General features: G+C 37.7%; 2 pseudogenes; one reads left to right on the top strand and one right to left on the bottom strand.

Annotated features, from left to right (window-relative positions):
• Positions 1–38,640: 38,640 nt before the first annotated feature.
• On the top strand, positions 38,641–39,033 carry LOC149259134 (LEAF RUST 10 DISEASE-RESISTANCE LOCUS RECEPTOR-LIKE PROTEIN KINASE-like 2.2 pseudogene; annotated as a pseudogene).
• A 19,926-nt stretch (positions 39,034–58,959) lies between these two features.
• Positions 58,960–59,517, bottom strand: LOC149259133 (uncharacterized; annotated as a pseudogene).
• Positions 59,518–72,089: the final 12,572 nt, after the last annotated feature.

Raw genomic sequence — 72,089 nt, 5'->3', positions numbered from 1 at the left:
TGATGCGATGGATCGGTAGCATTACCCCAAATGTGGATGGTTTGGCGAGACCATGGTGATGAGACCGGTGAATGAAACAACCCAACCCGATGTGGTACGGAGGAAAAGTGTCATGTTCAAGAGCGACTTGCTACCATTAAAGCTTTGAGGTTCTCCCAATTTTTCCCCAGTCATTTCTGACCAGTACCTCTTTATTTTTGTCAAGCTTGAGGAGGATAACATATGCTTGTTCTATAACCTGCCCTTCGGGCAAGCCCATCGCTATGTTTTAACGAGCCTATCGATAGGGAAACTCGTTCTCGTCTAAAGACAAGTTTGTCGCTATTTAATCATTTTAACGAGTCTAACAACAAGGAAAACTCTGTCCTTTTCATTTTTAGAGAGTCTGAAAAGGTACAGAAAGTTAACTCCAAAATTCCTTTTTCGTCATCTAATCCCTTAAGTCCGAAAAAGTATAAAACAATACAGAAGGGATGAGTTTTCGATAACTTTAACGAGCCGAATAAAACAAGCGCTCGACCTTTTTGTGCAATAATCCCTCAGGTCCAAAAAGATTAAAATCTAGAGGAGGGATAGCTCTTCCGGTCCTTTTAACGAGATGGAAGGCCAAAACTCGGCAATCTTTTCATATTTTACGAGTCAGTTGAAAAGAGCTCAAAGAAGACTCGTCTTTTGAGGAACAAGTGATAAACAGGGATAGCAGCAGATTCCAGGTACAGGTTGGAATTTTCCAATCATGGCAGTGTCACAAGGATGGCTAGGTGAAATCACTCTTCGCAGCTGTTCCTCAAAATGCGTAAACAATCATATGGAAGTGAACGACTCGCCAAATGGAATGGAGGTGGCAGGTGCAAACACGACCAAGGCTTTTTATGGCTAATAAATTTACGATCACAATGGTTATTTACCGGGGTATGTTCATTTTTTAATGAGCTTGAATGCTCAACCTTATGTTTATTTTTTAACGAGCATGAACTATGTATTAAAACTGCTCGGATCTCGCTTTTCTATTTTTTAACGAGCATAAATTCCGCGGTAAGACTGCTCGATATACCAGTCATAAAATAAGAATGTCTCCTGTGAGATAGCTATTTTTTATGGAGCTTTATCTCACGAAGCTATGCTCCTTCTCATCCTTTCTTTACACAAGTTCGGAAACGGCTAATCCTACGAGTTTAAAGGGTTAGACCTACAGGTTTAAAGGGAGGACCTAAAAATTTAAAAAAAATAAATAGTCGTCCCTTGCTTGCACTCCAAAAGGTTTGCATGCCCCCAGGTATAAAGTAAAATTTCAAGGTTGCCCCTACTTATCCGTCAAAACATCTGTTTTAAAGGGTGAGGCTTGCCTATTTCTGGTTACCCAAAGATTGTTTTGTTAACACCATCAAACGAAAACATCTCCTCAGCACTGTCTACCGAAGTAGACAATGGTGAATGACCTTTGTCAAACAAGTAACCTTAACAAAAGAATCCTGTTCTAGAACAACCCCTCTTCCATCCACGGACGGGGTACGGACAAGTCATATTCTTTCGCGGAAATTCTGCCTTATACCCAAGGTTTCCTCTGCCCGAAGCAGACCAGGATGCATGCCCCCTGGGTTCCAGTCCCATCTTTCCGAATCACTCGCACTCATCGGGAAGGAGGACTGGGGGTGGAGACATTTCTTGAGTGAATAGACCATTGAGGGTTGGTATGTGACTATTTGCGATGCGTGATCCTGGAAATGAAAGTTGGTCTACGAGCTTGACCATTCTTCCTTCGTGTGGAAAACACATTACTCTAAAGAGTGAGGAGACTATTGCCTCCATGCAATACATATAGTCTCGTCCAAGGAGTAGGTTATAATCCAAGGGTCCTTGAACGACCATCACGTTCATTTGAACGGTCTTCCCTTTCAATGTAACGGGCACATTGGGGAGGATCCCTAATGGTCGACTGGTTCCTTTATCAAAACCCGAGAGATTTCTTATCTCAAGCAAAAGCTCCAGGGAACCCAGTGCTTTCCAAGCAATAGAGGAAAGGATACTCACAGATGCCCCTTCATCAATGATAGTTCCAGCCATTACCATTCTATAAATTTGGACCATGATTCTGAATGGTACACTGGCTGGCAACCGGGGTCTACCTAGTTGGTTCCAATCAAAGGACACAACCAGGTTGCTTGGCAGTGGGACCAAATACATGGCCGGATATGACCCTGACAATGTTCCTTCCTGCGATAAAGGAATGGGCGCATTGCCCTGATGCTCATCAGAGTCCGTGTTGATGAAAAGAATCTGGATGGTGTCATCCTTATTCTCTTCAGTGAGGGTGTCATTTGAAGATGAATCTTCAGTGACGGTGTCATTTGAGGATGAAACCTCTGAAGGAAGAACCGGGTCAACTGCCGTATCGACCTTTGGACTTTCATCCGGTCTGGATTCAGTAGGTTCATTTTCAATGACTGACGCTTCAGCTGACCACTTGAGCGGGCCGGCTGTATTTTCAACCAACGAAGGACTTGGCACGAGTTTTTTGTATCCAGGAGGAAGTCTCAACGGTGAAACCGGGTGATCTTCCAAAACTCTCTTCGCTTCGTCTAAGAAGGGAAAACGATGGATGGCGTGATCGCCTTCACACAGTTTGCAGGGGGATCTTGCTCCCCCTCTTTGTCTTGAACCTTCACTTTCACTGGTTGGCGGTAAGCATTCAACATGTCTATCAGAGGTTGATGCTCCCGAATTGTGCAACCGAGGGGACCAGTCCCTTAGTATCCGGGGAATACAGGGACAATCTCTATGGAAGTGGTCTCCTCTACATATGACACATGGCGATTTATTCCTGGTCTGTGCTGTGTGTGGATTTTTGTCAGATGTCTTTCACTTGCCCCCAGTCGCCTTAGGCTCCTTCTTCTTCTTCTCTCTCTTCCTCATCTCCTTCTTCTCCATGGGAGCTTGGCTTTTGCCGGCTCTACCTTGCGAAGATGAAGGATCGGAGGAAGAGTTATAGGAAGTAGAAGGCTGGTGGGCAGTTCTAGACTGATCTAACTGTTGACTCGACTGTTCAGGAACCATGGTGTTCTGAACTACATTGGTTGAGAACAGCCAAATAGGCAGGCCAATTGTCAGTCCTGGAAGCAACAATGTGGCCATGTGCGGCGCACCAACTTCTCCCCAAGAGGAGAAAGGACTAGGATTTCCATCTTGTGGAATTCCTTGGTTGGGGCATTCCATGTTCTCAACCTACAGATCAACACAGGAATAGGAGGTGATTATGTTCCGTTTAAAATAAATTTTATAACGACGCTTTAGACACAACTTGCTTTTTCACTTTTTAAGAGTCAAGAAAAAGCTAAAGATGACTCTAGTCTCCTTCAATGTTTTAACGAGCCCGAAGTGACAAATGCTCGGATGGACTTTTTCAGTTATAGAGTTTGAAAAAGGCCAAAAGAAACTACTCTGGAGTTCTAGGCAAAGGGTGTGCCAAACTTTTCGCAAAACCACAGAATACGTTTTACGGTACGAGTGGTCGATCTTCGTGAATGCTGTGTTCACTGCATTGCGATCAGTAGGGCGACCGACACGGTTTCCTATGGATAAAGGCTTTGTTCCTATAGGGGTCTCCCAATATATACGCGACGGTACGTGGGAGCACAAGTCCGTATTGGTACTTATCGCTTCACCGTGGAGGAGTCACCCAACCACTCAACGCTAAGATATCACATTTAACGACGCCGGAACACGTCTCTAGCTTAGACCTCTATGTGTTTGCGTTATGTTTCAATGCGTTGTTATGTAAATTCAATTTATTTTAAGGTTGATCTTGTTTAGCAGTTTGCCTTTATGGATCACCACGAGATGTATAGTAACACTCCTAAATGCAGTCTAAGATGATAAGCAAGCTTTTCAATCTTTCAACTTTGAAAATCTTAACTACTGAGGGAAAAGAAAGACAACATCTTTTCACACAGATCATAGAGCACACACTAATGCACTTTTTCCTAAATCGACATGCAAACCGTCAAAATGCACATGCACAATGCAGGTATTTCTTTTCTCTTTCTTAATGTTGGTGCAATACAAAAAGAAAGCTGTTGTATAACTTTGAATTCAATTTCAAGTGAAAGCAAACAAGCTTGTCCAAAATCAAAAGACACCTTAAGATTTACTTGTTTCGACACTAGAAATATATAAATTCAAACCATATGACGAAAGCAAAAGCTCAATCAGCTATGAACAGCAAATAAACTAACTCTTAAGATCAAAATGACACTTATCACAGGTCTAGATCTAAGAGGCCACAGCAAGACTAGTTCACTTTTCGTTATGGGAAACTGCAAATGATATAAGAAATACACAAAGAACAAATACAGTTTATTTATACAACCGAGGCGGAATAGTGGCAAGGAAAGTTGGTTTCAGATAGGTACATTGACTGGTAACAGGCTGCAAAAACAAGGGTGAAAACAGGGCAATAAACAGGAGGGAACCCCAGTAGCACTAGGCAAAACTGGTTTAGCGCAGGTAGTCCACTGGCAGTTTGACCTTCAGTGCAGGTAGCCCCTTCGGGAACTGCGCTGAAATGCAGACTGCCTTCACAGTGCCTGCACTGCACTGAAGAGACAAACTTTCGTTTCTCTCAGTTTCCGGGTCACAGATTGCTCAAAAATTCACAGTTTTTGGCCAAATCAGAAGCTATCAGTCAAGTACACACTAAGGGATGAAAAGGAGGATGAAAAGCTATCACTAAGAGCTATTTAGAGTCCTTGTGGATCAGCTCTTCAAATCATAAACTTGCCCAGCAACTGAGCTAGAGTAGCTGCCCTCTACTTTGCATTTGAAAGATCCAAATGCAGTTCGATTCGGTACTCCCTGTGTTTATGAAATGAATAGCAAAAAACACAAACAACCAACAAGATACGTTCCCCAGTGGAGTCGCCAATTTGTTGTTGGGAAAAGTATCCAATACAGAATGACCCTATCCCACTCTAAGGGTGATAGTACCTCAGCAACAATCAAAGCAAAGCTATTCGAGATTACTTCTTTATGAGATGTAAGAGAGGGGAGAAAGAGATCCACTAATCGTTGTCTTCCGCTAATGATTGATCCAATCTTCTCTCTTTGCTGCTTGCTCCCAGCTCCTTGCTCTTTCACTGGCCCAGCTACACCAAGATCCTGCAAAATGGCAAGAGAGGGAAACTACAAGAAGCATACATTCATAATTGATTCAAGGATTAGAATAAATCAAATACACAAGCATAACAATACACTATTGAGACACATGCATATAGAAGAACCTCAAATGCTTTATTAACGGAAGAAGTAAAGTTCAGGAAGTGATACAACCATAAAAGGCCCAATCCAGCATCACCTCCCAGCAGAAAGAAATCTCCTCTTCACCTCCTTCAAGCAAATCACCCAATAGTTCTATACTCAAACCAACAGCACTTCCTTACATTCACAAAATTCCAGCCTCCCTAGACCTCATGAGAGAGCTCTATATATAGGAGTTTTGGAGAAAGGATGAGTCAGCTTGTAGCTGGCATGAAGCTGACTAGTGTCCTCTCTCACTTTAGTTATTCTTCAGTTCTTGAGTCCACTTGGAGGTTTTTTGCTTCCACTTGGAGATCTAGACCCTCTTACTCATCACCAGTCGAATTCCTTGATGCAAGTGTCACTTTGGAAGCTTCCTGGGCTCTGACACCTTAAGGAATGAGTCTGCCACATGTCCAAACTCGTTCAGCGCAGGTAGCTAGTGTTGGAGTTGACATTCAGCGCAGGTAGCCAGTGTAGCAGTTGACATTCAGTGCAGGTAGCCAGTGTAGCAGTTGACATGATCCAGAATTAGCTTGTTTTTTAGTGTTTTCAGGTGGAGAACTGATATTCAGTGCTATGGTTTGCTGACCTTGTTCCTCTAGGGGTAGGAACAACATGTTTAGGGACTTTGGATCCCTTAGATTATTGACATTTCATGCTTCATGCTGTAAGGCACAAAAATGTCTATAACACCCACGCACCTGGTGATCAGTTCCTGTAATCCTTTAACTGCCTTGTTGTCGCGCAGCAGTTTCATGCATGTCTCCGAAAGGTAGTGAGCATTGAAGGATCCATTCCTAGCTCTGGCTGATCCTTATTACCTAACGTGGAGGCCTCCGCGAACCTCTTCTTAGCTTCCATGAATGTCGCCTTTGTGTGTTCTAAGTCAAACTCAGGTTCCTTTGTAGGAGCCTTGCAAACCCATGTACTTTCCTTTGGCTGCTTCCTTATGTCCTCTCCCGTGGCCGTACCACTTTTGAACATCATGCTCACATTCGAGTCCTCTTCACGCAGTTCAGACCTCATCATTTGTATATTCTGAGTCAGGGGAGGCTGGAGTACCCCTTTTTTGCACATCCTCGTGACCAACGTAGGACAGTCTATTGTTTCATGATCAAACTGATCACAATACATACAAGATATCCTTGTCGGGTTGGTACAATCGTGGGCATAGTGCCCTGGTCCCTTGCAATTGTAACAAATTAATTGTCTGCGACCCCTTCCTGGTCCCATTCAACCTCATCCTCGACCTCGCCCCTAAAATACAGTGCATGCCATCCTCACATTTGGGTTGAGGGCTCGCATTTCGGTTTGCATCCTATAGGAAGGGGTCCAATCCATCATTAGCTCGTAACTGCGGCAAGTGCGCTCATCATGGCCTACCGACCTGCAGAAATTACAAAACAGTTGTTGGGGTGTCTGTGTATACTTGTGCAACAAATGACAATTATTTGTCGTGTGTTTCCCTCCTACCTGACAGATCGCACACCATAAAGTAGGTTTCGCACTCGGCCCTACCTGTGCCTCTAGTCTCAACGGCATTGGCCCTCCTCCTGCCAAGTAGTTTGCAAACACAGGACAGTGATCCTTGCCATGGCCTTGGCCTTTGCATTTTATGCACCATGCTTCCTCACGCACCTCTGGCCATGGTGCCCTATCCTGCTTCAAACCTTGCATTTCTAAAGACGAATTTGGCAATTACGCATGGATTTGTTGAACTCCCAACCCAAGATCTTGTATTTGGGTCTCATGTAATCTCATTTCCATTTCCAACACTTCACCCTGGGTAGAAAGCTTTTGTTGTGACAACGCCATCCTCAAGTGTGGTGTCAGAGATGCTATAAACCATGCATGATGTTGTCCATCTGTCAACATCATATTGGATTCGCGGATCGTACTCTTCAGCCATTGATCCAGATCCCAGGCAGTCTTGCCTGGGAGCATCACAATTTCTTTAAACCCGATGATTGATTGTGTTTCTAACTTTGGCCTACTAAATTCCTTGCTTAGTGCATTTTGGATATCTGTTATCCCTGCGTTTGGGCGGTCGTTAGAGTGCTTGATATACCATGTTAATGTGAGATCCTGCAGCACACTCACCAATGTAGCCTTCTTAATATTATCGTCCGTGACACCTTGTGCTTCCCATACTTCTCTTACCATGAACCAGAATTGGTCTGGATCTTCATTCCCAACCCCTCTGAATACTGGTAGTTTGATCGCGCTCGTCATACTACACTATGGAGGTGGTGGAGGTGAGGGAGGCGAAGTGGGTGGAGGTGGTAATTGCGGAATGTGCTGCCTTATCAAACTGACCATACTTCTCAGAGAAACCGTAGCGAACTCTTCCTCGCTCTCTCGCGAGGGTGAAACTAAGGGACTGTTTTCTAATTCTTTGCTACTTTTGTATATTTTTTCGCTCCGCGTAGTCCCAAACATTAATGTATTCGCATGACACTTTTTTCACACAATAGCATCTTAATACAAGTATTCAAAGACTTAATATACTTACCTCATGGTCCCTTCAGAAAGCGTCACTCTGCATCGCTATAGCTCATGATCATGTCTACCACAAACTCAGTGATAAATACCCCTATTATCCGATTGAGCCAATGGTCCATACCTCACATGATATTATCTTCTAATGCTTCTAGTCTGTGCACTAATTCTAGAGTCCACACTATTAGTTGGTCGAGCCTACACCTTCCCTAACTGTTGGCTAACCTTGCGATCCACTCATACAACTTAGATGGAAAGGATGCAAAGAAAATCTCATGGATTTATGTATACACATAGCGCTCCAAACACTTTTCCTCGGATACTTGCAGAGTTCTATTTTCCTGTGTCGCGAACTCGTGAATCTTCTTGTCCAACCACTCTTCAATTTCCTTCTTTGTTGGGTTCTAGTGGCATGACATCAGACGTCCCTTATGCAGATCTCGGTCCCGACAATGGAACCGTTTTTTGGCTCAGTGGGGCCTAACCTAGGTTCAAAAGTGATTTAGCCAAGCAAATCCCGATACTACTGGCCCTTTCGGTAACAGTCCATGGAGTGTGAACTGAGTTCTCACCCGAATTAGTATGGGAGGGTGCTAGAACTAGGTTTTTGCACCCTGCGTCCTGCAATATTGCCTTCGCGCAATTCTAGCCGCAACGCGACTCGTGTTATTTACCCAAGTCTTCCTGTGTTAGGCTATGTTAGTTGATCACTTAGATTATTTTAATATATAAGCATTCATACAAGTATTCATCAATTGTGCGCAGTAAATAAATAGAGTAAAAGTAATGTATAACATCAAAGTACAGATTCAAGAACAGATGCACAGAGTAAACTTCTCTTTATTAACTTTCAATTCCAAGACCCAACTCCACCCTGTGCACTCAGCTGCAGGGGTTTTCGCACTCAACTACGGACTCTACTAGGCCCTTGCTCACTCAGCTGCAGAGCCTCTTCCTGCTACTACGACCCAATGCACTTCAAACCCCACTCTAACCTTGAATCGTGCCTTCGTTATTCTATCTTTTCTTTGCTACCTTTACAACTTAGAGCCTTGCTCTATTTATACAATCCCATGGTCCACAAACCATGGGTAGGTCGACACTACATTATGTTAAATTACAATATTTTAGGGTGGACAACCCTATGACTCATCCTAACCTTCACACTCCGCACCCAAAATTCACGAAGTCTTACAATATACTTGACCAAAACTTGGGATTTGAGCCCCAAAAACATGCCGCAAGGGATCCCATGCCCAACAGGCCCCTTACACAATCATCGTGACTCATCCCGAGTCACTTTGCTGGTGCGCCAATCTTGGCACAGAACCCCTGCAACTGTGCCTATGCTGCGCGAAGTTTCGCAGCGCACCGTTCTGCTGTATGTTGGATATGCTCTACTCTTTCGGCCGAATGCTCGCTATCATGGGAAAATCCTTGTCTTAAGGCATGCATCACCTTCATCTATGCATGCTTCCTTTCGATATCAATAGTAATGAGGAAGGCCTCAGCAATCCAAGGCTGGAGGTGCACTTTAAGTACTACCTCTTTCTGTTGTGCGGCATCCACCTATTCCTTCAATGCCTTCACCTACTGTAGCTTCGCCAGTCGTTCGGTTAGTGCAACTGTCTGTGCCTTTCTATGCACACTATCATACTACACTTGAAACTCCCACACCTCTGCTTCCAGGTGCTATATGGTGGGGTCCTTCTATAAGGAAGTGAGGACCGTGAAGGATTCTTCCAACATAGTTGTACAGTTCTGCACTACCTGTCCTATTTCCTCCTACGCTTTTTGGATAGCACTAGCATGTTGTTCCCTAACTTCTAGGGGCATGGATGACTGTGTATTCACAATTAACCAATCTGAAGGTTGAGGTCCAATTGTATCCTCATTTCTTCCTCCTTTTCCTCGTAGAATCCACTGGCCAATCTGTGAATTCGCTCTCCTACTGGTAGATCTATCTGGACAACTAATTCTAGGACAATTCTATAAGCATCGTCCATCACTTGCACTAGTCCTTGAGTCTGTGCAATGAGTTCATCACGGTGTCAGCTGAGCTATTCCAGATTGACCTTTTGTTCACTCAATACTTGTAGTGAATGGCCTTCTCTGGCGCGGAGCTCGGCTATGACCCCATCCTGTAACTAGTACAGGGTTTCTCGTGGAAGGGCAGCCAAGTTTACACTCAACCCCTTAATCCTTCCCACCGCAACTTGGTTAACTTCATTTGTTGCCTCTAACGCGCCCTCGAGGAACACGAAAGTGTTGGTCATGTGGGTGCACAACATCTGTTCCATCTCGGATGTACCTACTGCGGCATATGGGGCCATCATTCCTATCTGAGGAGGTTGCACCTGTAGTCCCTGTAACTGTGTTCGTAGTTCCCCCAACACAGTTTTCTGCTCCACCATCACTTCTTGGAGTGTGCCCTTAATGACATCGCTAATCGTTTCACAAATGTCAAAAAGATCCCCTTCTGTAAGCATAATTGGGTCAATGGACGTCTTAGATGCCTTCACATTCTTTCGGGGACCACTTTCTGAGGGACACATAGCCATTTCAATTATTGCGAGGTAGTTTCCGGATCCGCGTGGTCTTCCTCTAGGTCAATGTCCTTAGCCCCCTACCCTGTGGAAATTTCATGGCCCCCCTTAGCCTCTTTCACTAGCACTGTTGTTGTTTCTATCATCTATGCCATTGCTGCTGCATCGATCATCTTCTGCTATGAGGCTACTTCTTGTTCCTGGCACCTCTTTTTGCCGAGCTACATGATGCACAGCTTGGTGTCCTTCTTTCTTTGTTGGGTGTTGGCCTTCTCCATTCCAGCCAAGTCTGGGGCGCGCTACTCCAGAGACCATGTTTCCAATTCTGTGAAGATGGTGTCATCAGTAGCAATAAATGGAAGCTTTGTCCATTCCTTTGTTGGATCCTTTCGCACTCGAACATGAATGTTGTGCATGTCCACTTTAAACTCTGCAAATCTCTGTAGAGTGGCATACACTATGGGAGATAATCGTGGCCTTCTATTAATCCATATTCGGATGCTCGCCTCCTTCAACACCCAAGAAACTTTGACCACGTGAATCCACTTTGCATCCTTCGTGGCCCAGAGCGAAGCGTACTTTGCAGCCTCAAGACAGTCCTGGTTAATAGGCAGGAACTGGCTATCTACCAGTAGTTTGCCTACTACCAGAAAAATGGATAAGAGTAACCACGCGTAGTGGAGGGTCTTCCCCTACTCTTGGGCCTCCTTGCAGTTTATCAAAAATTCCTCACAGAGGAACTCAGCCCAGTTAAACTGGACCCCTTCCATGCACTTCTCCAGCTTGTACTTGGTTTTCCTGGCTTCTACAAGAGCCAAATCGTTGCTTTTACCAACTATTTCTCCAGGGTCCCTTCCCTTACAAGGAAGCCAAGAAATTCTGTGAATAAGTTCCGCCGTGATGGGAATAGGCTCCTCTAGCCATAGATACCCATCATGCACCAGGCATAGCACCTGCCTGATGATGAAAATGGTGACGGATGCATGGTGAAAGTGGGGTATCCATCGTAGATGAAGTAACCCAGCCTTCTCCACACCGCGCAGCGATTTTCACAGCTCCAACATAATCATTGTCCCCTCCAGCTTCTGTTTCATCAAGCTTTCCGTTGTCAGGTGCGGTAAATTCTCGCTGTCTGCCAAGTCCCAATCTTCGAACTTCATGGTAGGCACCCGGCCGAGGGGCAGACCTTCAAAAGTAATGTTGTCGAGGGGGAGTGGGCTCTGGAGTGCACTCTTCATGGCCTCTAGGTCTTTGGCCACCCTAACTTTCCCTTTCCATGGAGGGATGTACGTGGGTAACTTTGTCGTGGAAGGCATTGGTGGGACATCCCCATCCACATCGTCTTGCACCTCTATTTGATCAATTAAAGCCTATAAGTCTTCCTCCTCTTCTTCTGATTCAATGGTGATGGCTTTGCATTTTTCTTCCATTGACAATTTTCTGAACCATGGGTTTCTTGGGGATACGTGGACTCCACCCTGTGCAGTTAGCTACAAGGGTCTACGCACTCAGCGCGGACTCTACTAGGCCTCTATGCACACAGCTGCAGAGCCTCTTCCTACTACTACGACCCAGTACACTTTAGATCCCGCTCTAACCCTGAACCATGCCTTCACTATTCTATATTTTCTTCGCTACCTTTACAACTTAGAGCCTCTCTCTGTTTATACAATCCCATGGTCTGCGGACCATGGGTAGGCCGACACAACGTTACATTAAGTTACAATATTTTAGGGCGGACATCCCTATGACTCATCCTAACCTTCGTGCTCCACGCCCGCAATTCATGGAGTCTTACAATATACTTGACCAAAACCTGGGTTTTGAGCCCCAAAAACATGTTGTGGGGGATTCCATGCCCAACATAGTTACACTCCTTTGATTTCGTGCTTCTCTAGTCATGATGGTTTTGTAAGAAACACATTGAGTATTCTTATGCCCAAAGTTATGACTTGAAAGACATTGCCAATTAAAGAAGTTTTTTCGATGATATAATCTTTTGGAATTGTTTACCTATTGGTTGAAGCTTTTACTAATATTCATCCTTGGAGTAAATTGAGTATGATTTACCTGATAAGTATTTTTAGGCCTTTGTTGATGATTGACATACTGTTCACTGGTCTTTGTTGCATCAAGATAGCTTCTGGTGGAGGCTAACGACTTCTGTGATTGAGATGATTCTTCAATATATCCAAGACCTGTCTTTATCAGAGGAGAACGTTGAATTGGGATGATTTCATTTAAAGTTTCTGATCTTTTAGAAAATCTAATATTAAGATATTTTGTCTTCTCAAGTTCTTTTTTTAGACCCACAATTTCACACTCTAGATTTTCATTGTGTTTTTCTCTTTTAGTGAGTTGGTGTGTCAATGTATCCATGATCATATTCTTTTCTTATAAACAGATTTTGAGTTTAGTGATTTATTCAAGAAATTCTTCCTCTTCTAAGGCATCCAAAAAATCATCATTGTCATAAGCCATGAGTAGTCTATAATCTTGTTTAGTTTCATCTTCATCACTATTAGATAAACCATCACTATCTTCATGCGTATAGTAACTCCTTCTATTGACAACCTGTTTTCTATTTCCTTTTACATATTCCTTTCCCTTTTCATATTTATCTTTATGAGGACATTTGGTAGCATAATGGCCGACTCTACCACAAGCAAAGCATTTGAATGGTAGCTTACCTCTGAATCTTCCAGAACCCCGTTGAAGCTTCTTGACAAAATTTACCTCATCTTCTTCTTCTGAAATGTATCCTGGTTCATTGTGCTCTTCCTTTTATTTTCCCTTTGCTGAAGCTTTAAAAGCGGCTTCTCTCATATTTGATGGACCTCCTTTCCTCATTTCAAAGGCAGTTAGGATTCCATGGAGTTGAGTCATAGTAATAGTTTGAAGATCCTATTTTTCTTCTATGGCAGATACTTTTGACTCAAATTTAGAAGACAAAGATCTCAAAATTTTCTCAACTAAAGTAGCTTCCTTTATCTCTTCACCCAAATTCTTCATAAAATTAACAATCTCATCTATACGTAAAAAGTAACTAGCAACACTCTCATCACTATGCATCTTAAGAGTTTCATACTGAATTTTGAGAGTTTGAAGCTTAGCATGTTTTACCTGAGAGTCTCCTTCGTAGCTCTGAATGATTTTGTCCCATATCTCTTTGGTTGTCTTGAGCTGCATGACTTTGAAAAATTGTGATTATGACAGACTTCCCAATAACATATTGATAGCTTTGGAATTGGTTTCATATAACTTCTTACCTGCAGAATCTGTAGGTGTTGTTGCTGGAAATTGATATCCTCCTTCCACAGTTTCGCAAACATCGGCTCTAAGAGATTGAAGATAGGCTCTAGTTCTTATTTTCCAATATACCAAGTTTCTCCCATTGAAGATTGGTGGTCTGATAGATCCCATGCCTTCGTGATTATTCATCTTGAAAGATCTTCCTTCAAGCGATCAAGCTTCTTCTAAAGGACCTAGCTCTGATACCAATTGTTGGAAATACTAAGGGGGGGGGGGGTGAATCAGTATTATCAGTTCAAAAAATTTTCATTTCCAAAACAGATTTATATACGCTACTTCTGTGAAGTGAACTAGCATCTACATGTTACTATTACTAGAGAAACCAGTGTATACCCAGAGAACTTATGATTTAATCAGTTAATCATGTGTTGATATTTAATCAGTGCATCACCAACTTGTTAAACAGTGTAGTAAAACCATAATGAACAATCACACATAAAAAACACACATGAACACCAAGATTTAAGGTGGAAACCCAATTCGGGAGAGAAACCACCTACTGTTGTCATCTCTGTCTTCTTTTAATAATAAGAAAACCTATTTACAATCTTGTACTGGTGCAGACTCATACCAGTACGCAGGCACCCACCTGCAGATGGCTACAACCTTCTCTTGTTTTCCAGCTTCTACTGGAAGGGAGCTACAACCCCCTAGCTGTTGTACTAGCCATTGTGTTTACTATTACGTAGGCATCGACCTATAGAAGCCTACACCTTCTCTCTTCTTCTAGGGACCACGTTTCATAAATTTTCAAACGAGATGCTCCTAGCACATAAAAATACACATGAAGGCCTTGTTTCATCAATTTTCATACTAGACGCATCAATACTTTCAAACTGCACCAACCAATAATCAGTTAATATAAACGGTCATATCACTGTCATCAGAACATTGTGCTGAACCTAGAAACCTGCATCATCATTCAGAACCAGCTGCAACCTCAAAAATCATGCATCAGAATGTATACGCTACTTTACTAAACCCAACTTGTGTGTATACGCTACTTCCATTAACCAAACCTGCGTATACCTTCAAAACTACTGAAACGTAAAACTTTTGAATTAAGTCTGTACCCACCAGCAATATACTAAAAATCTACTGTCAATTTATAAAGATTTACACAAGAATTAGCAGAGATAACCCTTCTTACTTAGACAATCAATCAACCAGACACCAAACTCCTTATGCATTTAGTTTTACATTGAGATCTAGGAAGACTTGATTGACAGACAATAGTAAAACAACAAAATTGATTAGATAGATCAGCCAGATCTGAAGAATAGGCTTTTCTTTTGTATACGCTACTTGAAAGAGTAGAACCTGCATCTATACATGTTTTTACCGAGGTGAACTAGCGTATAGATCTGCAAATATTAACTCACAACTTCGCTGCTATTCCAAAATTCATACAAACCCAAATCATGAAATTTAAAGAATAAAACAAGTGTACGCAATCAGATCTAGCCCAACCAGTTTCATATCATTCAATGATAAGTCATTTCATGTCTCATGATCCTGATCCAACATAAAATTCAAGGAGCACAAAATATTTCAGATCAAACCACAAACACAACCCCTGCAAAATATAATATACTTCAAATAGAAGTATTCCTGAGAAACCCTTTCACTTTCACACCCTGGCCTTATATTCTTCTCCTCCTTATATAGTTTTTGGCCTTTCTCAATACCTCGGACCAAAACCACTTAGGACCCATGGTATTCTTGGACGGTATCAAATAGTTGTTACTTTGCTCACTATTGTGGGATAATACCATGGTATTGGCCCCTGGTATTGTTTACTCCTAAATCTCCTTGATTTTCCCATATATACGCGCTTTTATTCTTGTGAAAGTGCGTGTATACGTATACACTACTTTTATTCTATGAACCAGCATGTATACATTGTTTTGATTAAGTGGACATGTGTATACATCTTCAACTACTTTACTCCATCCTTTAACTTCAACTTCTTCATTCTGATTAGTGGACTTTTGTTCCGTCTTCCTGTTCTTCTATACCAATGCCCTATTACCTCTGAATGGACCTGTTACACCGTGGGTTGTGTTTCATCAAAACTTAACTGACTTGTGAGTGAGTTTCCATCAAGGAAAACACTTGTATCATAATTCCAACACTCATGTTCTTCTCGTCTCCTCAGATTCTCATGAGTCGAATCTGTTAGCTTTCAATCGAGGATTCTGTCAGCCCTTAGGGATCCTTTCGAAATTACCTATTACTTTGGGAGGAAAGACTGTCTATATAGACGTCCTGGTAGTCCAAGGTCTTTTAGATTTCAATATTCTCCTTGGACGCAACTATGTTTATGTCATGGGAGCTCTTGTTTCTTCCCTTTTCCGTGTGGTTTGTTTTCCACACGAAGGGAGAATAGTGACCATTGATCAATTGTCATTAATTTGTCCCCAAGTGCCTCCTTTGAAACCATTGTCCCCTATTGGTTATTGTCTGCAAGCAATACCTTCCCTGCCATAGGTCAATTATGTAGCTACTCGTTCCTTCTCCACATCTGCTCATGATCACATGGATGTTATAGTACATTATGCACTGGGGGCATTGGAACTCGATTTGTCATTAGTACCAGTTGACATGTGTTCCTCCTAGAGCGTAGTTCTCCTGTCCAGTGAGGACCTCTTAGGGGCCATGTTCTTGTATGGTACATGATCAAGAGTCATGAGGATGGTTCCTGGTCTTGTATCAACCTCATTAAAAAATGAAACAAGGGGTCGTGAGCATAGTTCCTTATCTTGTGTTAATCTCATTAAAAAATGAAACAAGGAATGTCAGCATAGTTCCTTGTCTTATGTCAAGCTCATTAAAAAATGAATCAAGGAGACTGAGGATAGTTTGTTCCTGTATCAACCTCCTTAAAAAATGAAACAGATGTCCGAGGATAGTTCTTTTACTATGTCAACCTCGTTAAAAACTTAAACAACTCCCTTTTCCAATGAGTCTCTCCTAGATCTCGAGAGTGAACCTTCATTCCATCCACCTTGCTAAATGAAATGAAGCTTGGGGGCATGTACCTCGAATTGAGTCATTATGACGGGGGCATGTAAACTCATCGCAAGCATAGTTTCTTCATTTCAAGCTTGTGTAAACATGAAACTGAATTCAAGCAGAGTTCCCCATGGTTCAAGCTTGTTTAAAAATGAACCCATGCTTGATTTACATCTCATGATTGTCATTTTTATCAGCTAATTTCTGCTAGATGAGCCTTGGTTGTTTCATTCCATTGCCACCATCTCTTTGGCCGATCATATGCTTTCACTTGGTTGTTTTTCCTTTCCTAAGGAACCGTAGGGATGACTGGTCTTGTTAGCCATCCCCTTGACCATTAGATGTTTTTGAGTAGTTCCACCATAACCGAAACCAATTGCTACCCTTTATGCCACTCGTTCCTCCAGGACGAGTCACCTTTAAGCTCTTTTCTGACTCGTAAAAAATGAAAATATTGCCAAGTATTTTTCCTTTTTTTGACATGTTAAAGAGAATAAAAATGGGGGGTCTATTTTTAGCTCTTTTTCAACCCTTAAAACATGAAAATGTTGTCGATATCTTGTCATTTTGACCTCATAAATAGTTTCATAACATTGTTTACCCAGTATACATTTACCCCTTTTCTCGAGCCGGGATAAACTATTTACGAAAAAGGTACTCCTTGATTGACATGGTCAAGCGGTTCTCTCATCTATTATTTTCTACCTTTTCAAGCTTGAGACACACAAATGTACGAAAAGGGACCTTTTAGAGTTTTATTTTCTGTGTCTTTTTCAAACTCTCTAAACATGAAAAAGATATCGAGTTTCACCTCTGTCAGACTCATTAAAAGATGAAATGACATAGGACTTGTCATTATGATGAGACCAAGCTTCTCCTTCCTAGGGCTTGTAAAACTTTCGAGGATGGACTTATATTACAATCAAGTTTTATCCTCGTCAAGCTTGTGTAAAAATAACTAGGGTACTCGCCAGAAATGGTGGGGGAAAATTAGAAGTGTTTCATTAATTGTATTCTTCACTTGAGGCAGCATGTCACTCTTGAATATTGACACTCATCTATTGTTTGTGTTGGGTTTTGGGACATCCTCACTTTGTCACTCTCCTCCCTAGGTTTTGGGTTATCCATTTTAAACCTCTCATATGATCTTTGTCACGTCACCATGACCTATGATCCTATGATGTCAAATGCTACCAAAATATGGAGTCGTTTCATTCACATGTTCAAGATAAGTCTTCCTACCTGTACATTGTCTAATCATATGTCACTATCTTGGATTACTCTCATGCATTGTGTTTCTCGTTTCGTGTCGATGATGAAGCATTCATTATGAGCTTCCTTCGATAGATCACTTCCTATCAACTTCAGCTCATTATCCAAGAAGTTGATCTTTTAGTACCTTAGAGCTTACATGCCTCAATGGAAAGTTCTTCGCACTCAACGACAGGTTCTCATCATTGGCTTTCGATCGGGTGATTTCACAAGTGTTTGACTTCAGTTCTTTTATTCACATTCTGTGGATTGTGTTTCTGGTACCTTGAGAACAATTGTCATTATTAGTGGTCTCTCTCACGCTTGTTAACGGTTCACATCATTAACTAGTAATCAACTGACTTTCTAGCATGTTTGACCTCAACACATTTATTCACATGTTAGAATTTGTACTTTGATTGGGGCATGTTGGAGCGTAAGACCTTAGGCTCATATTACAAAAGTCCAGGTTGCAAGGCGATGTGACATGATCATGCCAATATACATGTCTCTCTCAGATAGATGGTTGCAGCCATACCATGAGTTGTTATATGTGATCCTTCTCACTATTGGATGGTTGCGGCCATACCTTAGTTTCGATACGATCCTCTTTATTGGATGGTTGTGCCCATGCCTTGGATCCATTTACATGATCTTTCTCTGGATGGTTGCATCAACACCACGATTCATATATCATTTGTCAGATTTTTCAATGATGTATATGTATTTATGCTTGCTTACAGGTTTTCTGACAACGGACTTCGATTCTCCGCATCTATCTGTAAATCATTTCACCCTTCTCTCTAGTTTGGCCTTCATGCATTAAGGGCCATCTATTACACAACATTTTGTCATTGTCCCTGTACTCCCTATTCCTTGATCCTGGAGGACCTCTACAGTGAACCCTACATGCTTTCCCATCATGAAGAGACTTCCTAAGAATCTTCTTTTTACCCTAGTTTACAAGACTGGTGCTAATGACAAGTTGTCTCCACGCACCGATTTGTAGGGTTTAAAACCAGGCCTAGCATCGTATGGCGCAAATGAGCCCTTCATCACCGGGCCAATCCTCTTTTGGAAAGTTTTTTAAATATGGAGTCGAAGCTTCCAGGTCTAGAAGCTTCATAACGGAAGTCTCGTAAATGGTTGGGTTGGATAGAGCCGAGGAATTCAGTTTGGGCTCCTTTTCCCTATTGAGATGGAGCAAACCAAAGAGATAAGCCCTCTCCCATCATAAGAGGAACCATCTCCCATCCATCAAAGCTATTTAAACTCCTCCTTTTCCAAGTTAAACTAGTCTTTTTGGAGCTTGAATAACCAGCAAGATATCTATAGTTTGCAGCCTTCTAGTTCATGCTTATGAAGGGAGAATAGTGTGTTTGGTGTGGTTTGTAAATAAAGGGAAGAAGCCTTAAATTTCCATTGTTGGGGCTATCCATGAGATGCTAGCAGGGGTGTGGGAACCCAGATATGTCAGAGGAGACCTGCAATGTCAAGGCTTCGGTTGTAATCTCTTCCTGAAGTTATATCAATACAATTAATGGTTTATTTCCTACATTGAGTGTTATGTTACATTTAATGGCTTAAGACTCCTTGACTTTTTAAGTAGATTGAATGCGATTGTATGCTATCACATTTGTTGTTGTCTCTTGTGTATTTGTTTTAGGTATCTAAAGGAAGAAATGAAAGGAAGCTGGAGCAAGGAAGTTGGATCATCATCAAGTGGATTAGCGTTCTAAGAGGTAGGCCCTCTTATTTGACTCTAGTCTAAGGAGGTTTACATTAGATTGTTTTCTTGTGGCTAGACCCTCTCTCTTGGGCTAGAGGAATTGTCTTTGTCTACTTTGATAATTTACCTACACCACATCTCCCCTTCCTCTAGATCTTCTAGCTCAACCTTCTGAACCTTGGTGGTGGCAATGGTGGTACTAGGATATGCATTGATACTATGCTTTCCTTTTTCATTCATCTTGATGGGTTTTCACTCAAAGTTGGAAAATGCATATGACTTTGAAGCCTTCAACTTGGCCACCAGTGACTGCTTAGCGCAACACGCACTTAGGTTGTGAGTGGGGCTCTTGTGGAACATACACCACTTTCTTGTGTCCTTATTTGTCTTTGTGGTGTTTTTCTTTACTTGAGGCTTTGATGGGTTGTCTTAGGTCACCCCACCTGGGGTCTATCCTTTGTTCTATAGTTTTGGAGCACCTTTTCCTTTCATCAAATTCACAGATCCAAAGTATCACTTCTTCCGTTTAAATTTCTACTCGATCTTGACAACATATCATTATGTGGTGCCAAGCGAGGAGATATCCAAGAACTCCATCTCAGCCTGGATGTATTGGTGTAGATAGCCATGGTACTTGAGTATTAGACGTCACTCGAAATATTTGATACCCAACTTTATGCGTAGGGTATGAAAAATATTTTTGAACTTTGGCACATCTTGGTCCCTTCCCTGTCGCAGTGTGGTCCATTTTATGTATTTATCTTCATATCTCCCAACAAGGTAATTGATCTGAATGGAAATGGCATTTACCCATGCTATTCAACTACCCATGGTATTCATCCACCCATGGAATTTACCCATGGTATTGTAAGTGACATTCACCAATGGTATTCATTTAGCCATGGTATTTTCCCATGGTATTGTATGTGACATCAAGCCATGGTATTCATTCACCCATGTTATTTACCTACCCATGGAATTTACCTGTGGTATTATAACAAAAAATGGATATAAGTAACAAGTCACATTTTGTAAAAGGACAAATTGTTTACCACAATGTAGCCTTCACAGTTATTATCTATTTTAATAATAAAAAAAATTAGTTTTGTTGTTGTGTGTTCTCCTCTTTTCTTTTGGCATTTCAATTTTTCAGATCTTGGGGGCCTTCCGCCGCAAAGATCCATTTCAATTTTTTAGATCTTGGGGGTCTCTCCCAATATCTGGATCAATCGTATCAGAGCCAGGTTATGAGTCCATGGGAATGAGGTTTTGATGCATACTAATTTCAAAGTTTTGCAGAAATCTTCAACAATCTTCGTCCATGTGCTATGACCTCCACATAGCAGTTTCTTCAGCAAAGCAGGAAGAATTTTATTTTTCACATTTTTTTGCTGGAATTTATTTTTTGGGCAGTGAATTTGCAGATCAAATATGAAATTTTTGGTGAAAAATTAAGACAATAAAATAGCATATCTGGATTTCTTGCAAAAAAATACCCAAATTCGAAAAAACAATCAGCCAAATCGGAGTCTGGATGAGGAGATATCGTTGATTTAAAATCAGCTTTGTCGCAAAAAAAATTCCGACGACAATTCGTGAATGATGACTCTCCTATCATTTTTTGAAGTTTTTATGTAGAACTTCAGAAACATTATTGCATATCTGAGCTCCTCTTGAAAAAACTCCCAATTTAAAAAAACAATAGGTCGAATCGGAGTTTGGATGTGGGAGATATCGTTGATTTAAAATCAACTATTTTTTTCAGAACTTTTGTGACAGTGGAATAGTTGCAGCATGAATCTGGGATTCCAAAGTGTCGAGATAAGTACTTCCAACACAGTAGAAGATGCATAATGGTCATTTTGTTTCTAAAAATGAGTTATTTCCATTTTAAATTTGGAGCAGCATTCAAAGCGGGTTCCCTTTGGAGACATGCCCTCCCACCCTACTTTAGTAGGAACCTACTTCACATTCATCAGTTTCAGCATAGTAGCATCCAACTTGGGTTCTTTGGAGAGGTGCCCTCCCACCCCAGGCTATGTAGGCACTTGCTACTTCATCCACAATCAACATCACAATTGTGGGTCAACTTCACAAAATCTTTGTCATCGAAGTCCATTTTCTAGGTCGCACACTTTTAGTATCACAGTTGGTCACAAACATTACAGGGTATCTCTATCCTTACATCTTCATTTGTCATGGTTATGGGTCATCCATAAAGTCACACTTCATCAAAGTCCATTTACTAGGTCGCACACTGTCAGTATCATAGTTGGTGACAAACATTACACGGTATCTCTATCCTCGAATCTTCGTTTGTCATGGCTATGGGTCATCCACGAACCCACACTTCATCGAAGTCCATTTCCTAGGCCTCACACTATTAGTATCACAGTTGGTCACAAGAATTACAAGGTATCTCTATACTCAGATCTTCATTCATCACGATTATGGGTTAACAACACAAAACCCTTTTCTTTAGTGGCTCTTCATATTCAACACAAGCTTCTTAGGAGGGAAATTCACACAATGGGGACCATTTCTTCTTAAGGAGGGAGGAATTATCCGAATGAAAATCGCATCTACCCATAGTATTCATCTACCCATGGTACTCATCCACCCATGGAATTTACCCATGGTATTGTAAGTGGCATCCACCCATGGTATTCATTCACCCATGGTATTTTTCCATTGTATTATATGTGACATCAACCCATGGTATTCATTCACCCATGATATTTACCTACCGATGGAATTTACCTGTTGTATTGTAACCAAAAAAGGCTATAAGTAATAAGCCACATTTTGTAAAAGGACAGATTGTCCACCACAATGTAGCATTTACAGTTATTATTTGTTTTAATAAAAAAAAATTGTAGTTTTGTTATTGTGTGTTCTCCTCTTTTCTTCTGGAATTTCAAATTTTCAACTCTTGGGGACCTTCCCCCCAAGATCCATTTCAATTTCTTAGACCTTGGGGGCCTCCCCCATGATACGGATCAGTAATATTGTTCCTTGATGACATCTTGGAAAGAATTCTAATTTGGTGTGGCTGAAAATAGTGAGGATTCCTTCTCGTCCCTCTAATCACAATAGTTTTCCAACCAGCCCTTGACATGGGTGGAAACCTTGAGGTTTGCGAAAGTAATATCTTCCCTATTGGAAAAATTATGGACCGAAAAATATCCTTCCAACATATTCAACCATTTATCTACAACATTTTCATCTATCTGGCCTTCAAATATAGGAAATTCAAAGTTAACTTGTACGTCAAAGGGTGTGGCACCCGCGAGGTGGCTGCCAGATGTAGATGCTTCACTTGCCGATACCCACCAAAGGATTTGGTAAAATTTATCCATCATCTCATTCCTTTGTCATTGGAGGGCCTCTTCGAGAAACATTTTGAAAGGATCTATTACTCTCTCGTCTTTCTTCTCTTCTGGGATGGGAGGTCATTGGGGTTGACAAGGTTGATCTTACAAGGGTTAAACTAGTTCAAGTTCCAACTCCTTATACCCCAACCTCATTGGGCACATGCACAAAAAATCAGAGAAAGCACAGAACACTCTGAAACCACTGATCAAGATTTATGCACGAACAAAATGAAATACATATTCAAATAGAAACACAAAGCTACAACAAAAACTAACTTCAATCCATTAATAACAAAATACTAAGAACTAATTACATGAAGAATGGAAATAAACTAGATCGAGCGATGGTAGCTTATCTCTGAGAAGATATGTGATAACTACATGCCTTTGAACTGTGTTACGATGAGGCTCTCAAGCCTTTCTATTATTAAAAAATAAGGGGAAAACCCTAAACATCCAAAAACCTAACCCTAGGAAATGAAGCACTAAAAATTTATGGGCCTTGTCGGGGTTAGTTGGTACATCAAATTCTCGGGTCGTGACTTTGGCATATGATCTTCGTTTAACGCGTATGATACCTGATCAGAAATATCTATCTCATGACTACAACTTTCGATTGAAAACCCCTATTGTGGGCTTTGAGTTTTCCCATTTTCCAAAAAAATGTTGTTTAGGGCCTCAAAACGGCTCGAGAAGTTTAGTACCCAAAAATTACCAAAACTAGTAAACTATGGTACAATTAAGGAAACTATAAGAAGCAATGTTGGGGGTCCAAGTGGAATAGGAGGGTGGCCACTAATATCCACCTGGATCAAATACAGAATTTGTAGATGCCTCCAATGGATCAGAGTTACTCATGGGGCTTTTTCAATGGGGCAAGTGAGGGTCAACCTCTAATGATAGAAGCAGGGGTGATCTTATTCCTTCTAGATATCTGCCAAGTCGATATGACATATGTAGGAGGCAGTGGGTCGAACATGAGGGTGGAGATACTCACTCCATGGGCTCCAATCCATCCTGCTTGATAAAATTGGGTGGTCAAAATACATGTAACGGGAAACTTGTGGGTGACCATTCATTATGCTTGCCATAGAGCGCACTTTGACGCCACCCACTTGGGACCTCTGCTACAAGAAATCCAAGGCAACATTAAGGCCTTCTAGGACATCTCATTCTCACATGTTTATAGAGAACTAAATTGACAAGAAAATGAGCTCTCTAAGGAAACTTTGGTTCTACCCATCGAAATCTTCCTCTAAATAGAGTAAGTGGGTGGTGAAGTCACAGATGGTATGGCCCAGTCACTATAACAGTTCAACTCTCTAAATACTGAGGTTTTTTCTATCTTGCAATGATTAGCTCTAGTATCATCTTAAACTTTTTTTTTGCACTTTAAATTGAGATCAAATATCCCATAGCTTAATATGGTAATGAGGTAAAGTAAGAGGAATACAATGTATTTTTATACATTTTGTATGGGGAAAAAAAGAAAACTACCCTTTTTTTATAAGAGTTAAAACATAATAGATTCAGATGTAATATAAGCTTGAGGGTGAAGAAGATATTTACATCTATTATGAACAAAATTATAAAAATCCATGCATTGAAAATTCTAAAAGCTAGAACATGTATATTCAATCGAATATATGTATTTTTTCTTTTGGAAAAATATAAAGTATTTTAAAATTTTGTATTAATGAAAAGTAAAATATCATTTAAAATTTATAAGTATAAAGTTATTTATAATAAGAAATATTTAAAGTGAAAAAATATTAATTTTATATATTTGAAAATATCTATAACAAAAGCCACACGGTAGCATGTTACTGTTTTTAACATAAATGAATATTATGTGTGTATCTTATAATATCATAAAAAAATAGTAATAAAATTGCAAAATCTACACAAAAAAACATTCCATAAATAGTAACATGTCACCACGTGACTCTAGTTGATATTTAATATTATTAATTACCAAAATTATATGTGTCTCTCATTTTTAAATATATAGTTAATAAATTCACACCATATCTAGCTGCCCCTGAAACTAAAGAAAATATTATAATAGTTCTCAAAATCATGAAAATTATTATAAATCTGATTTATAATTTTGCCTGGAATTTTTCTAAAGGGTTTCATTATTAACGAATCTACCTCTAAGCTTAACATTCTATCTTTTAATTAAAAAATGTTCTTAGTTTTCAAGTTTTATGGAATAAGAAATAACTGTCCGCGCATCTAATGTTGGTGACGTCGGTGTCTGTTGAAGGGCCATAAAAGCATGAACATGTCAATTTGATCGCTATGTTAATTTTGTTCTGGATATCTTAATTTTATACTTTGAATGGTAATAAGTTAAATGTTAAAATGATGTTTTCAATTTTTATATATTGTAAATATATAATATACATTTATTGAAAAATATAAACAAAATAGACCATTTAATAAATTGTATAGAAATTTAACAATATTTTATATATATTAATTTATTAAATTATATATATAGAAGATATATATAAATTTATTAAATTATATATATATATATTTTTTTAGATATTCTATAAGATTGTATTTCATCATTCATTGTAATTAAAAAAAAAATATTATTTTATTTATTGATTTTATTATTTATTATTTATTAGGATATAAAATTGATTTTGATGGTTTATATATTTTTGAATCACCATTCCTCAAGGCAAAAACTAAGTCCATAGTTATTTGAGCACTGAGACAATTTAGCAAACAAAAAGCAATACAACATAAAATAAAAATATTATATGTAAAATAATTTTTTTAATTGTATTATAAATATATTAATTTGGCTTACATTTTCATTAAATTGAGATTAATGATTTTTTTTTAAATAAATAAAAAATTATTTATTTTTAAAAAATAGTTTTATTGAGACTAGCAATATTTACATTCATCACAATTTATGGATAAATTGTACATACTTTTAGACTATCTACTATATGATAAAAAAAATTCAAACAAAAGTCTCAAGTATATTTACTCATGGCTTGCTTCACAAATTGATACAAAATATACATGATTAGGAAATACATTCAAAATTGATCAAGGGTGAACGTTGTCGTGTGCTTCGTGCCACTCTTCTAAGTGAGGGAAGATTGGATATTCAATCTCGATTGGGTCACTATTATAATAAGCAGATTCACCTACATGTAGTTACCAATGCCAAGGTTGATAGAGGCTAAAGAAAGAGAATTCATTCACTTAGAGAAAACCACAAAGATAAGTCTATTGTACTCAACTCTTAGAGAGTCAATTTTCTAAAAGGAGATAATTCATGATGTTTGCATTATGGGTGGCACTAGGTTGCTTAAGCTTTATGAGTTTGGAATAAATAATAATAAATGCAATGCCATTCACTTGATTTATTTCTTCATGGTTATGGAGGACCTTGTGAACATCCTTTAGATCAAAGTTATCCATGTCTACATTGGATAAATATTTCACACATAAGTATTCAAGAAAAACACTAGAAATATGCCATAAATTTGTGTACCGTTCAAATCCAAAATAGAGATAATTGTTCTCAACTTGGTGTATGATATCAATGACCAAAAGGGATTTGATTTAGCCACATGAGGAGACTGGGTTGATCTAGTGTTGTCTTTGAAAATGCCTTTGCATAGGTCAACCAAAAGGCTCAATATTCTTGCTCCCAAGTGTCGAAGTTACCCCCATCTCTTTATTAGAATCATTCCCAGATGCCCATTTCCACAAATTCCATAACAATTCTACTAGTGAGCAACACTAAGTGAGTTGAAGAGTTGACATTATCATGTATTTCATGCAGGGATTCAATCCTCTACATTCATTAACCACAAATTAGGCTTGCCATTTTGAATTTGGGAGCTAGGAAGACCACAACCCATCATCCTTCCCATATCACCTCCAATTGTTGAATATGAATTTGTGCATCTTGAAATGAGGGACAATTAATAGTCCACTAACTAATTGATCAAAGGATTAGGCTATAGCCTTAAGTCCCAAATTTTATTAAGTCACCAGGCTAAGGAGGAGACATCTTTGGCCAATGATTTGTTTCGTTATTCAATTCTCTTTTGTTATGGTAAAATATGACCCAATATAATTTAGGAGAGAGCACTCGATTTGACAAATGAGAGAGTTAAATTTATTTCCTCGAGAGTTAGCTTGATTGATCATTTCTTTGATTAACAACATAAGATCCCCTACAACTATCCTTGATTTGATACATCCTTCCTTCACAACTATCCTTGATTTGATACATCCTTCCTTCACAATGAAGAGGCTTCGCGATAATGAATGAGGGTGAGGAGATTATTAGAGACATGACATTTCCAACCGCCAAGCATAATAAACTACTCTATTACCCTAGGGTCATACAATCTCTCTCGTACATTTACCACCTTTGAATCAACATAAAAAATTAATGATAAAAAATAAATATCTCTCTCGTACATTTACCACCTTTGGATCGACATAAAAAATTAATGATAAAAAATAAATTTATTTATTTTAAAAATTTATAACGAAATTATTCTTTATTTTTTAAAATATTATAACAATTATATAACACAATTTGATTGACTCTGATAGTTAAGAACATGTGTTTTGTATAAGAGGTTAACATTAAAATCTAGATAGTCAAATATTATTGAACACAGATATATATATATATATATATATATATATATATATATATATATATATATATATATATATATATATATATATATATATATATATATTTTAACTATTAGATGAAATGACTCTTTTCCAGGCATTTTTATGGTCAATTTTGCTCAAAAGCTAGTAGATATTTTAAAAATGCATAAGTTTGAGTTGTTTAACCCATTTATGCATACAAAATCAAATTTTAAATAAAAAGAATCACAATCTTGCTCATTGTATTGGGGATTCCAGTAAAAAAAAAAACATTTCTTCTATTAGTTAGACTCATCCTATATATAATTAAAACTAAAACTATTAAAATGTAATATTTAGGAAAATAACACACTTTATTCTCACTAAATTTTGTAAAGTTACCAACTATTTTATAATTGATCATTAATAATATATATTATCCAAAATTTTAAAAATACTAACTTTCTCATTTTATTCTAATAATAATAATCATTAAATACACAATATAGTTTATCTAGTCTATTAATTATATAAAAAAATATATAATTTAATTATAATACTCTTAGAAAATGTAACATTTAAGTCACAAATTTTAAGATTGATTTTATAATTTAATTATGCATTTAGATAGTGTAAGTTTCAATGATCATTATTGTTACACTATTATATCCTTAATTTTAAATGATATTATAATATTAATATTTATACTATCTTATTTAATAATAATATGTGAATCAAAAGTTTCAACAATAAACAACTTATCACAATATTAATTTATATATTTTTAAAAAAATTAATAAATATTTTTCTTTTGTAAACTTGGTAAGACTACATTTTATCATGTCCAACTTCTCATCCCAATTAGAAAAATAGCCCAAGATTTGAACCGAAAACTTCCCATTCAATGAGACTTCATTAATTGAACTACCTTAAGTGAACAAAAAGTAAAAATATTTATTTATATACTATATTTTAATTTATATATAATTTATTAATAACTAATTGAATAAAATATAATTTATTAATATTAATAAACATATTTTAATTTATAAATAAATTATATATGATTTATTAATAACAAATGGAATAAAATATAATTTATTAATGCTTTGCATGTAAAAAAAATTGGGATCCATAATAAACTAGTGTTACAGAGATTCAACAAGAGCATGAAGGGGCTCAATCATATAAAAGAAATAATAATTTTCCTAAGAGTAATGAAATTATTACATAATTGTTGTAAGAGAGATTCAACCAGAGCATGAAAGGGCTCAAATGATATAAAAAAGAAATAATAATTTTTCTCGCAGTAATGAAATTACTTCAGCCATTATACATTTTAATTAAAAATCAATTTAAAAATATCAAATTTATAACCATAAAAGTTGCAACCAAATTCTCAAAGCCCCGTAGAAAATAACAAATAACTACGGTTGGAAAATCTTACTCACTGAGTATGTGGTCTTGTCTTGATAAAAAGAGAGTAAATTGCAACCCATTCCCCCTAATTTTTTCAATTTGAACTTTAGTTCAATAATTTGTAAAGCATTGACTCTATATAAGTAAAGAGTCCAACAAAAAACGACGAAAACCAAACCTTTTCAAACCCGGAAAGCCTCCTTGACATGGATCGTTAATCAAGAGACCAAACCGGGGTGTTCCACTAGGCACCCATGGGCCACGATGACGGCAGCATAAAGAGGGGTTTCAGGTCAAGAAAGTCGTCGTTTAATGAGGGAGAAGGATTGTTAGTTAAAAATAATTGGAATTTGGGTAAATAATTTTTAAAAATGTTTAGAGGTAGTATTTTGAATCATATTTTTGAGTGTAGAAATAAATTCAATGTCATCAAAAAATTTGTAAAATATTTATTATTAATTTTAACTTTTTACTAAATTTTATAAAAATCCCTCCCAAAATTTTTCAGAAATAACCAATTCCCTAACTTTCGGAAAAAACATAATTATTTTCCTCTCAAATTTTGAGAACGTACGTCAGCGAGAGTGGGCGTACTTCATTAGCCATAAAACTAAAAATCGTAAAAGTTCACCTTCAAAATATGAGAAATTTTAGTTGAATTTTGGTTGTACGAGCAAAATTAATTAAAAAGCCCGATACTTTAGGTCCCTTTCAGTGACATAATAAAAAATATTTAAAATAAATAAATATATAATGAAAATGACTTTGCCTTCCCATGCGATGATAAAAGAAATCGTAAAAGTTCACCTTAAAAATAAAAGAAATATTTAAAAGAAATCGTAAAAGTTCACTTTAAAAATATGAGAAATTTTAGTTGAATTTGGTTGTACGAGCAAAATTAATTTAAAAACCCGATACTTTATGTCCCTTTCAGTCACATAATAAAAAAATATTTAAAATAAATAAATATATAATGAAAATGACTTTGCCTTCCCATACGATTATAAAAGAAATTAAAAAATATTGTTTTTTACACATAAAATTATTTATACTAAAAAGCATGTAAAGGAAAAAACATGGATTAAAATGGCTGTTTTATTATGTAATTTTTTTTTTATTACAGTGGAATTGGCAACAGTATAGCCTCACGACTAGTGTTATATGGGGTTGATTCTGATCGTTACCAGCCTCGTGACTCATGTTGTACAAGGTCAATTCTGACCGCTACCTCTATAACCACTGGCTCCAGGATAAGTCTAGGGGATTTGAACTCGTACCTTTATAACCACCGGCCCGCTACCTTTATAACCACTGGCTCCAGGATAAGACCACTGGCTCCAGGATAAGTCTAGGGGATTTGAACTCGTACCTCTATAATATAACCACTGGCTCCAAGATTTGAACTCGTGACCTCTATAACCACTGGCTCCAGGATTTGAACTCGTGACCTCTATAATATAACCACTGGCTCTAGGGGATTTGAACTCGTACCTCTATAACCACCGGCCACCGGCTCCAGGATAAGTCTAGGGGATTTGAACTCGTGACCTTCATGATTTGAACTCATGACCTTCATGACTCATGTCCCGACCAGCGTCACGACTCATGTTATACGGGGTTCTGAACGCTACCTCTATAACCCTCACGACTCATGTTCACGACTCATGTTATATGGGGTTCTGAACGCTACCTCTATAACTACTGGCTCCAGGATAAGTCTGGGGGATTTGAACTCGTGACCTTCAATATAGAGCCTGCCTTTCTTAGGAACTTCACCACATTGTGATTACCAACTCACCTACCTCTCGAGACTCTTTACTATATAACATGAAAATATTTAATTATTTTTTTTTAAATGCATTTGCATATGCCTGATGGAACCTACTAATGAATTTATTGTTTAGGTTTTTCTGAACATTTATGTTTTCGATGATTAGAGGAGGTTGGCGATAATATTTTGTTTTTATTCGTTTTAATGATTTGATAGCTTTATTTAAGCCTTCTTTTTTTTAACAATTTATGTTTCGTATCACGAGAAATGGTCCAAGACAATATCTTTTCATTCTTATTGTTTTAATTATTTAAAATAGAAAAAAGTAAACTCCCTGATTTATAATATATACATCTATGTTATTAAAAAATCACCCTTTCACTTTCAAAAAATTGTAAATTGTTATATATACTATAATGTAAATTACAAAATTGCTAATATATTCACGGAACCAGCCATATTCCAATGTTGACCTAACAACTCATATCCCTTTCACAATGAAAGAAGTTGTCATCGGTCCATATACTCTTCTACAATAATTTTTTTACAATAATTTTTTTGGTCATCGGTCCATATGCCCTTTGACAATAAAAAAAATTGCCATCGGGCCATATACCCTTTCACAATAAAAGAATTTGTCATCTGTCCATAATATGAGGTGTATGAAGTAAGGATATATAATATCTTTGATAATGAAAACTAATACCTAACATTGAAAATTAAAACTATTTTATTGGTATTATCTAATCAAATATTTTTGATACATAGGAGTTCATTACACGGAGCTTATATACACAAAGGCACTTCAGTTTTTTCAGACCGCTACCCTTCCAATTCAGGGTGGTTCCTTGTGTGTCCAAGTATGGAAATTCCCCGACAAACGACGATTATATATGTAATACACAAAAGCTCCTGCTTTCCTTTATAAACAGTTCCAAAACCTCTCTCCGCTGAGAATTTCTTAAATTATTATTCCTCTCAAGCGCCTGCAAGATATTCTTATACTCAGATTATAACTTACACAAACAATTTGGAACACAAGCTTGGCAAAGGAGGTTTTGGAACTGTTTATAAAGGAAAACTTCCCAGTGGACGTCTAATATCTGTGAAGATTTTGGATGAGTCGAAACAGAGTGAGCAACAATTCATTGCAGAGGTGGCTACAGTGGGGACGACCTGTCACATTAACCTGGTGCGCCTATTGGCTTATTGTTCCCAAGGATGCAAAAGAGCTTTGGTGTATGAATTCATGGTTAATGGTTCTTTGGAGAAATATATCCATGGACACCACATGGACGAGTTGGACTGGAAACAGTTATTTTCCATTGCAGTTGGTACAGCTCGCGGCATTGCATACCTACATGAAGACTGCAGACGCATCCTGCATTGTGATATTAAGCCCCACAATGTTCTTCTAGATCCCAATTTTTTGCCGAAAGTTGCAGATTGTTGAAATATTAATAATTCCAACTGCGGCATTTATCGCAGCGCTGTTTTGCAAAAGCACCAGTCCATTCCCCGCACCGCCTTTTGTCAAAGGTTGTTTTTTCCCGGGAGGCTCCGATCACACCGACCAGTTGACGCGTGTCACAGTACGGTTTCAAAACCACTCATTCCCCAGTCGGTAAATTTCGTTTGGTTCAACTATACTATAACCATTAGATTAAAGTGAAGGCTTGAAACCGTTGATTAATGTGGTTCGTAAAATATAGGTAAAGGTTTTAATTTTAATGTTTTTTTTTTTATTAACAATGTAATATACACAAAAGTGCGAAGAAGAAAACAGGGGCAGCGGAGAATCATTTTTGTGAAGAATGAAAACCCAATTCACACAGCAGCCTAAGGGCAATGTTGTTTTTTTTTTTAATATGTAAGGGCAATGTTGTTTTTTTTTTAATATGTAATGTATGCAGTGTAATATGCAGAGGGCAAATGGGCATTGTAATGAAAATACGCAGTAGCATATGAATTTTTTTTTGGTTGGTTGAAATGTAATGTAAAGAAAATGAAGCAACATATGTAAGGAATTACATTTACAGCAAAGAAATTTTTACACAGTAGTGTAAAGAATGAAGGAACAGAGCAGTTAATTTTTATGAGACAGAGTAATTTTTTTGTGTGCATCTGAAGCAGTTATGTTGGTGTAATCCCTCTGTAGAGGGAGAAGTTTGTATCAGGGATTTTATTAATGAATACAAGTTTTATTTGTATGTGGTAAACTCTGTCTACTCAGAACTTTTTTTTTGCTTCCCCGTGTTAAAGATCCTGTGGCAAAAACAGAGTATTACTCTCTGTTCAGTGATTTTGTTTTGGAATTTACCAGAAATTCCCAACAGTGGTATCAGAGCTTGTCCAGGCTTTTTGAAGGTGTCAAAGAAGCTGAAGGAAGATTCTTTTTGCTGCAGCAGCTTCTCCAGCAGAGTGAAGACTCAGTCAAGAAAGGATCCAGGTATTTCTCAAAGTTTTTTTTTTGTGTTGCTGTTGAAGACACTCAGTGATTTTTAAATACACAGTCAAATATTTGAAGCATAGCTGAGAGTGCAAGGAATGGCTGGCTCCAGCACCAGCACTAGCATGGGTATGTTTAACACTCAGCTCCCACAGTTTAATGGAAAAAACTATGACTATTGGGCAATAACCATGAGAGTTATGTTTGTCTCACAAGATTTATGGGAACTTGTTGAATATGGGTTTGAAGAACCAGGAGATGAAGATGAGTTTAATAGATTAACTCAGGCAGAGAAAGATCTTTTGAAGAGCAATAAGAAGAAGGATTCAAAAGCCCTCGTATTTTTGTATCAAGCAGTGCATGAGAGTGTGTTTCCAAGGATAGCAGTAGCCAAGACATCCAAAGAAGCATGGCAAACTCTCAAGACAGCCTATCAAGGCATGGAGAAAGTGAAGACAACAAAACTACAGTTGCTGAGGAGAGATTTTGAGAATCTATGCATGAAGGAGTCAGACAATATTGACTCATTCTTCACACATGTGATTGGTCTGGTCACACAGATAAGGTCTCATGGAGAAACTCTTGAAGAAAGGAGCACTGTAGAGAAACTATTGAGGGTCCTACTCTCAAAGTTCGATGTGATTGTCACCACCATAGAAGAGACAAAGGATCTCACAAACTTTTCAGTTGATGAACTTCATGCTTCACTCATAACACATGAGTAGAGGTTGAGTAGAAATGAAAACTCATCTCTAGAGCAAGCCTTCAAGACCCAGATGTCCTTTGGAAGAGGAAGAGATCAAGGCAGAGGAAACAAGAGAGGAAGAGGCAGAAGCCAAACAGAGGTGGAAGAAACAGTGCAACAAACACTCAAGGAAGAGGCAGCAATCCAAATCAGAACCAAGGCCAAGGCAGCGGTCAACAAAGTGGACAACATCATGCTCAAGGACAAAGGTATGAAAAATCCAATGTCCAATGTTATTATTGTAAAAAATATGGGCATTATGGAAATGAATGTAGGAAGAAGCAGCATGATATGAATAATAGATCTAGTGCAAATATCACTAGAGAAAATATCAGCCAAGATAATGTACTTTTAACTTGTAATATGGCTAAAACAAACAGTGATGATATATTGTTTCTAGACTCCGGTTGCAGCAACCATATGACAGGAAATATAGCCCTATTTTCTGCTCTAGATCAGAGTGTGAAGTCACAAGTCACACTTGGGACTAATAGTAAAGTTTCTATTATGGGAAAAGGAGAAGTTAAAATATTTACAAAGAGAGGTGAAAAGAAAACCATAGCAAATGTATATTATGTTCCTGGAATGAAGTGTAACCTCTTAAGTATTGGACAACTTGTTCAAAAGGGGTACAATGTTTTCTTTGTGAATGATGTATGCACCATCATGGATAGAGCACCCAGCAAACGATGTATTGTTGAAGTGAAGATGATAAGGAACAGGATGTTTCCTCTCAGAATAAGGGCAGATTTGAAAAATAACGAAGTAATAGCAGCAGTGACACAAGAGGCTTTCCAAAGTGAACCGAAAGATGAAAATTGGTTGTGGCACTTGAGATTTGGACATCTCAACTTTGGAGGTCTTAACTTGTTGAACAGAAAAGGAATGGTAAGAGGATTACCATTGATAGAGAAACCGGACAGCCTTTGTGAAGGTTGCATCTTGGGGAAACAACACAGAGAAAGTTTTCCATCAGGGAAAAGCATAAGGGCAAAAGCACCCTTAGAGATTGTCCACTCAGATTTATGTGGACCGATGCAAACTCCATCACTTGTAGGCAACCAATATTTTCTAACATTTATTGATGATTTTACTAGAAATACTTGGGTTTATTTCATGAAGAACAAAAGTGAAGTGTTTGAAAAATTTCGCAATTTCAAAGCACTTGTAGAAAACCAAAGCGGGCTGCATATCAAAGTTCTGAGAACTAATAGAGAAAGTGAGTATATCTCTAAGGAATTTCTACGTTTTTGTAGAGAAAATGGAATTCATAAGCAATTTACAGCTAGGTACACTCCGCAGCAAAATGGAGTTGCCGAAAGGAAGAATAGGACAATCATGGATATGGCGAGGAGTATGTTAAAGGCAAAGAATTTGCCAAATGATTATTGGGCTGAAGCTGTACACTGTGCAGTATATATTTGAATAGATGCCCTACAAAAGCAGTCATGAACAGAGTGCCGGAAAAAGCATGGAGTGGGAAAAAGCAAGGAGTCACCCACATGAAAGTTTTTGGATGTGTGGCTTATGCACACATTCCAGATCAGCTAAGGAAGAAGTTGGACAGCAAAGGGGAGAAATTTATATTCATTGGATATAGTGAGGAATCCAAAGCTTACAGGTTGTATAACCCATCCACCAAGAAGTTTTTTGTGAGTAGAGATGTTCAGTTCATTAAGGAGGAAGCTTAGGATGGAAGCATAGAGAAAACAGTGAATGTTAAAAACTGTTTGTCTCATGATGAAGATGATGAGGAGATCGCTGAAATACATCCCCAAAAAGTAGTGCCAACACAAGGGCAGCAAGAGACACCCTTGAGGAGAAATGAAAGTGCTTCTCCAAGCACACCACAAGGAGGAAATTCAAGTGCTTCTTCAAGCACTTGTACACCAAATAAAAGAGGTAAGAAATTCAGAAATTTAAGTGACATTTATGATGAATGTATGAATTCTTTGTTTGCCTTATATTGTCATGTTGATGACCCTATTCATTTCGAAGATGCAATTAAAGATAGGAAATGGATAGAAGCTATGGATGAGGAGATCAATGCCATAGAAAGAAACAAGACATGGGACTTGGTTGAACTACCAAAAGGTAAAGAAGTCATTGGAGTTAAATGGGTCTACAAGACCAAGAGTAATGCTGAAGGCAAAATAGAAAGACACAAGGCAAGACTTGTTGTCAAAGGATACAAGCAGCAGTATGGGAGAGACTATGAGGAAACTTTTGCACCGGTTGCTAGAATGGAAACTGTGAGAGCAGTGTTGTCCATAGCAGCACAAAACAAGTGGAAAGTTTACCAAATGGACGTGAAGTCAGCATTCCTAAATGGAGTGTTAATGGAAGAGGTTTACATTCTAGGCTATGAAAAGAAAGGCCAAGAGCACAAAGTGTGCAGATTGAAGAAAGCTCTTTATGGGTTGAAGCAAGCACCAAGAGCATGGTACAGTAGGATAGATTCCTATCTATTGGAAAATGGATTTGAAAAATGTGAGGGAGAACCCACCCTCTACATCAAAGAAAAGGATGGTAAAATTTTAATTGTTGTGTTATATGTTGATGATGTTATTTTCACAGGTAATGATGACTATCTTATTGAAAACTTCAAAACAGTCATGAAAGAAGAATTTGAAATGACTGACATGGGTTTGCTGAGATACTTCTTAGGAATAGAAGTAGATCAAAATGAAAATGAGATTTTTATCTCACAGGCAAAATATGTTAATGAAGTGTTGAAAAGATTTAATATGCAAGACAGCAAGGCAGCAATCACTCCCATAGTGATGGGATTAAAACTCAGCAAAGATGATAGCAGCAAGGATTTTGATCCTAGCTTGTATAAGAGCATAGTTGGCAGCCTCATGTATTTGACTGCAACTAGGCCGGATATAATGTTTGTTGTTAGTTTAATTTCCAGATTCATGGAGAGGCCAAAAGAAGCACATTGGCAGGCAGCAAAAAGAATTTTGAGGTATGTTAAAGGTACTAAAAGGTTTGGCATTTTATATACTGTCTCAGAATGTTCAGATTTAATTGGATACACTGATAGTGATTGGGCTAGAAGTGTAGATGATCGGAAAAGCACATCCGGTTATGTTTTTCACATGGGTTCAGGAGCCATTTCATGGGCTTCTAAGAAACAGCCTATTGTAGCATTGTCTACAGTAGAGGCTGAATATGTGGCAGCTACAGCAGCAGCATGTCAAGCAGTTTGGATGAGAAGAATGTTAAGGAGCTTAGGCCAAGAGCAGGCAAAAGGAACAATGATTTTTTGTGACAATAGCTCAGCTATTGCATTATCCAAGAATTTGGTGTTTCATAAGAGAACGAAACACATTGACACAAGGTTTCATTACATCAGGGAACTGGTAAGCAATGGAGAAATTGTTTTAAAACATTGCAGGACTCAAGAGCAGGTTGCAGACATTCTGACCAAGCCATTGGACCACAAAAGTTTTGAGTTTTTGAGGAAATGTTTAGGTATGACTGATAACCCAATAGTTGAAATTAAATGGGAGTGTTAAAAAATTAATAATTCCAACTGCGGCATTTTTTGCAGCGCTGTTTTGCAAAAGCACCCGTCCATTCCCCGCACCGCCTTTTGCCAAAAGTTGTTTTTCCCTGGGAGGCTCCGATCACACCGACCAGTTGACACGTGTCCATAGTATGGTTTCAAAACCACTCATTCCCCAGCCGGTAAATTTCGTTTGGTTCAACTGAGCGATAACCGTTAGATTAAAGTGAAGGCTTGAAACCGTTGATTGAAGTCAAAGATGCATACCGGCTTGAATATTGCGTAACGTGAAGTTTTTTGTTGACCGCTAGTTTTTTGCCTGTATAACATTAATGAAATTTAATGTGGTTCGTAGAATATAGGTAAAGGTTTTAATTTTAATGTTTTTTATTATTGTTCACGGGACATGTAATATGTAACTTTTTTTTATCACATATGCAATGTAATATGCACAGAAGTGCGAAGAAGAAAACAGGGGCAGCGCAGAATCATTTTTGTGGAGAATGAAAACCCAATTCACACAGCAGCGTGAGGGTAATGTTGTTTTTTTTTTAATATGTAATGTATGTAGTGTAATACGCAGAGGGCAAATGGGCATTGTAATGCAAATACGCAGCAGCATATGAATTTTTTTTTTGGTTGGTTGAAATGTAATGTAAAGAAAATGAAGCAACATATGTAAGGAATTACATTTACAACAGTAAATGTAAGAAATTTTTACACAGCAGTGTAAAGAATGAAGGAACAAAGCAGTTAATTTTTATGAGACAGAGTAATTTTTTTTGTGCATCTGAAGCAGTTCTGTTGGTGTAATCCCTTTGTAGAGGAAGAAGTTTGTATCAGGCATTTTATTAATGAATACAAGTTTTATTTGTATGTGGAAAACTCTGTCTGCTAAATTTTTTTTTTGCTTCCCCGTGTTAAATATCCCGTGGCAAAAAATAGAGTATTACTCTCTGTTCAGTGATTTTGTTTTGGAATTTACCAGAAATTCCCAACACAGATTTCGGTCTGGCCAAAATATGTGACAGAGAGGAAAGTCACGTCTCTGTCGCTAATTTAGGAACAATGGGTTACGCTGCTCCAGAAATGTGGTCAAGAGTGTATGGAGTTGTGACTGATAGGTCTGATGTGTATAGCTATGGTGTATTACTTATGGAGATGGTGGGCGGAAGAAAGAACATCGATTATGAGAATCATGATAGTAGATCAAGCCAGTTCTTCTATGCAGAGTGGACTTTTAATCAAGTGGAAAAGGGTGAGTTTGGAAATTTAAGAAAAGGAAACATATCAGATGAAGATTTATCCATCGCCAAAAGGTTAAGTTTAGTTGGACCGTGGTGCATTCAGTTCAGGGCATCTCGTCGACCCTCAATGAGTAAAGTTGTCCAAATGTTAGAAGGAGATGTTGACATTACAACTCCACCATTCCCATTTCCTTTTGACACACCATTGCAGTGATCTTCTTCTCACGTATCTTCTTCATCTCGTGCTCTGGAGATTCAAATGACAGATCCCACCAGTATTCAGACCGTTAAAGCCTCCCGGTAATGCAAATATGACATGGCATGGCAGAAAAAGATACCTGAAGGCAAAGTTCAGAGAAACTTTCAATTGATTCTATTCACCATGGTGTTATGATCTCGGTTCATTAACTTCAAAACAATTTTTAAAATGTGTGTACAAGACTAAATAGTTGTAATTTTGTTTTACTGTTTTTAAATAATTTAGAGAGGTGAATGCCCCTCCAGTAGATTTAACAACATCACAATCCCAGTTGTCATATCCCTTCGCTAGCTTTTGTTAACATCACAATCCGTGTTGGCGTATTTAATAAACTCGCCTGTCAGTTCAAATTGTGTCTACTACACTGTGATGGTTCGCATCTTTTATCATCTCTAACCCATGCGTATGATATCCACCCTGTTCTAATAACCTCGATTGAAGTGCGTTCTTTTTAGCCTCCATTGAAGTATATATATATATATATATATATATATATATATATATATATATATTATTTTTCCAGGAAAAAAAATATATATTATTTTTCCAGGAGAATCTTCAATTTCTGGGGTGGGGTTTATATAGTTGAAAATTGAATCCTTATGAAAAATTCCATCATTTCAAACACATATGTTTAAATAGATATGTAAAAATTTCATATTTGTGTATATGTTTTTATTGAGTTCAAGTTTTATATAAAGTTGTGTATATATTTTAAAAAATTTACTAAGCAAATAGTCTATATTGAAATTGGGCATTTTAATTATTTTGTTTATTGAAATTGGGCATTTTAATTATTTTGTTTAAATGTTTTGATTGAATAATTCGTAGAAATTGAAAAATATTAGTATATTTTGGTGATTGTTACTCCATTAATTAATAAAATATTAATTAGTAATTTTCTTGCATATTTAAATCACTTTTAAAATATTTTTTTACAAAATAATTAAAAATTTATAATTTATAAAAAAATTCAAAGACAAAATTTATAAAACATACATTAATCCATGGCTCTTCAAATTCTGAAACTTATAACTCCATTAACCATTTATGTTCATGGCTGCATCATGCTCTAGATGGTTGGCTGCATGTGCTTGTTTGTTTCTTGGTAATTAAGGAGACTAGTCCAGTCGACTCGTCGCAAGCTCAAATACAAGCCTACATATACAAACCTACATACATAACTTAGTTTACGTTGTAATAGTCTGTATCCATGGCTATATTAACTTACGTTATGAATATTTATCATATGGACTGTGCAGTTGTGCAGGACGCTTGTCCAACATTAATCCGAGATTAATGTGGAAGTGTGGGCGAATTGGACATAGGTTGACAATGTCCTCCCCATTTTATTAATGAAGATACCATGGTGACCAGTACAAATGCAATGCTAAACACGTGAACATATAATTAGTTTTTTTTAGTGCAAGTTGTTTGAGATTCACCCAAATGACAAAAACCACTTTTTTTCAAAATTTCCATTCTTCTTTCATGTGAAAAACTCAATCAAACACGGAGTGAGGAGGGAGAAGGGTGCATGCCGAGAGGAGAAGTATGCTGAAAGCAACCAACCAGGATGCCTTAGATCTGCTCAGCCGCTCCAATCCCTGATGAGCAGGTAAGTCCGAGGATCCAATACATGCTCTGCACTCGTTCCTTCCCTACTTCATAGCTGTTTTGTCTTCTCTGAATCCCCATGCATGCCTTCTGCTCGTCGCGTTGACACCTGACGATTTCAGCCCATAGCCACCCATGATAGCTATCATATTGACACGAACTCTTCCCTCTCCGCTAAGCTATCGTTCATAATCCCACTATATTAACAGCCCACAGACAGCGGAGTTGCTTTTCTTTGAATATCCTTTCTCTTCCCTTTATCGGAGGCTAAACACTCTGTTTTTCAAATCAACTGGTTTTTGGTTCTGCTGGAGGTAAATGGTTGCTCTCCCCTCGACACGCGCCTGGAAAGAGGTCAGTTGGTATCAATCCCTCCCAGTTTGTGTTTTTATGCTTCTGTATCTTTTCGTTTCTGGAAGTAGCTCTTAGTTTTCATTTAAGATTGTATAAGCCTTTGTGTTTCGGAGATGCTTCTAAATTATGATTGCTATAAATCTTTAAGTCCAGAGATGGGAGGGAATTAAGTATAAATTTCTTTTAGCATGCTCCTTAAAATTTCTAAGATTTGGTCTGATAAATGTCACTATGGTCTGGGAAATCTTCCGCATCCTGAAAAAGTTCATAGTAATTCATAAACCGTGCTCAGACTTTCGTTTCAAAATAGGAGGGTGGTGGTGTATCGTTGAAATTTATTGTTGCTGCTTAGTGTGTCAAGATTCGTCTACCAGTTAACAAAATCAGGGAGATGGTATTCTTCTCGAGTTTCAATCCAAAGCTGAAACTCTCTTCCTCTGTAGAACTTGGAATTGTCATGGCATGCTACCAGTAGCCCTGTCCATCAACCGGTGCCTCAAAATTTTCTGGACCGGAAAATTTTTACGGGCCCGGATTATCTCAGCCTTATCTGGAATTGTTTTTTCAAATCTCATAGGGATTTGAATTGTGTCCTTAGATGACGTGTATTTGTACTTGAAGGCAAAAACAATCCAGGATCACCCATCCTCAGTAAATTACCTTCTGTAATCCCGTATCCCTATAGTTATTATCTATGACCAAAAAGTGGTTTCTATTTCCGTGTCTGCCTCGGATCCTGGAACCATAATTCTCGAGTCTTCTAAGTATCCGTTTCAGTGTCAGAGCCAGTGTAGTAACACTTAATTCCTTCGTCTGGCATTTACTTAATCCAGGCTTTATGCTCTGAGTGTGGTTAGAGTCTGATTAATTTTCTGGTAAGATTGCGATCCGGAAATCCATTTTAGGACTAAGGTACTGGCTCTAATCCTGAGGTAGGGGTTTTTGGAGGCACATGGAGGGTGGCTCAGATGCGTCGGCCATGGAAGCCATGGTCAGGGCTGCAATCCAGGCCGAGAAGGCATGGGAGAATGCCACGCTGTCGGGTGGATGGCAATCCACCCTCGATGACGTGGTTGTCAAATCGGCGATGTGTGTTGCTGACAGGGAGAGAAAAGGTATCCATAGAGACAAGTCGTCTAGGAAGGATGATAGGAGAGGGGTTAACCATCAGAAAAAGCTGATGCGAGAGCATGCTAGCAGTTACAACAAGGCCCGCAACCCTGTCAAAACTATTTCCCCGCCAACTGCAATTAAATTGGACAGCATTCACCTGACCGAAAGAATTGAAAGCTTACAGGACCTTGCCTTGGTGGGTAAGTGGCATTTTCCAGAAATGGACGATGCCGGGATGAGAAAGTGGCTTGAGGTTCAGTGGAAACCTGTGATTGGATATACACCCATCATTTCTAATCTTATGAAAGAGTGGTATTGCTTCCATTTTATGAAGGCGAATGATGTTGAATCTATCCTGAAACATCCATGGGTATACAATAGGAGCTTCCTCGCCCTCTATAGGTGGTACATAGGATATAACCCTTTAAAAAACACGCCGTCGAATAACCTTATTTGGGTCAAGCTCCCAAATCTGCCCCTAGAGATGTGGTCCAAGGAGATGCTTGCTGAAATAGGTAATTCTATTGGAAGATTCGTTTATGTCGACCCAAGATGCTTGGGTGCGAAGGACAAGAGAATAGCATGGATTCTTATTGAGAAGGCCTATAGGGGGGGTTCCCTGACCATATTGAGATTGCCTGGAGAGACCTTAAGATCAAACAACGACTAGATTTTTGGGGCATCCCTTTCAGGTGCTCTGCATGTCACAGAATAGGACACCTTATCCAAAATTGTTTTCGGAAACTGTCGTCAAAAAGCAGGATGTTGCATCGTAAGGTCAGGGTTGACTCTCCCATGCTCAGCGAAAAGGAGGTCACAACTCCTTCAGCTTCTCTCTCCCCGACAAAACTTGTGAATGGGCAAGTTTCTAAAAATATGGATAACAATGTCATTTGTTCTCCGCAGTATTTGTATCAGGAAGCCTCTTATGAAAGAGATTCAAGACCCGAAAGCTTGAGTAAGTTTGCAGGCACTTCAAAAATCAACACTTCACCTTTGCAATGCCCGTCTATTCCGGAGCCAACTGACGACAAAGCGGTCCCGTCCCCTCCTCCCATACAGTTTAAAGACTTTATTGTGGGATCCCACCCCATTCTTATTTCTTCATCATCGTCGTCGCCCAAAAAGTCCCTGAATCTATCCTCGAATGGAAAGGAGCCAATGACGGCTGTTACCCCTCTAAATTCCCCGACCTCCTCTCCTGTTAATCCATATGATAGTGACCTCGACTTTCTATTAAGCAGAAAATCCTTGGAGCTGGAACCGCTGACTATCCATAAACCGAGTAATCATGGAGTGCCTTTTATTAGCCCAAACTCAGCAAGGAATATAACAGTCAGAAAGAAACATAATGGGGGCAGCAGATATTTTAGGGGGAGGACAATTATAGCAGATGGTGGTATAAGGAAACTATCCTTGACTGAGGTTCCCATCTATGATATGTCAGAGACATAGCCTCTTAGAGCATGTGTGGCTGGTAACTCTTCCAAATGACCTTTATGATTTCCATGAACATTCGAGGTCTGGGAGCAGACCTCAAATTTTTGGCGCTAAAAGACCTCTTCTATTCTGCTCAGCCAAAAATCATTTTAATACAAGAAACGATGCATAGCAGCCATGTATCCATTGCCTATTTTAGGAAAATGTTTCCCTCATGGTTCCTGGTAGCTTCAGAGGCTAAGGGTCTATCGGGAGGGCTGGCGGTTCTGTGGGACCCTGATTGGATCAGGGCAAGGGCGTTCAAGTGTTTCACCGGCATTCTCATTTCAGCATCCATCAGAGGAAAAGATTGCCCTATTAATATTTTGAATACCTATGCCCCTTATAAGAACAGGGTCACCTTTTGGGATAAATTTTTTGCTTCAGAAATTTTTGATATAGAATCTCTGATGATTGCAGGCGATCTCAACGTAACTCTAAGCACTGAAGAAAGATGGGGAAACTGCAGGAATAAAGATCCGCTTGCTGATCGCATAAAGCATGAACTTTTGCAGAGAAATTTTGTAGACATTGCCCCTTCTAAAATGATGCCGACGTGGGATAACGGAAGATCAGAAAAGGCGTATATCGCTAAAAGGATCGATCGGTTCATTGTTCATGGCAGCATCATTGATAAAATGGGAATGCCACACTCGTCCATTGGGACTGCTCTTATATCTGACCATAGACCAATTTATCTCTGTTGGAAGGAAAGTGGTTTCAGAAAGGGGTACCCTTTTAAATTCAATAGAACATGGCTGCAAGACCCAGACTTCAATGAGGTTGTAACTAAAACTTGGAAGGATTTTTCTGCTAAGGATTCGGTTCCCCCGTTTATGACTTTCAGAGACAAGCTGAATGCCATGAGAAAAGTGGTCAAAGATTGGCAATTTAAAAAAAGACAGAGGGATAGAGCCTCTCTTCAAGAAACGCAGAGGGAGTTGGATACGATCCACATGAATATGGATGCTAATTCCTTTTCCTTTAGCATGAGATGTAGGATAAAAGAGCTGGAAAGAAAAAAACAGAACTTTTTGAAACAGGAGGAAGCCTTCTGGAGGCTCAAAAGTAGAGTAACATGGCTTAAGGAGGGTGATAGGAATACGAAGTTCTTTCATAATTATGCAAATTCCAGGTGTGAGAAAAACACCATATGGAGGATAAGCGATGGTCAGGGAGGCTTTTATGTCACTCAACAAGATATCTCTACAAAAGCTGTAAATCATTTTAAAAGCCAATATAAACGAAGGGAAGGAGGCGGTTTCCAGGACATCCTATGGGGAATTGATTTGGTGCCTCAGATGTTTGATGATGAAAAAAATGAGAGCCTCTTTCGGCCTGTAACAAAGGACGAGCTTATGGGTGTTTTGAAGGACTTTAAAAAGGACAAATGTCTTGGCCCAGATGGCTGGACAATAGAATTTTTTATACATTTCTTTGATATCATCAAGCAAGATCTGTTGAGGATGGTCGAAGCATCAAGAATTTCAGGTAGTATTCATCAGATTACATCCTCCACTCTAATAGCTCTTATCCCGAAAAAAGTGGAGGCGGTTTCATTCCAAGATTTCCGGCCGATTTCCTTATGCAACATATCTTTCAAGATCATCACAAAAATTATTGCTGAAAGGATAAAAGAGACTCTGGCCACCTTTATTACTAAGGATCAACACGCTTTTTTAAAGGGAAGGAATATATTGGATGTCGTCGCCAATACACAGGAATGCTTGTTTACTATGCTCTCGGAGAAATCAGATGCTGCCATTCTGAAAATTGATTTACAAAAAGCTTATGATTGTTTGGATTGGGGATTTATAAAATGTTTATTAGCAAAAATTGGTCTGAAATCAAACTCCATTAGCTGGATTATGGCGTGCGTGGAGAATGTGAATTATGCAGTCATCATTAATGGCATGCCCTCTCCTTTTTTTCCAGCTGAAAGAGGGCTTCGTCAAGGGTGCCCCCTATCTCCTCTTCTGTTTATCCTGGCAATGAACTCTCTGAGCCTTCACATTAACAAGGCGGTCTTAGAAAATAGGTGCAGGCCCGTAAAGATATGCAGGAAAAACTTCATCTCTCACAATCTTTTTGTTGACGATGTGCTTATTTTTGCTATGCTCTGCAGGGCATCGTGGACATGCCTCTATGATATCCTTAATAGATTTCAAAGCGCAACAGGGTTACATATAAACAAGGCTAAGTCTGTTCTTTTCCACAACGACACCAATATGGAAATGGTGAATTGGGTCTCTGAGTTATTTGGAATAGAGTCGAGGCTGATCAAGGATGGTGTAAAGTACCTGGGCTTTCAGTTAAAGGCCAACAGTTACTCTAGTGCGGACTGGCAGTGGATGATTGACAGGTACTACAAAAAGATCTCGGCTTGGGAATTCAAGTGTCTCTCCTTAGCGGGTAGAGTTATTTTAACTCAAGCTATCTTATCGCAACTGGCTGTTTACTGGGCTCATATTTTTTTCCTCCCTGCAAGTATAATACACAAAATGAACAAGATCTCTGCAAATTTTATATGGGGCGGTAAATCTCATCAGAAGAAATACCACCTTTCTAGGATGGAAAAGATAGCTTCGCCCAAGAGTTTAGGAGGTTGGGGATTACTTGATCTGAGGGTCTTTGGTAAAGCTCTCCTTTGTAAGTCTTTGTGGAGGGGGATCTTCGGGGAAGGGCCGTGGAGCAACTCTATCAAAAAGAAATATATGAAAGGAAGGGATATAGAATTCTGGTACAGGAAAGGCAGGATTGGTACAAAATATGGATTAGCTATTTGGCTCAGTTTTCGAAAAATAGAGCAATATTTTCTAAAAAATTTAAAGTGGAAATTACAATCTGGCAACAGAATTCTTATTGGCATAGACCCCATCATGGGTGGCCGGGAGGGCATTTCCATTCCTGAGGATCTTCTTAGTTTTTTCCACAGAATTGGTATATTTACTTAGGACAAGCTCATCTCAGCTTGGCAAGGCCCAATCCCCCTTGGAAAGAGGCTAATGATCTCGGCATGCCAACTTCTCTGGCTGGGCTTTGGAAATCCGTCATGGTATCTCTGAAAGGCTGTGGTTTTCATCGTTCAAGGGAAGTTGACTATCTGATCTGGACGGTTCCAAATGCAAACATGGTGGTTCAAGTAAAAGACATTTACGCTGATCTGTTTCGCCCAAAGTCCCCTCGTTGTAGTACGATTTTTCCTCCGCTCTTATGGAAGACAGGTTGCCCTCCGAAATTAATTTTCTTCTCGTGGCTTGTCTTCCACAATAAAAATTTGACATGGGAGAATCTGAGGAAAAGGAATTGGCACGGGCCGAGCAGATGTGTGATGTGCAATTCTCACGAGGAATCAAATTTCCACATGTTTTTCCAATGTCAATCTTCTTGGCAAATCTGGCAGGCCTTGGCAAATCTATATGGTTTCCCTCTCATTGTTTTTGTTTCTACTCAGGCAGCTTTTGATTGGTGGAGTGCGCAAAAAGACTCATGGAGGCCCATGATTATTATTGTCCTTTGGTGTGTTTGGAAATGGAGGAACAACAAGATTTTCAAGGAATCAAAGATCCCCCTCATTTCTATCCTGCAGCAAATCATATCTGTCTATGATACTATTCCAAAAAAGCAGCCCAAAATGAAGAAAGGCAACAGATCAGAGGATGTATGCTTCCACTCAGAGTTTCCAAAGGCGTTTTTTGATGGTGCTGAACAACAAAATATCTGTGGATGTGGGGTTCATATCATAATGGACAAGAACCTGCAATACTTTTTTTCATGGAATGGAGGGAGCGGTACCAATAGCTTGGCGGAGGTGCGGGCCCTAGCAGGTTTACTCGCTTTTTGTATTTTTTTTGTTATCCAGACTATTTCTATTTTTGGTGATTCCAAATCTGTGGTTGATCATGTCATGGGATTGAGTCACATCAGTTCCCCCCACCTAGCTGGATGGCTGGACAGGATCATGTTCTACTGGGGACTCATGAAAGATAGCTCAATTCAACACATCTGTCGTGCTCAAAATCAGATAGCGGACTGCCTGTCAAAGGAGGGCCTGCTTCTTGGGTCAAAGACCTGGTCCATGAAGGTTGTTTTCGGCGAGAATTCCTGGCTCATCCAGGATTTCTCTATTCCTGGATGCTGACTTTTCTATGGTTTTTTCCTCCTTTTCATCTCTTGCTTCTAAAATCTGAACATGTCGTGATATATGATGCCCAGCGGTATCTATGATCTAGTTTTTCAAATCTGAATTGGTCTTGTATGTGTTGCATATATACATGGTTTTGTATATGACTGATGCTCTTTTTGGAATTTTTTGTCATCAGGATGTATCTTCAAAATCAAGATCATACAGCTCCTGAATACTGTTATTTGTACAATTTGAAACATTATATTCTCTCAATATAATATTATGATGCTTTTTCGTTCTGAAAAACTCAATCAAACACATCGGTGTTCCATTGATAATTATGATTAAAATTTAAAACTGGTTAAATAAAACATTGAGATGAGAGTGTGTATATAATCTAAACCTTAAAAGATTAGAAAATATGTGGTTTCCAACTCTGGTTCGTTGGTTTTTCATAAATCATAATTATTTATATTTATTTATTTTCTTAAAAAAAAAAAAAAAATTGCAGATCAGGTAGCATTTGTATATTTTTGTTTCAGATTTCATTTATCACGGTCATATAAATATTATTTTTTACTTAGATATTTTTTTATATATTATTTTTACTTAATATATTTTTTTTTCTTATTATAAAAATATGTTACAAGTAATGTTTTTATTTTTTCTTATGAATTGTTAGTGTAAGTTCCCAATGGTCAATTGGGAAATAGTTGTTTCCCAAATATGAATTATAGCTATCATCTAGAAATATATAAATCAAAGATTTATATCTTATATGTAACGGTTGTAATTAATAAAAAATATATTACAGTGTATTTGGTGTTTTGGTCTTTTGTGTTAATCATTCTCTCTGCCCTCAATTTTTCTAATATAGTATAAGAGCTAGTGAGGGTCGAGATCTCGGATGTGTGGAGTGATCGATCAAACCACCTGTGCATGGTTCGTTGTGTTGTCCGTATTAAAAGTCATGATAAATGATTGGAATGCAGATATGCTGAAGAGCTTTGTGTGCTTAAAGTCGTCACTCACCAAGATCTGCACGGGATTCGAGATCCGAGGATTCCACCATCAACGAAGTCACAAACCTGGGACTTGAGATCCGAGACTATCTGAGATCCACGAGTTGCCACGGAGTATATATATATATGTTTTCCTCTTCTCCTGATTTGCCGAAAGGCTCCATGGCATAAGGCAATATTGTGCACATGGATTGTGGTTTGAACTTCATTTTTCTTTGACACATCAACTTTCGGCCTCATGGTCAGTTTCATCTTCACATTCTGTGTTATGGTGTCCGAAGTGAGATCAGCCTCAACACTGTCCTCTTCTCACACTGCTCAGAGACTGAAGTTTGGTCCCTTGGCCACAAGACCAGGCACTGCTTCAGTGAATCATTTGCTACGGAGATTTAGGGGTAATGGTATGCTTTATGTACGAGTAGTTCCTTTTCAAATCCTATGGGAATGCTATATTGCAAGCCGCAACGAGCAAAAGAGAGGAATTCGGATCAGTAGCTCCTTCAAGCATCGCTGGATCCTTCTGTCTTCTTGCTTTAAATTCTCCTGCGGTTCCTTCGAAGTCTCCTCTGCCATAACGACCTCCAGTACGCAACCTGTCGACTGCCACAGCCAGATCCAACCGCCTGAGGAAAATCTTCCAGGACAATTGCCTCTGCATCAGCGAGGTTAATGGTGAACCATAATTTAAAAATTATTGGCGTGCCAGCTTGCTGTAGGCTAATTGGTATATTTGAGATTTTCTTTGGGGGGCTGGGAGAGGTGGGGGGGTGGTTTGAGTTGTTTTTTTGGGGGGCAGGGCGGGGGAAGGGGTGAGGTGGGCTAGGGGGTGGTTTGGGTTTGGGCGTTGTGTTAAAATAATAAAATTATTATTAAGAGATTGTGTTAGTGTTGGTGTTTATGTTTTTATTGGTTATAAAATGGGTTTGTGGTTTTTAAATTAGAAGATTTGGTGTTTCGTCTATAGTATGGTTCATTATTTGAGGATTACAAAGTTCATATGGTTAGAGGTAGTTATGTTTTAAATGGAGGTCAAGTAACAGCTGGAAAATGTAGTGGTGAAAAAGTCATGTTTGTGAGATTCGAGAGTGGATGTAAGTGATAATTCAAGAGCGGATGTGAGTGACAATAAAGACCACTGAGACATAGATTGTTATTGTTATTGTAATATGTGTTTTTAATCTTTTTAGTGTAATTATTAAGAGAGAGTATTAGAAATAACGCTTCCATATGTTCTTAAGTTATCATTATGAGTTCTCAAGTGTCAATCTATAAATTGTTAGTTCCTAAGTAAGTTGTAGTCATGATCTAAAAATATAGAAGTTAAAAATTTATGTCCCATATAACTATTAGGATAAATAAAAATATATCACAATATATATATTTAGTATTTTGTGTTTAATGGCTATCTAATATCTTTCAAATTTTCTAACAAATAATGATTGAAAATTTAAATAAATGATATTTATTTTATTAAAATAAATTGTTTCAAATTATACATCCAATATATCTATTATCTTATTCATTGAAGAAATACATTTGAAGTTTTCCTATCACAGTAACTAATGCGTGAAATTAATACACTGAACAATTCTTTTGATCATTGATGAGTGAATTATGTTAATGATTTAATTTCTGTAATTATTTTCGTTTCAGGATGTAGAATTTGAAAGAGTAGTGAAGGGGTCTTGAATGGTGTTACTAAATCTGTTCCGAAGAAACCCTTAAATTTGGTAGCTCATTTTTTTTTTCGTTTCCAGGATACGGAGAGGAATGGGCATCTCCATTAAATCCCTGAAATTTTCTAGTGAATAGAATTTCATGTGATTATAATTTTTTTTTATAAAAAATGGAAATTAGTTATGAATTCATCAATATTTATTAGATTTAATACAAATTTTATAAGATATTTAAACTGATAAATAAATAAATTTAACGTTATTTTATTAAAATAGATAAAGTTTTTTTTAAAGTTAGAATTTGATCTAAATTTCTTAAACATACTATTGAGTATTTTTTATATTCATTAGTAGTGTTTATGGATTACTGAAGTTAATCATTAATGAATAATAAGTTATTCATTAATATTTTAAACAAAGTTATTAAACTATTTAGAAATTTTAAAAAATAAAAATTTGAATTATTAAAAAAAATTAAATTTTTAAGATTCAAATTTTCATAAGAATTTTCTATGAGAAATTTGGGTCATAAGTTTCACTCTTTTAATTCTAATATTTTTAATTTAAATTAATTATATTCATTTATTTTGAAAAGCAATTGATAAAAAGTTCTTTAAGATTTTGCTTTGTAAACATTCCCTAATCCAATATTTATAAATGAAATAAAGTTTATACCTAGATTATGATATTTAAAATAAAGAAAATAATGAAAAGTATAACACATTGTCTATCGTAGTTCATCGTAGGAATCTTATTTCAATTCAGGGTGGATGGAGGTTGGTTGACTGTGGAAAACTAATTCCTCAATATCACAGTACAAAATATTTTACAACACACTCGAGGCTGGAATCGATGTGTTTAAAATCCAAACAACTCTTTATGTATCATAACTGAGGTTCCCTTCTCCGTCGAAATTGTCGGAAGCAATCCGTTTCATGAAAGGGATATCCTTGGATTTTGATCCACGCTCAACCATGGAATACTCTAATATTGGGTACCTAATCTCAGCAGAGTTATTGAGAAAGTCACTGGAAAGAATTATGGTGAAAATGTGCATAAACACAAGTTCCACTAACTGGGAATGAGGCAAATAAAGTTGGGACAATCTATGTTGGAGCATCTGGCTCACAACGAAGTTCGTTATTATAGATACAAAGGCGAAAACACAACATTTGTGTCAATATTTCCTAACCATGGATTCATGGATTCAAGCTATGGATTAATGGATTACCGTAGTTCAGACTCTTATGCTTCATGAATTGGAAGTGCAGGCGATCTTGTTAGGATTGTATATCACATTGATGAGCTTCGATGTTCTGCAAATTTGAGGAAAGAGATGGTAGATGCCATGCTCAATGTTCTAATGCCTTCTAATAGAGGGAGTGTGGCAGGGAATCCACTGTATGATCACCCAAGGGGATTGGATGTGTTCATTAGTTTTAATAAGATGTCTGTCAAAATTACAAGTTTTCAACATAATGGTGCAGCCTTTGGCACTCATTCTTATGTTATGAGATTTACAGAGGAGAATATCACTTTTTCTTTTCTTGCTAATAATTTTGATCCGAATTGGATCATTATATCATTTTTCGTCTATTTCGATTCATTTGGAGTGGAAAAAGTGGAGGGATCAGCTCACATGACCATTATTACCAATCGGACCTAGTTTGGCGAAACGGGGTTTGAAACCTTCGAGAAGCGTTTTGAGGCATGAAATGATGTTTTTTTGGGGTAAATTTTTTCTACTCTAGTGTAGAAAATTTTCATGTTATTATACATATAGAGACCTTTCCAACGACATAAGATGCGCACCAATCAAAGTCCGTATGCAAACGTTATGCCACTCAGAAGTTAGCCTTCATGTTTTCACACCTATAGTTCGGGGGGATGTCATGTCAACCCCCATTATCTCTGGAAAAGGTGCTAGCCACATGTTTTTGATGTAAAATACTCTAGAAGAGTCTATATTGTAACTCTAGTTAAGAGTTTATGTAGTCAAACTTAACCACTAGTAGGCTATCAGGCTAAGTTATAATTGGGCCATTAGGAGGAAGAGGCATTCCATTCTTTTGAGAGCATTTTTTTCATAGTTAAGCAAAGATAGACAAGAGAGATATGAGTTAGAGCACATAGAGAGGATTTGTGCATTGTATCAGCCCATGGGCCACAAACATTACTTATTTGTACTTGTAGCCATATTTCCAGACAGAGAAAGAGAGCGAAGCGACCTCGCCTTCCAGCTGGGTTTTCACCCAAAAGGGTTTCCCATAGAGCACATTTTGTGTCTTATGTGTGTGTGATCCTATTTTATCGTTATCTAATTTTTTTCATGATTTCCATTTGCATGCATGCACTGATTAAAGTAAAAGCTACAGATCTAGAAATTAAATAAAACAGCAATAGTGTAGGATCTCAAATTTTTAATATAATATTATCAAATCTGTTGTGACGAACTATCCAGTGGAATATCCATGACAGTTTACATATTAAGTTTACCAATGGATCCAACCTTCAATTATATTGTGGTAGGTAATCTAATCGAGGTTTCCAAGGTTATATGTGATTTGCCTATACATGATTTATTTCCATAGTGGATAAGGTTGGATAAAGTTGAAGGTTGAGGTAGATTTGAGAAGGAAATTTCTTAGTCTAATTTCAGTTTAAGGTTCAAGTTGATTTACTCTTGCATGCTAGAGTTGGCTAAATTTAGGAGAGTCAGTTAACTAGGTCAAGTCGAGTGATTTCAAGTTAAGTTATGGTTTGGAAAAGTTGAATTTAGGGTGTGTGCACATGTGAAGTTATTTTAGGCGATCTGCTAGATGGAAAAGGTTTAAATACCCCTCATTGAGTTCATTCTAATAATCAAGTTTGTGTGATCAATAGAAAAGAACAATAATTCCTATGGTTTGTGTGTGTTAATTTTTTGTGTTTCTCCTCTCTACATTCCTAAAAAATTGATATTCACCGTTTGTAGCTGCATCTTGTAGAACCACACTATGTGAGGGATAATTCACTGTCGGATGAGCAATGTGTTAAATACATTTTTGATTTAAGAGTGTCGAAACTAAGCTTATCCTAACAGATGCATTCGGTAAATTAAATAAGGGGTGTAGAATTAAAAAAAGGCATGCGAAAATCCCCAAAGGTATTCACTCGAAAGGAGTTTTTGTTAAAGTGTTAAAGTTTTTGGGCTTTTCCAAAAGTCTATTTATCGACAAATTTTTGTGTTTTTTCAAAGCATGTTACTGTTTTTATCATTTTTTATATATTTTATAAGAGAGTTATTAACATTATTTAATTATAGGATAGGAGGTTATATTTATTTATATTTTAATGATTATATTTAATCCTTAAACAAAATCTGAAAAATCTTCCTTAGGCTTAGCCTGTACTCATCACCACTGATCAAGAGCTCAGGACCAAGTGTCGTACAATGGTCAAAAATGAAAGTGCTCAAAACTAGTTTGAATCTGAATGAATGGATAGAGCTCGTCTTCCTGATTCCGGCGCCATGAACGGTTCAGAAAACGGTCTTCGTATGAGGAAGTTATGCCAAAAAGAAAAATTGCCCAATAACATTGAGATTTTGAATTTTTTCAAAAAAAAATTCCCGGAATATTCCAGAGAATATTTTTTTTGGGGAGCGAATGGCAGGCTGCCACGTGGCAGACTCGGAGGCAGCAACGTGGCATGGATGACGTCAGCAGGTGGCATGTGCGTTATTTAAAATTTTGGTGGCAGTGAGGTTCGATCCCATGACATCCCGTGTAACACCGAAATGCTTAACAGTTGAGCCACTACTGAAGGTCTTGTTATGTGAGTGGGGAAAAATTTATATGAAGTTTAAAATGGCTTTTGGGGGGGCCCGAAGGGGGTAGCCCCTATACCATGGGACCCTCTCCCCATAACCGCGAGCCTAACTCAACCGCCGGCGCTATTGTAAACGGTTACCGCATTTTGTTATACAACGTGTTCACATTGCCACCAAACGCGGGAGTTAACACACAGTCCACCGCCCATCCACTAACCATCCAAGCGCCATCCAAGGTAAATTGCTCGTTGATAAATGCGTTCACATGTGCCATTAAAACAATCCGTTAACCGGCGGTCTGTCTGGCGGAGGATTTGGCGAAGCGCTCCAAAAATGGCGGAATTGCCTATTTGTCGGGGTTATCTAGCAGTTAGCCAATTTTATTTGGAGTTTTTCTAGGGCAAACTGGAGAAACTTTAATGAGCCATAACTTTGGCTAGGAAAGTCCTTTTTGGACGAATTTTTTTTTGATTTTGGGTCTCCTCGACCTTCTGAAGCCATTGGCATAGGTTTCACAACCATATGAGGTTATTTGCAGGTGATATTGCTTCTTGGAAGTTCCAGGAGCCACTAGGGCCAAATCAGTTTGGGAGTTGCATTGGGAATTGTGCAGCCAATGAATGTGGAACGAAGGTCATTCCTAAATTTTTTCAGCATTCTGAATCCATTTCTACAGCTCGTTTTTCCTGTTGATGCATTCTTCTCACTGTTTAGCTTCAGGGAAACTTTCATGGCCACTAGGGCCATTTCAGTGCTTGAGTTGTTTGGGGGCTATGTTCATCCATTTTTGGTGATTCAAAAGCCTATGTCTTTTATTTTCGACCTTCTGAGTCTAATGGCAGAGGTTTCAGAGCTAATTGAGGTCATCTTCACCTCGAAATTCTCCATGCAAGTTTAAAGGGCCACCAGGGCCAATTGGGGAAAGTATTGTATAAGGTACAATTTCACTGTTTAGTGTTTGGGAAAGAGCATGTTTAGCTAATTTCTGTCTTCTGATTCTGTATTTACAGTCATATCTGTCTTTCGAGACACTCATATTCTTGTATTAGCCTTTGTAGCATTTTTAATACAAGAGGACAAGCCTAGTTTGAGAGGTTTGGTCCAGCAGATGTAGCCCGGAGGGGGTGAACTGCTTTATCATTTTGATGTCTTTATTTGCTGAAGATGACATGCTAAACAAAAACTGATATAAAGTGTTAAACAACAAATATACATAAATTGCATACACACATAATCACCTATTCAGCTGCAGAAAGTTATTTGTCTTATTCCGCAAGACATCAAACTTCAAGTATGTGTATGTCAAAGACTTCTAAGTGTTTACTTCGTTATTTCTTTAGGCAGAGCCTGTAGAGGGCCGGGTAGCCTTTGAAACTCATCCTCTCTTTAGATGTGACATGTCCGGTGAATGCCCCTACTGTCTATCTCTGTATAATAAATAAGAAGTTTTCACATTTTCAGAGGTCACTTGGAGTGTATAGCTCACATTTGCAATTATGGGAAATGGATACCTTGCACCCTTAAACAAGTACATTCCATTTTCAGATCAACCACTTACCATTAAAACAATTAGAAATAACATTTGAAGATAGTGTCTAGAGAAATAAATACCAAATGTAGAGATTAGAGTATGTTTTTCATGGAATCCAGCACTTCTCCATCAATGTACTCTTAGAGGCCAATAGACCCAACATGGAGAGATACAACCTCTTTGATAAGTCATTAGTTTTTTCATTTAATTCTCGAAGAATATGATAGTAAGAAACCCATTCGAAAGCCCCAAGGGTTAGCTCAACCAGTCAAATCAGTGCCTCGCTGATCGGGAGGTCACAGGGTTAATTATCCCCAAAGCCCTTGGGGTTAGGCCTAGTTATTGGCCGCAGGGCTTGATTCCCTTCGGGGCTAATAAGCCCAAATATTTTTGTGGATGTAGCGGCCAGCCAATGACCAAGGTGTCCGTGAACCACGAAAAAAAAAAACCATTTGAAAGCCTATAAAACATGTTGGATATTACTTACAATAGGTTAAAGTTTGACATTTCTCACTAAGACCCTATACGAAGGTCAATCAATTAATAGCTTGGAGTCTCCAAATATCTACAACTTTTTGACCTCCTTCTTGCATACAAATTCCAAAAGGAACCAAAGGGCTATAAACTCATAATTGTTGTTAGAGCCTCTTCTTATGGCATACCTATAGAATGTATAATGAAAGTGTCTAAAAGACAAAGAAGCCCCAACACCAAACTGAGGTGGATAACCTTCATTTCCCCATCAAAATGTTATTTTTTCATAGTACTACATTTTTCTTTGCCTAGATAATTGCATTTCTTCATTAACACATTAATTTCACCCCATAACATTATAAAATTATTCAAATCTACATCATTATTCATAAACAAAAGAAACAATATAGAAAGAAAAACATCATCATCGTAAATGTAATGGAACCTAAAGGAACAATAGAAGAAAATAATGCACATGTAAAGATTGGTCGGAGACCAGGGAAAAAACACTATGGGGGAAACCCTTGTAAATTCTTCTTCTTCTTTGATCGTCATCAAATGATTCAACAAAATAGAGTACAATGATCCATATATTCATAAATGCAACAAAAATAACTACAACATCCATAACATGGCCTTAAACATACTTATATTAAAAGATCTTGAGTCTGAGGACTGTAATGCAATGTCATTGACTATAGTTAACAACTAGATATTGTTGTCATTGTGTTGAACTTTGTTTCATACTAATAACTCATCTTTCGGTCCTAGATGCATGCAGAGATATTGTGTGTGAACATCTAAGACAAATTTGGATGCTCTTTGCAGAACTGGATGAGTGCATCTAGGACAAATCTGGACACTCTCTAGAGAACTAGATGAGGGTGTCTGGGGTCCAAACATACCCAAATCCACCTCAAACCTTGGACACTCCTATTAGGATTTTGTGTGAGCATCTATGGCAGCCTAAATGATCCCTAGACCATTCTATGTTGTTTCCAAGGACCAAACTGGACTGCAGAAACCCTAGCCTCCTAGACACTCCCATAAACACTCTTTGTGTGCGTCTGAGACTTCTCGAATGCTCCCATGAGCATACTATGCTAGCTTCTAGGGATGAAAAACCTTAGTTACTTGAGAGTGTTTAAGACTCAGAAACCCTAGACACATGCGAGCTTCGACCATGCAGTTTCAGACCCTTTGTGTGAGCTTTCCTTTGTCAGACTTGTCCAAACCAAAGAATAGAAGAGAGAAGAGAGTACTTGATTATTGTGTCCAAATGTGCTTGAGGTATTTTCTGTATATATGCTTTCATGAGGGTCCATTTGATGTTGAGGCAAACATGTTCAATTGTACCTATGCTTAGGGTTGACCTAAACCAATATACATGAATAAATAAATAACTTCAACAACCAACTTCTTCTTTTCCAAATAAGGTGATATTTAGGTCGATTTTGGTCCTCTAAACAAGAGGAATCTATTGCAATTATTATACTCATCATATCACTTGTCCAAAGTGGAATTTGATTATGTTGGACACCTAATCCTCTATGGGTTGGTGTAGAATGTGAACAACCATGAGAGTCCAAGAGACCTTGGGATGTGGAACCCAACGGTCACACGAATGTACTATAAATGGATATCATTGTCAAATAATATATGTACTATTCTGCTTATCTTTAATATTTTTTTGCTGCCATATGTGCATTTGACATGGTATCAAAGTGGGTGTTCTCTTGCCCTGCTTCATTTTGAGCCACTGATTTTGTGATTTATATGTGCATGAAAATTCGGCTACCATTTGATGAATATCCTATCAGCCATATTTTAGTTGCATTCTCTACCCTCCCCAAATAGAAAAATGTGAGTTCCTCCTGCAGGAACGCTACTCTTGAATTTTATACTGCAGAAACATTGAATTCTGGCCATTGCATTATTTGCAACAGTCCAAAATTTACTTAGCTCTGTCGATTCTCTGCCTCATCTATTAGAAACGTTTCATGTTCTCTTGACTGCTTCATTGGGTTTTATAGGTTCATCCCTTAAGTATCCTTGATATGGGTTACAATTTCTACCAGGTTCATCCTTGGAGTATCCCTGGCGTGTGTTAAAACTTCTCTACAGTTCATCCTTGGAGATCCCTGGCATGGGTTAAAACCTCTCCCATAATCCATAGGAGAAAATTCTCGTTCCTTTATATTTCTCGGAGCCAAGTTGATTCAAAATGCCTCTTCTATTATAACCTATCAGAATTGGTGTAACTCCATTTCCCTGACCCCTGAAATGAAATGCGTTGGTTCCAAGTTGGTTAGACTACCTGACTATAGCTCAAAAATTATGAACCGCATGTCAGAGATATTTGAGCTAGATTCTCTGCATAAAACCTACCCACTCTACCCGCAACTTTGGTTTTCCTATTATGTTATATTATTTGCTATGTAAAACATATTCATGCAAAAACGCATGTGCCTACAGTTTGGTCCCACCTACGTACTCTGCCATTGGAGGAATGAGATAATTTCACAAATCAATTCTAATTCGTGAGAGAAATTAGATTTGCAAGTCCATGTCTGAGGTATCCTGCTGTCAGGCTTCTGTCTCAATGCAGCTACAACTTGTGTCAAGTTGCGAATTCAAACCCTAAGGAGTTGTGGTGGTAGGGTTATCGACACTCTTTCTTACGAATTGCTAAAGGTTGAATCTTGCAAAATATCAGGCAAGCAGTTCTTTAATGCTTCACATGCCCTTTGATTTTTAGAAAGCATAAGATAGCAATGAATTATGTGTTTAAGAAATCACATGGAGGGTTGTTCTACAAGTTTACCAATACCTGACCTACTGTTAAAAAGAAAAAAGGCGCTCTATTTTTGCACAAATATATGCTAACCCAACATCATCCAAGAGTATTTTTTGGACGATAAAAGTTGCCACTATCTTTGACAGTAAACTTCCCATCTCCATTGTTCACAAGCAAAGTGGAATTATTTCCATAGAAAGTAGAAAATTGATGGCATTCGTGTCATCCACCTTCACAAGTGCGACAATCACTCCAAGGCTGGTAAGTCGTAGGTATTCAAATGGTCGTGTCTTGTTGATAGTGTTTAGAAAGGATATAGATATAAAGATATATGAGCATTGAGGAAAAGGCTTCTAGTATCAGGATGTGATGCCAAGCACTGAAGAAGAGCTAATGCATTGCAAACATGATTTGAAGCACAATGAGAAATTATCCGTGAAAGTCATAGAGTTATCCCTCACCAGAATGCCAATGCCTCCAGTCACCAGAATGCCATTACTGAACCTTTTGAGTCTGTGTAGAATGCAATGTTGAAGCTATTATTATTTGTGCACTGATATTTTACTCGCCCAATGTGAATTGTTTGCGCTGTTTGAGAGGAAATATCCAACTATTAAATAACTTGGAGTTGCATAGGGTATTGGTGCATTAGCATCAACATTTGAATGTTGAGCGTTGAGCATTGAATAAGGCAATCTCTTTGGCATTGTATTGTTCAAAATTGAATGGGGGCGATTGAAATTCCACGACCTGGAACTACTGTATGCTGCTTTGAATACATTGAAGGCTTACATATTTCATATGTTCAATAATATTCAATTGTGATTTTGAAATGATTATATATCTTTACAACTTGGCTTATTTATATATGGCTTGAGATGAAGAATCTGTATTTGTGAAATTCACTTTATTTTTTCAAAGAAAATGGCCAGAATCAATGAAGTATTAGAGTTCCTCAAAACTCTGATATTTTCTACTACTCATGACACATTAAAAGTCAACAAAGTCTCTCTCATAGACATTTAGGTCTGTCTACAAAATGCAAAAGAGAAAACTGATTTTTTGCAGCTTGAATCTCAGCTTCAGCGAGTAGAATTACAACAATGGAGTCATCATTCTAAACCTATTTCTATTCAGAACAATGAAACAGACTCCCATAAATAGCAATTCAATAATGTTACAAATTCATATCGAGTGCCCAATGAAGCAGCAAGGTTACATGTAGATGTAGAAATTCAGTTTGCATTCCCCAAGCCCATCATAAGACCTTGGAAAGAGCTTCTCCACAACAAGTACAGAATTGGTCTTGGATATGAAAAGGACATGTCCTTTCACATTCTAGACTACTCAAAGCCCATTCAGTTTCAAAGTGCTGGATTCCTTCATGACAGTTCACCTCTAGTTGTTCTAGATTTTGCCTCTCTTCCATAGCAACAGATTGTGAAATGGCAACACTGTGACCGAGTTGGCCATTTGAAAGATCACAATTTTGATCTTCAGCCATGTAAGCACTGTCATAAAATAAGTCATTCTTCAAACGGGTGCTTCAGAAACAAACCTCCTGAAAGAACAAAGATTCATCTTGGATGGATCACTTCTTGGCAATGAGTATCAACAACTAAGAAGATATTCCAGTCATATGTCAGAACTTGTTCTAGAGTATTGAACAGTCATGCAGCTGAGTTTTTTCCATCATCTCACCTTGTATCTGACAGGGGGGAAATGATGGTCATCTACAAGCTTCAAGGCCACATCAAGCGAGCTTGAGCCACAACATGCCACACCAGATTCAGAATTGTAGCCAGAGAAAAAAATGCCCCTAAGCATACCTTTTCGATGATACCTCTTCAAAGAATTGGAGACACTTCTTCTAGCAGAATACTTCAGCTTCTTGCCAATTTTGGAAGAGTTCCAGGAATTTCATTAAGCATTCGAGAGTTGTTGGTCATCCTTAAACCATCACAGGTTGAGACCTCCCTTTTCAAGTTGAGGTTATCCCTTTTATGCGGGGTGAGACCTCCCTTTCATGGTTGAAAGTTTCCCTATTCAAAAAATCAGGAGCACTTCCTCTAGCAGAAGACTTTAGCTTCATGCCAAACTTGGAAGAGTTTTGGGAACTGTACTAAGCATTCCAGTGTTGGTGGTAATCCTTAAACCATTACCCTTTATACCAACATTTCAGAGAGCACATTCAGCCTAGTGTTGCCATGCATGTTTTTTGAACATTTTGTATTACAACTCTCTTCTTGGACTCATACATACCCCTTCAGGTCAAGGGGCGAATGTTGGACACCTAATCCTCTATGGGTTGGTGTAGAAAGTGAACAACCATGAGAGTCCAAGAGACCTTGGGATGTGGAACCCAATGGTCACACACGTGTACTATAAATGTATATCATTGTCAAATAATAGAGTACTCTCCTGCTTATCTTTAATATTTTGTTGTTGCCATATGTGTGTTTGACAAACTATTGTTGCATAATTTTAACATTCCCTCTCAACTAGGGAGAATTCTACCTGCCAATATATGTCCATCGATCAATATGCCATTCTGGTATCTTCAAGTGTCATCATGTATCATCACCAATAATATTTGTCATGTGGTCATCATGCTGTGATAATCTCAAATATGGCATCATCATCAATGTACATCTCGATCTATACCTTGCTTATTCCTACTTGTCTCTTTATTGTTTTTTATCGTATGTTGAACATTCTCGAATCTAGAAGAAGAATTATTTGTTACTAGAGGGGAACTTAAGATACCACCTTCTATTCATCAGGCTATTATCCGATATCTCTGCCAACGGGCTACTAACTAGAATTTCATCATCAAACATCATCAGAGAGCATATCGTCAAGGAGCACATCTCACCCTAAAACCACATCGGGGAGCACATCTTGACCTAGAATCTCATTGGGGATCTATACACATACAACCCCATATCAAGGTATAGGATATCCAAACACACATGGGATAACATCATGACCCTAAATTGGGGAGCTCAATCTCAACCCGAAATTGCATAGGGTTATCTCAACCAATCCTATTTCCTACTGATCTTCCCATTGATGACCCTAAATAGTCATGTGGTAGAACACCTACATCATAATCGACTTGGGTTGTACACCCCAAGTACACTCTCAACTCGTTGGCCAAACGAGGAGCGATATTCTCAACAAACTCTACTTATGGGTATGATGCTAATTAGGGTATACTCTACAAAGGCTAGATAGGGGAGAAACATTCTCCAACCCTATGTAGATAGGTGAGAAACATCTCCAACCCTATGGGTAATAGATACGGGTCATACCCTATTTTCCAGAGTTCCCTCCATCCTAGGAGCCCTCTATCTCAATTCCTCACCCTTGGAGCTCAGACAAGGATGAAGAGTTGGCTCAATGTCCTCGATCAATGTTGCTCTCATCATAATCAAATATGGTATCTTCTTGTCTCAATAGCAACTGTTTCCTTTTCATACAGGACATCAAATCAATACCATGTTAGATCATAAATAATCATATAAATCAAATAAGGATACCATAATCATCCTCCCTCTCAAGGAGGTGTTAATTGCAAGCCTAAGCTTGTCTCGAACAACTGTACTGTCTCAAAATATTGAAGTATCTTAGTCCCAACTATATATATGGGATTCTCTATCATCACTATGTATCCATGTCATGTTCAGTTGATCAGACGGGTCTCTAAGGAGCTTTTGCATCTTGTTGCACAACTACTCATGATAGCAACATCATACTCAATCTCGATCATGCTATGGATATCTCATCTAAGATGTCATGGAAGATCTCATACGAAAGCAACATCCAAATGTGCTCATCAACAACAATCTCATATCAATAATACATCCTTGCAGTTACATATCATAGGAGAAATATCTCAACTTCAAAAATAGAACATCTCATGCAAATATTTCAAAGGATGTTTGGTGGCAAATCTATGTGAATGAAGTAGGTCAATCATGAATTTATTCAGGTTTTATGTACATCATATATATACAGATGGATGTTCAAAACAGAACATCAATGCTTCAATCAATTATCAGATTCCATGTCAATGTCAACAACATTTTGAACTTCAAATCAGAGTGTCCAAGGATTTGCATTTCCATTATTCAAACAAAAAAAATTCAATACTCCAACTTTTATAAATCGATTGAGTTGACTCCTGTAGTAAGTCTTCCTCAGTTGTCCAGGGGACAAAGGAATGTAGGCCCCATTCAAAATAAAGTGATTCAAGAAATAAAGAATGCAAAACCTCTTAAAAATTACTGCTATGTTGCAAGCATGAAACTAGAAATCACACGACAACTTCATTCCAACTAATCTAAGGAAATAATTGAATGCTTTAAAAAGAATCAAGATAATAATGCACTGCTTCTCTTAAAGACAATTCAATACTTTCATTGTAAGAGAAATATGCAATAAGACCCAATATATAATTCACGATATTTACCCTGATCTTATTAAATACTTCCTTATAATATATGCAACATTTAATTATAATGAAGAATTCTGTGAGTGTTTTGTCAACAAGATTCACAATCTTTTCTTATGCTGATCTGGGTATATGCTTGCAAAAATGCAGGAATAAATGTTTTTCTACAACAATGCAAGAATCTATCTCATATAATATTCAAAGGAAATCATGAACACATGTTAAGTTAAGTTAACCAGAATTCTTGCTCAGCAATTATTTCACCATTGGATTCTGGAGATAAACTTTGTTATGCATCAATGAGATCAAGGCAAATCTTTGTAATAATAAATAAGAGACACAGTTAAAACATTCACTGTTTACCTTAGTTCATCCTTTATGAAAATACATCCAAAAGCATTGTTATTAAACTTAAATAACCAGAGTAGTAAAATAAAGCTTGTGGAATGAAATTAAAAAATAAATGAATGAAAGAAGAGCCATGAAATGAAATTACAGAATTATCTAAGATCACATGCACACTGTGAAAACTAAAATGCAGTAAAAGAAAGTTAAGAGGTTTAGGGCAACAGACTCATTGGTGGGCCCAAACACCCAGCTCATTGCCCTTGTAGCAATTTAAATCACAGGATTTAAAACATTTAGGAGAAACAAAACTCGGAAATGATTGCAGAATAAACTCATTTTAGAGTAGAAACCATAATTCGAAGTTAAATGTCGAAGAAGTTCATTGCACAAGCCCTGTTACAAATTCATAAAGAAATGTTCCACTAGTTCTAGTGGTCCCCTCAAGAGATCATCCCCATAGTGCGCAACTCCTCCCTTCCTGCATAGTAAGATCGATTCCCTCCTCCTACAAACAAATATGATTTACATAATACAATCTTCCATATACAAAAACCCACCTTCACACCTACGTGACTCCCTTTTATAATGTTCTTTCATGATAATCTTGGCTCTATTCCTTAGAAAACAACATGGGGATTGAATCCCAATTGATATTCATGAATGGAATATCAGTACAACCATTTACCAATTGAATAAATGAAGATCTAGCATGAATTTCCCAAATTTGGCCATTTTCTACAATTCTGGAAAAATGGGTTTTTTTAACAAAACACCTCCAAAGATCTCTGTGTATCTCCTTAACCATTACGAATTTTGGAAAAAAAATTGGAGGCAATCTAGCTTGTTATATTTTCAACAATAACCTCTCTCATAATTTTCTGGTTCAGATCCATTGCCTCGGAAATCGTGCCCGAAAATGACTTTGAAATCTGAGATACTAAAATTTTGGAAAAACAGTCTATTTTTAGAAAATTGCCTCAAAGACCGTTATGTAACTTTTAGACCATTATGAATTTTAGAAATCAATATGCAACTTTGTCAACTTGCTATACTGGGAAAAAAACCCATGTTCCATAATTTCCCTATTAGCCTTCACCTGCACGAATATCGAGGTGAAAGTTGGCATGTGGAAACTATCGTGAATTTGGGGTTGAGGCATTAATTATTGCCTAAACATAAATCCGTATGACCTGGGTGTATCTTAGCTTATGTGGAAGTGTTCAAAAACCATTTTTAACAAAAACCTCTTTCATATTTCCCTAGAGATGGGTCAATGTATGAAAGCCCCAAATTAGTACAGACATGTTGGTGGAGGCATGTTGGTGCAAGCAAAGTTGGTGTAGTCACAACTGGTATAGGAAATACTACTATAGGAATGTTAGCACCTGCCACAAAAGAGCCTGACATTCATGACATCTTCATATTGAATTAACAAAACAAGAAGAGTTCATAGATCAACAATTGTGAGCTCTAAATGCCTCTAAATGATAACTTAATAATGCATAAAATGAATAATAATGATTATAGACACTTAGTATAGGCATAAAATTATTCAGGTAAATCATGAAAAGTTGGAGAAAATGGAGGCTCAACACTCCCCCACGCTAACCTTCTTTCATGTCCTCATGCAAGCCAAACCATAAGATTATAAAATCATGCAAGAAGGCAGAGGGAATGTTTAAAGATCATACTATGCTTCTCGATAAAAGTGCCATAAAAAATATTCACAAGGAAATATTAAGCTATCATGGTATGTCATAATATAAAGAATTCATCAAGTCTGCAACATTATTATTACTGTGCCAACTAAATCCATGTTACAATCTTGATGAAGATATCAAGTGCAGAAATGGTAAAATTGCAATGTAACAGATCAGGTACATGAAATCAATGCTTTGTACCAAACATTATTGAAAAAGTGTACTACACCTTTATGATAGACGTCACATACCTGTTGTCCTATTTCAAATGAATTATCTTGTTGCCATATATTTCAGAGCTCTTATTCTTGTTCAGAGTCTTATTAACAATCATGATAAAAGATCAAATCTTTGTTGAAAAGGTACAATTTCAAGAAAATTACCATAAGATTCTCGCACCTAATACAACAATCCTGTACCTAGGTCACATAGTGATTATTTAGAGGAAACCACAATCAATAGACATTGTTTTCCATCAACACCTAGTGAGTAATCATCGTTGAGTAATTCATCACTCTAAATACTATAAAAATTGAGTGAGTTATGATACCAGAAAAGGGAGATAAAAATAGAACAAAATGACACCTCCTGGACCAATTAGCAAATTGAACACTCTAAATTTTGTTGTCATTCGGAAGAAAAAAAATGAATTTATTCTTAATTCAGTACAAATAATTACCTTCGCTAAGGGTACAACATCATTAAATATTCCTAATTTTTGAAAGATAGAACTCAAAGCATCATGCTCAAATCATCTTAAAACCATTATCCAAGAAATAAAATGATGAGTTTTATGGAAAGAGAAAGATAACTGAGTAAATCATAGTATGCAATTAACTTTAATACCATAGACATGGCCCTGCTACCCACAGGTGTCTATAACCTCGGAAAGGATGTCTTTTAACCCAGCGAAATGCCTATGTCCCACTTACTAGATATAGATTCAGAGTTATATTATTTAATTTTAAAAATTAGATGAAGGCCACTGTCCTGGCTTGGTAACCAGTTGATGGCAGTGCCACTCACAAGAAATAACATGGATGAATAGGCCGGCTCATGATGAGACCTCCTGTCTTCCAGCTTTTTAGTTGAAAGCCATTACTCTGGCTTGGTGACCAACAATAGTAATGTCATGCATGTTAGGTCTCATGATCATGGTAGGTTAGCTCATCACGAGACCTCCTATCCTCCCCTAAATATTTTTGTAGATTCTGATTGTAATTAACTTCAAAGGTTACTTAATAAGTGGGGAGGCAGATCTACTCCTTAAGAGTATGGGATGGTGTGAAAAGTTTTTAATGACTAATCATTACTGGCTAGTTCCTATCCTAAAGACTTATTAAAAATATCCTAGAAAATGATTGAAAGATTCTTTAAGTTAATAATGCTAGTGTTCTCATGAATAGTTTATTATGATCTTTACAAGAGTGGTCCACCATAGGGGGCTCTCCAATAGTACCTTCTAAGGGAAACTGGAAATATATATCTCAGATGACAACTTCATTCGAGTGGATAATCATGGTTACTTTTGCAAAATCATGAGGTATTAGGGTGAATCATACTCAACAATATTTGTCACAGATGTGCGGATCAAAAGCAGTTTCAATGGCTATGCTTTGAAAGTCAAACCCCTATTGCATTGTTGTAACAACTTTATTCATGGCATTCCCTTATTTTTCTACCCTACTCTACCCTAAGAAGTAGAAGATCCCCTTTTACATATAGGAGGACTTCCAGTGCAACCAAGTGTGCAACAAGAGGATAATCATATTCATGTTCAAATTTAGAAAGTATATGCAAGAAAATACCAAAACATGAGGGATCGGCTGCATTAACTGATGTGATGCTACAAATTGTTGAATGATAAGGGAGGGATGAATAATGACGGTCATTTGAAACCAAGATTCTATGGGATCCATATACTCTTGGTCATTTGATTCATGGGAAACATCTGGTGCATCATGCAAATCCTCCAATTTTCTTTGTTCATCCTCTAAAGTGCAGGCTGGATCAGGTTGGTGTTCTTCAATCTCTGCTTCTGATGGCTTCTCCTCATCAAGCATGATCCATAGCTTCTCGGTCTCCCTAGGAAGATCTTCTGGTTCTTCATGATTCTCTTCTTCAAGAGGAGTAGACCAATTTCTAATTGATGCCAAGATGTGTTCTTTCTGTGAAGCAGAGACCCCAGCTTCTGTAGAATTTGAGATAGTTCTTTGAATAACATCACACTTCTTGGCATTCTCCTGCTAGCTGGAAAGTCTTGTCAGCACCTAGATTGAGAGTGTGGAGTTCTTTTATCACCCGAAAAACTCAAAATATCAATTGCAGTAAAAATAAAAAAACAAGATTGTAAACTAAGGAAATCACACTTGCGTAAATTAAATAACCTCTATTGAAGAAAAAAGTAACACACTTTGCAATAAAAGAAATCACTCATTTGCAGAAAGGAAAACCTGTCTTGTGAGCTGTCTGAGAATGTCATCCAGTATGCTTCAGCAAGCAAGGGGAATCTCGTTAATCTAGAAATTCAATTGCGAAGGAAATGGAAAAGCATGACAAATCGTTGAGGCCTTATCCTATAACCCCTCCCCAGAAACGACGCCAAAATGTCAGGCGGTATAAATGCAAGATTTACACCAACATTTAATTTCTCAATCCGAGTAAGTAAACTTGGAGGCATAACACAACATATGCCAGAATACGACCTCATGGATTTGTTAAATAAAAACCAAGCTCTTGCAAAAAATTCAAAAGGAGCATCATTCAGGGAAAATAAACAAGACTCTTCAAAGCAAAGTAAACACACTTTGGGAATCTACTTCTGTCTCCTCTTCTGGGTTGAGTTGACTCCTGCAGTAAGTCTTCCTCAGTTGTCCAAGGGACAAAGGAATGTAGGCCCCATTCAAAAGAAAGTTATTCAAGAAATAAATAATGCAAAATCTCTTAAAAATTACTGCTATGTTGCAAGCATGAAACTAGAAATCACACGACAACTTCATTCCAACTAATCTAAGGAAATAATCGAATGTTTTAAAAATAATCAAGATAATAATGCATTTCTTCTCTCAAAGACAATTCAGTACTTTAGTTGTAAGAGAAATATGCAATAAGACCCAATATATAATTCATGTTTTTTGCCCTGATCTTATTAAATACATCCTTATAATATATGCAACATTTAACTATAATGAAGAATTTTGTGAGCATTTTGTCAACAAGATTCACAATCTTTTCTTATGATGATCCGGGCATCTGCTTTTAAAAGTGAAGGAATAAATCTTTTTCTGCAAAAGTGCAGGAATTCGTCTCATATAATATTCAAAGGCAATCATGAACACATTTTAAGTTAAGTTAACCATAATTCTTTCTTAGCAATTATTTCACCATTGCGTTCTGGAAATAAACTTTGTTATGCATCAATGAGATTAGGGAAAATCTTTGTAATAATAAATAATAGATGTAGTTAAAACATTCACCATTTACTTTTGTTCAGCCTTTATGAAAATACATCCAAAAGCATTGTTATTAAACTTAAATAACTAGAGAAGTAAAATAACTCTTGTGGAATGAAATTGAAAAATAAATGGCTGAAAGAAGAGCCATGAAATGAAATTGCAGAATTATCTAAGATCACACTCACACTATGAAAACGAAAATGCAGTAAAAGAAAGTTAAGAGGTTTGGGGAAACAGATTGGTTGGTGGGCCCAACCACCTAGCTCGTTGCCCTTGCAGCAATTTAAATCACAGGCTTTAAAACATTTAGGAGAAACAAAACTCATAAGTGATTTCCAAATAAACTCATTTTAGAGTAGAAACCAAAATTCGAAGTTAAATGTCGAAGAAGTTCATTGAATAAGCCTTGTTACATATTCATAAAAAAATGTTGCGTTGGTTCTAGTGGTCCCCTCGAGGGATAATCCCACTAGTGTGCAACTCCTCCCTTCCTGCACAGCAAAATCTATTCCCTCCTCCTGCAAACAAATATGATTTACATAATACAATCTACCATATACAAAAACCCACCCTCACACCTAGGTGAATCCTTCCTTTCATAATGTTCTTTCATGATAATCTTGGCTCTATTCCTTATAAAACAAAATGGGGACTGAATCCCAACTGATATTCAACAATGGAATATTAGTACAACCATTTACCCGTTGAAGGAATGAAGATCTGGCACGAATTTCTGATATCTCACCATTTTCTACAATTCTGGAAAAATCGGTTTTTTTTAACAAAATGCCTCCAAAGAACTCTGCGTATCTCCTTAACCATTACGAATTTCGGAAAAAAATTTGGAGGAAATCTAGCTTGTTATATTTGAAACAATAACCTCTCTCATAATTTACTGGTTCAGATCCATTGCCTCGTAAATCGTGCCCAAAAATGACTGTTTGAAATCTGAGATGCTAAAATTCTGGAAAACCATTCTATTTTTAGAAAATTTCCTCAAAGACCATTATGTAACTTTTGTACCATTACAAATTTTAGAAATCGGTTTGAGGTTTTGTCAACTTGCTATACTGGGACCAAAACCCATGTTCCATAATTATTCTATTCGCCTTCACCTACATGGAACTGAGGCAGAATTTGGCATTCTGGAAACTGTTGTGAATTTTGGGCTGAGGCATTGATTATTGCCTAAACATAAATCCATATGACCCGGGTGTATCTTAGCTTATGTGGAAGTGTTAAAACATTATTTTGAATGAAAACCTCTTTCATATTTCCCTAGAGATGTGTCAATGTATGAAAGCCCCAAATTAGTGCAGACATGTTGGTGGAGGCATGTTAGTGCAGACATGTTGGTGCAGGAAGAGATGGTGTAGGCACAACTGGTATATGAACTACTACTATAGGAATGTTATCACCTGCCACAAAAGAGCCTGACATTAATGACATTTTCATATTAAATTAACAAAACAAGAAGAGTTCATAGATCAACATCTATCAGCTCTAAATGCCTCTAAATGACAACTTAACAATGTGTAAAACAAATAATAATGATTATAGACACTTAGTACAGGCATAAAATTATTCAGGTAAATCATGAAAGTTTGGACAGAATGGAGGCTCAACAACTTACTAAGTTTCAGTCCCTGTGGATTTTCCCTTTTACTATTCACGAGAAGGTTGGCCAACACATGTATCATTTACAATCACTTGAAGAGAAAATTGACACTCTCCCTAACAATAGCCAAGACTTGAAATTTTATTTTCAATGATCTGGGCCCATGCCTCGCATCGTGTACACACTTCTTTCGTTGTTGTTCTGTTATTTTCTTTGATTTTTCTCTTTGCTTTATTGTTTTTTTCTTTGATTTACTAATTTTCTTGCTTTGCTTTTTAGTTGTTTGTTTTGTAAATAAATTATATCTAGCACTGAGTTCTGGTTTTTGAATGTGCATGTTGTTGAAGTTTAAAGAGTCTTATGACACTACAATACTTGGTCAGTGTTATGTCCGCCTTCTTTGTGCTTAGTTGTAACTTTTGAGAGATGAAGTATTGATGGAAAATATGATCCGTTTGTAAGGAAAGTTTTGGTCAAAACATGAGCCCGTGTCTAGTCTGGGGAACCTTATGCCTATACTCAATTTTTTTCTCTATGTGTTCAGGGTTATCCAACTAGTAGAAATGTAGAAGGGAAAAATCTAAACGAGCAAACCTGAATTAGAAGTCTTACTTGCTTCTCTCAAGGAACAACCAATTCTTCTCTCAATAAGTCAGGATCCCTCTTCCACCCCAAAAATAAATAAGTGTCTATCCACAATCCTCTTTCAAAAAATAACAAAGGTGAAAGAAGAGAAATCCTTTCTATGCAGAGAGGTGAAGCAAGCAACTCCACCAGGGTACTGTCTAGACTCGTTGGCAATGGAGCAATGTTTATGTTCCTGCATGACTCTATCGGGGTACTATTTAGGCCTGCTAGCAGTGGAGCAACACCAGAGATGAAAACTTATATTATGAAAGTCTTAAGCTCACGAGCCAAATTACCCAACCCATTTTGAAACTCTATGATCTAGCTGAATTTTTGTGTTGTGTTCAACTGAGTCAGCACAAGGTGAACTGTGTCTCTTCACAAGGTAAGTGGGGAAGTCGAAGTGATCTAGAAAACGAATCAATACTTTTTGAAAATTCAAGGTCCTGTGCTGAAAATGAACCAAAATAGAGAAGTTGGTATTGAACTAGTGTGTTTCCAAGTGTTGTAGTGGCTGCAACACCCTCCAAACTTTTGGCTTGCATCCAAATTATAGAGCCTTCCTTGGTTTTTCCTTTGATGGTTTCAAACACTCGAGCTCACCCCATGAGCTCTTGTCAAGTCTTTCCACCTCTTTGCCCATTTGACTAGCGGACCTCTTTCAAAATGTTCAATGCTTTGTCATGCTTGTAATCTAATTCTGGCAAATTTGAAGGTCTGACTTTGTGTATTTTGTAGGAATTTACAGGGTAAGTTCCTCAGATAGAACACCAAAGGACACTGCTCATAAACAGATCACAGATCAAT

This window comes from Pinus tabuliformis, chromosome 6 (genome assembly GCF_031772625.1).
Source record: "Pinus tabuliformis cultivar Carrire ecotype Pingquan chromosome 6, CPIR1, whole genome shotgun sequence".
In the NCBI taxonomy this organism is placed as follows: domain Eukaryota; kingdom Viridiplantae; phylum Streptophyta; class Pinopsida; order Pinales; family Pinaceae; genus Pinus; species Pinus tabuliformis.
The sequence above is the reverse complement of the archived record's forward strand: the minus strand, read 5'-3'. Positions and strand labels throughout refer to the sequence as shown.